General features: G+C 42.6%; 2 protein-coding genes and 1 non-coding gene across 3 annotated transcripts; 1 reads left to right on the top strand and 2 right to left on the bottom strand.

Moving 5' to 3' along the window:
* Nucleotides 1–1531: 1531 nt before the first annotated feature.
* LOC133062057 (NADH-cytochrome b5 reductase 2) lies at nt 1532–11227 on the bottom strand. The gene is made up of 10 exons (XM_061151003.1): nt 10865–11227; nt 10625–10798; nt 9001–9144; nt 8673–8745; nt 5589–5695; nt 5188–5317; nt 4569–4652; nt 3779–3864; nt 2576–2675; nt 1532–1709 (listed from the first exon to the last, which is right to left on the bottom strand). The coding sequence occupies exons 1-10, from the start codon at nt 11225–11227 to the stop codon at nt 1537–1539; spliced, it is 1434 nt and encodes a 477-aa protein (XP_061006986.1). The 3' UTR covers nt 1532–1536.
* Nucleotides 11228–22643: 11416 nt separating this feature from the next.
* Nucleotides 22644–53340, bottom strand: OVCH2 (ovochymase 2). The gene is made up of 15 exons (XM_061149707.1): nt 53253–53340; nt 50263–50372; nt 48517–48608; nt 46863–47035; nt 46411–46506; nt 46021–46172; nt 44571–44768; nt 43422–43437; nt 41626–41716; nt 40555–40679; nt 39650–39790; nt 39145–39275; nt 33539–33632; nt 32624–32801; nt 22644–22860 (listed from the first exon to the last, which is right to left on the bottom strand). The coding sequence occupies exons 1-15, from the start codon at nt 53338–53340 to the stop codon at nt 22644–22646; spliced, it is 1902 nt and encodes a 633-aa protein (XP_061005690.1).
* LOC133064789 (U6 spliceosomal RNA) lies at nt 23522–23624 on the top strand. Its single transcript, XR_009694718.1, has one exon. It is a non-coding gene; the product is annotated as a U6 spliceosomal RNA (small nuclear RNA).
* Nucleotides 53341–61618: the final 8278 nt, after the last annotated feature.

Here is a 61618-nt window from a genome sequence, read left to right as displayed (position 1 = left end):
TTTTAAATCTCCCCCAACAAACAAAAAGTCAAGGACCAGATGGCTTCACACATGAAACATTAGAGAAGAGATAACACTTACCCTTCTGAAACTATTCAAAAAAATTGGAGAGAAAGGAACACCATCTGAACTCTTCCTATGAGGCAACCATTATCCTAATAACAAAAATCAGACAAAATTACCACAAAAAAGAAATTTAAAAAGTTATCACTGATGAGCATAGATGCAAAAGTCCTCAACAAAATACTAGCAAACCTACTCCAACAATACATTAAAAGGATTGTACACCATGATCAAGTGGGAACTATTCAAGGGCTGCAGAGATTTTTTTCAATATCTACAAATCAATCAGTGTGATACACCACATTCACAAACTGAAGAATAAAAACCACAGGATCATCTCAATAGATGCACAAAAAGCTTTTGATAAAATTGAACATCCATTTGATAAAAATTCTCCAGAAAGTGGGCATAGAAGGAATATACATCAACATAATAAAGGCTATACATAGCTTTTCATGGCTAGGTACAGCTAACATCATACTCAACAGTGAAAAGCTGACAGCATTCCCTCTAAGATCAGGAACAAAACAAAGAGATCCATTCTCACCTCTTTTATCCAACTGTTTTGGAAGTCCCAGCTGCAGCAATCAAAGAAAAAGGAAATAAAAGGGATCCAAACTGAAAAAGAAGTAAAACTGTCACTATTGCAGATGACTATATATAGAAAGTACTAAAGGCATGACCAGAAAGTTACTGGGGGTCACCAATGAATTCAGTAAAGTTGCAGGATACAAAGTTAATATACAGGGATTTGTAATGACCACCCCTAACCCACCCACCACTCCAGAATAGGACTCGGCATTTAGAGGATGCTAACAAAGACACACCTCTTACCTCCCTTTGTTGTGCCAAGTACAAGGAACCTAGTATTCCTGGGGCCCACCTTGACTACTGCCCTGATGTGTATTTTTAACACCATTCGCATTTCAAGAGTCTCCTACAAGAGAAGGAAGAGTGCACATGGAGAGTGCCTGAGCACTCCAATGGGTCTGACCTTAGAAACCGCACTCTAGAAAGAAGGGGGTCAAGAGAAATTATCAGAAGTTGACGTGACCCCACTTGGATTCTCCTGGAGTTCTGCCCCAGCATCTTTGACAGTTCTGACCTCCCAAGCACACAAGATGCCAGTTCAAATGTGGAGCAAGCCAAGGCCTTCTACCTGTCTAGCGGGTCACCCTCAGACACACACTCATGGGCTATCTGCCTTGCACTGAATTTTATCTCACTAAACTATGGGAAAAGATACTGAAAGGGAGTCCCTTCAAACCTCACCAGGCAAGGAAGCCCCAGAAGCCCCTTTACCTCCTGCCTCTAGAACCTTTTTCTTAGGCCCACACCAAAAGAGAGGGGTGCCAGCGTACCCAAGGGTACATGACAAGGGTCTTTGGATACTTCCCAGTTTAACGTGGTGAAGCTGAGCTCACTGTGAACCATGAACACGACCAGGCAAATTTGGAAAGAGCAAGAGAGGCTTTAGTAGGTGAAAATCATGTCCTTGGTATAACCCAGTTTCTTCAGGTTAGGGTGCGCGGCTGTCTGGATCAGGGGTGGTGGGCCACACACCAGGATGAGCGTGGACTTCCCAGGGGGAGGGAGGTGCTCCTTGATCATGTCCTTGGTAATGAAGCCTGAGCTGTACTTCCAGTCTGAGGTTAAGCATAAAAAAGCTGTTGGAACAGCCAGCTTGCATCCTTGACCCCAGGCCTCCTACCCTCCCTCCCTTAAGCCTGGGAGCTTTATGGGCCAAAGCTTAGACATCTGTGCTACTGTTTTCTGCAGAAACTTGAGAGTAGAGGATGTGGGTGGGTCCAAGCAGCCCTCTTAAGTATTTACCCCAGATCCCAGGCTCACTGCTGGGATTCGGAGTCCCTGGCTGGTGTCTGCCGGCTGTAAGCACTGAACCCAATGCACCCGTGTGTGAATCCAGGCAGAGAGCGGGAACTGTGCCCGGCAGAGGGCGCTGTGGTGTTTGGGGGCCGGCCCAGCTGGGTGGCGCCCTCTGCTGGCCAGTGAGCTCTATGACAAGGCAGGCATAACTGCTGTGTGGGAGAGGCAGCCAGCCAGCAGCGTGCGGGCTCTGGGGTGCGGCGTGCACTGCGGTGACCGGGTGCTGGCTGGGGCTGCAGCCGCTGTCTGCGGTTCAGCTTGTGAGGACTGCTGTCCTCGGTGAGGTGACCGGTGCCAGGTGAAAGGGTAAGTGGCCGTACTGGATGCAGTGAGTGCTGACTCTGTGGGATGCTGTGTGGAGTGGGTGTTCAGCATGACCCAGGGATCCCTCTGATGTCACAGAGCAGTGTGTGGAGAGCCGCTGAGACGCTGGACACCTACCCTCTCCTGCCCTTACAAACAAGGCAGCCCAAATCCTCTCTCCCTCAAATTCCTGCATTTCCCAGTAGGGACATAGCCCATGGCCTCAGCCACCTAGCTCACAAGCAACCAACCAACCCAGGGACAGTTCCTGGCTGGGTCCAAGGCTGGAGCTGACCCATGGTGGGAACAAACGGGCCCATACCAGCAGGAGGCCTGTCCAGCGTGTACCACAGGCCGAACCGTGTTGGATGAGTTCTGGCAACTTCCTCAAGCTCTCTTCTCATCAAGATATCCTCCTCTGCCTAGGAAAAAAAAAAAAAAAGGCAGCATGAGCCATGCTCCTCCAGGGCACCCTCCTTGTTCCCCACACTGAGCACGTGGGTCCACACGTTCCTGCGCCAGTCATCCAGTTCTAGCTTGAGTGCTACCTGCAGACTCTGGGGCAACAAGTTCTGCTGAGGCTCCGGCACAACAAACACCCTCTGGTGGAGGGAAGTGGTGGGTGACTGCCCTCCACCCGGAAGGCTGTGTCTGAGCACTGGGCATCCGGCCCAGCTCCTGCATCCACCCTGAGTGCCAGGCAAGGCAAACTCGAATGACCCAGGATTTCCTACAGGGAATGCGAGGGGCTAAGACAGTGATATATGACACTATATGTAATCTACAGCACTGGAGAACTACAGCAGAGGAAGACAGAGGCTGCAACCTCCACTGGGGAAAGTGAGCAAGGCCAAAAGATATGTTGCAGGCTCAGAGGTTTGCTGCACATGAGTCCTGGACCTTAAAACTCGTCACAATCCTTGTCCTAACAATTTCAAGTCTAGGATTCTGTATAAGAAAATAATCTAACTGTGATCAAGCCTAGGCACAGTTATTCATCACTGTATCATTTATAACTGTGAAAACTGAGAATAGTCTGGAGAAGGAGATTTAGTAAATGATGGTACAACTTGATATAGACTGATAAAAATATTTACAAAGAGTAATAATGAGAAGAAAATGCCTGTGAGGTAATGTTGAGTGGAAGAAAATGAAAAACTATAATTGTGACTATACAGCACGTAGAGGACAAAGACAAAAAAATGAAGTAAATTATTTATATGCTTCTGTATTTCCTGAAATTTCCACTAAAGGCATTTATGATTTTATATTGGGGAAAAGCACAGAACTATGTATTAAAGAAGGAAAGGTTAGTGCTTATGGTTGGTTGGGGAGACAGAATTAAAAAAACAAACAAAAAAAATGGAAAAACAGGCCTAGATTCAGTTTCTCTGGCTGCTAGCGGCCCTACTTGTAAGCCCTTCCACAGCCGCAGGCACAGAGCAGCACGAGCTCGGTGAGTGCGGAGGGGCCGCAAACAGTGGGACATTATTTTCCTGCTCAGGGCTGACGCAGCAGAACTGACCTTGTTGGCGAAGATGAGGGACATCACGGTCTTGTCACTGGGCTTCCTGGTGATGCAGCGGATGAGCTGCAGCATGGGCGTGATCCCTGGAACACAGTTAGCAGGCAGGTTGGCTTTCCTTCCCCTCTGAGGCTCACAGTCCCTGCTCTGCAGCAGCTTCACAGGTTTCCTTGATCTCGATTACTTTTCCCACTTCTGTGCCCAGAACTCAAAGTGCAGAACTACCCTTCATTTTGGTTTTCTCTTCTAAAGCAACAGTCCATCAAAAACCCTTCTCATTTTCACATGGCAGCATCGGCTTTGAAACTGGACTGGATTTTACGTCCAGCTCCCTCACTGTCTGAGCTTTTTAGTGTCCCCGTTTGTAAAACAGAATCAATGACAAGTAAATGTGAGTCTTTCTTTTAAATGCCCATTATGGTGCCTGGCATATAGTGGTTCACATTACATGATTGCTATCATCTTTCAGGCATTCCTTTTCAAGGGCTGGGGAACATCAGGCTTGAACAGGATCCAGGAGCCTTTGGGAGCTCATGTGTGGGCCGGCTCAGCCTGCCCCCCCCCCCCCAAACTCACCTTAGAAGCTCCAGGGGCTCTTGGTGTAGCCACCATGTTGGTTAAGGGGAGCAGGGCATCCAGGGTCAGAGTCAAAAACTGTCATTGACTTTGCATCCCCATTTCAAACAGCCAGGGGAAGAATCTCTTACATAGCCTCTTCCAGGACCATGACTCCAAAGTGAGAAAGGTCTCAGGGTTCACCCTGTGGATGAAGCCCCCAGTAGCCTCTTACCTGTGCCCCCAGCAATCATTCCCAGGTGATGCACCAGTTTAGTTTCAGGCTCACTTGTTTTGTATGGTTTGAATACAAACTTCCCTGAAATCACAAGAGGGTACTTCTGATGTCTACAACTCTTGACGTGCACAAACATCATCTTGGGTCCCCTCAGCCAGCCCTGGTCTACCAGGGCCCAAAGTGGGAATAGAGCTGGGGCATTCTTAAGGAATAACTGTATCTTTTCTCCTGAGGAAGGAGGAAGGCATACGCTGAAGTTAACATAGAGCCTCATACAGCACTCTCACCCATGCTAGTGAATGAGTAAGTGATGAGTGTGTGAGTAAATGGATGAGTGTGCATTCCTTCCATTCATCAACCCGTTATCCATTTTTCAGCAATAGCCAAGTGCCTTTTGTGTATCAGGCATTGTGCTGGAGATACAGTGATGAGGAAATACCAAATCACCCCCTTACCTTCATGAACCTTATAATCTCATAAAGTGGGTATGTGAATGAATGTATGAAGACTTCAAGGACAAGTCCATGTGACTCAAATCTTAGGAGTTTTCTAGAATGATGTACCAAGAGTGGGGATATTCCTCCCAGCTGGAGGCCTAGTGTGAAGCTCCCAGTACCTGACCCATGATAGAACAGGCACCCAGATGGCCCTTGAAAAAGGATGGTGTCCCCAATTTTCATGTTCTCCAAGTACTGAGTCATCTTCCCCCCTTCTGGGTGATTAGGATGTACATTTTTGAAGTAGATCTGAAAAAATAAAGCAGCACAGTTTTCACACCTTTAGACCCGAGACTGCAGCCACATACAACTTAGGAATATATTTGCTACCAGAAACTGTGAGGAACAAATCCACTGTGCTCATGGTTGCTCTCAGCAACCCCTGAAGACTTCACTAGGACAACAGCCTCACTGTTAAATGACACTGCCAGGAAGCCCTGTCCAGGGCATGCACCCCTTCTCCACCCACTACCCTGAACAGGCTTGTGACAGGCAGCTGGACGCGGCAGGCATCCTTTACCTTGATGATTAAGTCCACAAAGCCTAGGTCATCATCACTGGACACAGGCGTGTAAGCCCTGACCACCACAACACCATCAATTTTGGCCAAGAGATGAACATAGTTACCTACAGAAAAGACACCAAATGTTAAGACTGAGCAGGGCCAGCCTAAGCAGGACCAAGGATTTCTCTAAAGCAGGAGTCCCCAACGTTTTTGGCACCAGGGACCGGTTTTGTGGAAGACAAATTTTCCACAGACCGGGGCAGCAGAGTGGTGTGCGGATGATTCAAGCACGTTACATTTATTGTGCACTTTATTTCCATTTAGTGGCAATCTCAGGCTATTCCACCTTGACTTTAGGGTTAGGACTGGGGCTCCTATGGGAATCTAATGCCGCTGCTGATCTGACAGGAGGCGGAGCTCAGGCAATAATGTGAGTGAGGGGGAGCAGCTCCACTCACTGACCTACCACTCACCTCCTGCTGTGCAGTCTGGGTCCTAACCAGCCATGGACCAGTGCCTGATCATGCCTGGGGACTCCTGCTCTACAGGATTGAGCTTCGAGGGGTGGGGCGGTGGGGGGTGCATAGTGTGGCGGGGTGCATGGGAGGAGGACCAAGAAGGGAAGGAGTCCAAGTCCAGGATGCCTGGATCCTAGGCCTGCCCTCATCACCACACATGCAACCCTGAACAAGTCACTTCACCCCATACACCTGCCCTGACTCCGTCATAGTGTAGTTGTGAGTTTCAGTTACCAGAAACCTACTGTTGTTGTGGGCTTACTGTGCCCAGGTACTCTGTGGAGCAGGAAGAGCTAACTAAAGTTGGAGGCTGAGTATTAAAAATTATAGAAAAGTGTTTCCTTTTTAAAGCAAAACATGCTGCCTTCATAAAGTCACTTCTTCCTAAACTGGATGTATCACTGGGGTCTATGAATGGATCACAGCCCCCTCTTCTGTATCCTGCTGCCTGGGATGGAGCAGGCCTGGGCTCACAGGTATGTGGAACCTCAGGATTTAGATATCCATAGACCATGAGTTCCAGCAGAAGCACTGCATCTCCCTGGCCCATGGCTCTGCTGAAGGGCAGAGTGAAGCTTGCCTCTCCAGGGTAGACATGAGCAGACCACAGTGGCCAGAATCCTATGGACCCCGCATCACATGATGAGCTGGGCCACTCAGGTTTCTGTTGGATCCAACCTGGGAGACTTAAGTGACTAAGGCAATTAGTGGTGAGGGCAAAAGCTGCAATCAAGAGATGCAAGAGGCAAAGGCAAGAGGAAGTTCTGAGCCAGAGTATCTGAGGGAGGAGAAGCTGTGTGCGCACAGGACAGATGGACAGCATATGCAGACAGAAGCAGAAATCCAGGGGGAAGGAGGGAAAGGATGGAGGGGCCCTGAGGCCTGACTGTGGGTTAAGAAAGAACAGGCTTAGGATGGACAAACAAAAAGGTCTTACTCTATAGCACAGCAAACTATATTTAATATCCTGTGATAAATCATCATGGGAAAGAATATGAAGAAGAAGATATCTATATCTCTATATATAAAACCGTGTCACTTTGAAATTAACAGAACATTGTAAATCAATTTTACTTCGATAACGTTTAAAAAGTACAGGCTCAGTGTCTCTGGCTGTGGCCTGGTTGGACACCAGGGATACCCAGGAATAAACACCTGCAGCAGCTTCCTGCTGAGAACTAATTTGATGCTGGAAACCTCAGAAAGGCTCTTTCAGATGCAGACAACCTGGGCCTGGCGTGGCAGCAACCTCAAAGAAAATGGGTCTGCACAGCTGGTCCCGAGCCCCCATCTCTAACCAGCTTCATTTCAGCAGAGCTGGGAAGCATGAATACCCCCTGAGTCTTCACAGCCGACTCTCCCAGAAGCCGCTAAACTACTTTTTCCACTAACTGTGCACTACCCACACCAGGACTGAGGAGAGTGGGTCATGACAGTTTCTAGGAAATTCTACTTCTCAAAGGTTTTCATTCTTGCCAATAGGACTGGCCTCAAAGGCCAGGCAGAGGGCTGGAAAGCAAGCTGACACTCAGCTCTCAGGGCTGGAGAAGAAAGGAAGCAGCAAGGAGGCCCAGGGGCCAGGCGGGCTGCCTGGAGGGTCATTTCCTCACTTGAAGAGGTGACGTCAAGGTTCTGTCCCCTGCACACAGGACAAGCAGGCTCTGGATGAGGATCTCCACCAGGAGGCAAACAGCACTAGCAGTCTGTACAAAGTTTCAGGCTCTGGGCCTAGCAGAGACTAAGGCTGACTCAGCCGTCTGGTGGTGGTACAGATTGTTTGCTCGGTCATGTCCGATTCCGTGTGACCCTATGGACTGTAGCCCACCAAGCTCCTCTGTCCATGGAATTTTCCAGGCAAGAATGCTGGAGTGGGTTGCCATTTCCTACTCCAAGGGATCTTCCTGACCCAGGGATCAAACCTGCATCTCCTGCATTGGCAGGTGGCTTCTTTACTGCTGTGCCACCTGGGAAGCCTGGTGGTACAGATTAGAAACGGTATTAACGCAGAACTCTAGGACTGTGCAGGCTCCTACCCACAATGGGTGCCTCTTTCTGTGCATGGATTTGAAGCCCCTGCCGAGAATCCATGTACTGGGGTGACGGGGGGACACCAATTTCCTTCTGCCTCTCCAAACATTCAGGGCCTTTCTCCCTACAGTAGGGGAACATCAATTCCTCCCATCCCTCCCAAGTGCACAGTACTTCACAGTTTGAATTTCACATCCATCCGTCACTTCTCACAATACCACCAGTAGCAGACAGGCCTGGGAAACCCCATTTTATAGACAGAGGCTCAGAGAGGTGAGGGACTTGCCTACAGTTGCCCAGCAAGGAGCTGACAATGGGATCTTAGACATTCTGACTATAGAGTCACTTCTTTTCATTACAGTATCAGTTTTGCGTCAGCCCAAATGGAACAATGAGAAAGGGAATGGACTGTCCCCCAGCCCATCTCCCCACCTCTCTGAGCTTATGTGGCTCAATAAAGGTAGCAGGGTAACCTCTGCACCTCAGCCGAGTTTCTGACAGGAGCAGAGTGCCCGCAACACCCAGGTCCTGGTGATGACAAGACCCCACTCACCTACAGGAAGCCCTAAAGCATGGTCCAGGGAGGGCAGTCCAAAGCGAAACCTCCGAGTGTTGTGGCTGATTTGCTGATAAAGTAGAGACAGGCTCTGTCAGCTTTCTGGAAGTCTAGCTGGGCAGCTCAGATGTCTGGGAAAGGAGCTCTCCACACACATACACAGACATGTGTATGCTCTGGGGAGCAAACCAGAGGCCACGAATGCCCACCCCACTGCCCTGGCCTCCCCAGCCACCACATGCCCCCCCACCTCGTCTTCCTGTCACATCACCGCCCCCCCCCCCCCCCCGCCCCTGACAGCAGAGGGGGGAGGTCTGCCCATCACCTCTTTCTCAATCAAAGGCAGCGGGTACTTGGTATCAGAGTTCTGTAAGGTGATGTGACGACTCTTCACCACGTTCTTGCTCTTCAGGGCAAGCAGGAGCACAGTGATCCCAATAACAGTGACAGCAAAGAGCAGGGACGGGTCCTACCGGACAATGTGAGCCGGCCCCTCAGGTCCTGCCTGCCCTGGGCAGGACAGCCCTCAGGCACCATGGAACCCTCTCTACACCAAAGGCATGTGTGAAGCTGGACTGAGCCTGAAAGAGACTAGGCAAAAGTGAAGGTACCACAATGGAAGGCAGGTGGACCTGGGGTGTGGGGAGGGGCCAGCTGCTGCTCAGACTAGCTGGGAGGTTTTAAGCTCCCAGCCAGATGGCCCAGGAGTGCTAATGTCACCAGACCTTTCAAGCCCATCTGTCTCTATTTGGCTACACTCAAGGGTGCAAGCCCTGGAAGTCTCTCCCTTGAGGTGGAGGGGGTGCTTCTAATACATGATTTGGAATGAAGGCCTCAATCCTCAGGGACAGAGCTAAAGAGGGGGGATTAGCCGTTGACATCTAAGAGGTATAGGACTCCCCTCCCCTCCTCCCTCCTTCCAGGTCCGGCCAAGGCAGAGGTAGGGGTGGGGTGAGTACCTCCAGTGCCAGAGCTGCTCCAGGTCTTTGCTCAGAATCCACCAACTCCTACCTTTAGCAAGAGTGTCCTTGCTCACAACCTGCCAACTCCCACCCCACCCACCCTTAGCAGGAGTGGACATAAATCTTTAAGTTGAAGGGTTCAGAGGTAAAGGAAGTTATATGCACACACAAAAGGAAAAAAGAAAAAAACAGATGGAACCAGTTGAGACCACGACAGCAATGAATCTGACCTCCAACAGGCCCTGAGTCCTCATTTTACTATATGAGCATGTTAAATGACACACGGATTAGTAGCTGGACTTTCCTGGTAGCTCAGCTTGTAAAGAATCCACCTGCAATGCAGGAGACCACTGTTTGATTCCTGGGCCGGGAAGATCCCCTGGAGAAGGGAGAGGCTACCCACTCCAGTATTCTTGGGCTTCCCTGGTGGCTCAGAGAGTAAAGAATCTGCCTGCAATGCGGGAGACTGGGTTTGGTCCCTGGGTTGGGAAGTTCCCCTGGAGGAGGGCATGGCAACCCTCTCCAGTGTTCTTGCCTGGAGAATCCCCGTGGACAGAGGAGCCTAGTGGACTATAGTCCATGGGGTCGCAAAGAGTTGGACATGACTGAGCGACTAAGCACAGCACAGCACTGGTAGCCAGGACCAGACATTAAGGACCAAAAATGGGTAAAAAGGGGGTAGCACCCCACTCCCTCATAAAAAGCCCCTCCCCTTCCCCATAGACTAATGCATTTTATCGTTGCTACTCTTTAAATACATACTGCCCGCTGGGCAAGGAGTTGGTCTGTGAACTCAGTTCCCTCTTCTCCATTCTTTGCCCACTGATTCAAGCTTGTGCCTTATACTCACCTACTCAAACCCGAGTGGGAAAGGCACTCTCCCTGCCACCAAGCGAGGGCCCCCGCCGATTTGGGATACTGCATTACCTTAGCACCCGGGATACACCCACACCCCTCGAGGCAGGCCAGTGAGGCCTTGGCACTCACCTGCCAGGGATTCTGCGGGGCTCCCGCATCCGCCCCCCACCCGGCCACCCCTCCAGCGAGACGCCCGCCGGCCCGGGTGGGTTTGGGAAAGGTCCTCCCGGCCGTCCTCTCACGCCGGGAGATCCCCGCCCCACGCTGGGCCTTCTCAGGCTCCGCCCCGCCCAGTGCCAGCCCCTCCCAGGCCGGCGGGGTGACACCGCCCCGGGCCGGTCAAGATCTGCGGGATCCGGCGGACTCTGCCCGGCTCCCGCCCTGTCTTCTCTGGCCGCTTCCCGCCAGGCCCCCAGTGCTGGGAACCCACCCGGAACCAGCAGCCGAACATGTCGAAGGGGCGCTGTCTGGGAGGCGGGGAGCACCCCGGCGACCGGAGCTAGGCCGGGAAACGGGCACCCAGGACGGGCGGTGGGCCCCTCCGTTGCCCCCACCCTGAGGGCCAGGGTTCCGAAGCTTCTTTCTCGTGGGATTCCGGCTCTGCTCCAGCCCTGTCCCCAGGACCCCAATCCAGGGGCTTCCAGGGCGGAGCTGAGGCCCGCGCTGGGAGCTGGGGGCTGCCTCGCTCCGAGAGTTTAACATCCCTTGTTTATTACGTGGCTGCCTCTGCATCCTGGTCCTCTCGCCCGGCACTCTGAGCAGCTCTGGTGGAGAACTTCCTCTGCTTGCTTGTTTACACCTGTGGCAAGGCTGGAGGAAGGTTCTGCTGGTCAAAGAAATGGTAATCCACTCCAATTCAGAGAGCACAGAAATATATAGAGCAGACATTCATAGTGAGCTCCTACTCTGAGCCTAGTCCTTGACCAGATGTTTGCGGGGCGCCGGGGTGGGTGGGCAGAGGGGCGGTGACTGAGTTAAAGAGGACAAAGCATTCATTCATTCTCTGTTGGGAAAGATGATAGGTACCCAACACAAGCCCAAAGAGGGTGCAGAATGGCAGGCATAGATAGCTTTGGGGGGACTTCACAGCAAATTTCAGAACCTTGGTGATCCCTTCCCCCATCAATTCTCCCATCGCCTGTGGCAAGGGTAAATCCCTGCCTCCTGGGCCTGAGTAAGACAGAGAAGCCAAGAAATGGACTCCACTCCCAGCCCCACACACCACCACAGGCACGTGCATAATGGAAGCCCCCCACCCCAACACTTGCACATGCCAGCGTATCATTGTTACTTCTGGCAATCTATTAATCGTAAAATGATGGCTTATGAGCTAATTTCGTTACCTAATTACTAAGGAGGTTGAACATCTTAAGTTTTTTTTTTTTCCTCATGGAGTTTCTTTCTTTGAAAAAAAAAATGCCTGCTTATGACTTTTGCCCATCTTTGTATTGAGTTGTCTTTTTCTCACTGATTTTTAGGGGTCATATATATTTTAGAGATTGCTCCTTTGCCAATTATATCAGGTACAAATGTTTCCTCCTGGTCGGCAACTACTCTTCCTTCTTTTCTTCCATAGTGTTTTTTTTCTTTCTCCCTCCATCTTTGGATAGAAGTTTGTAATCATAATGTGGTCAAATGTATCAATCTTCAGTCTTTTCCCTTTATGGTTAGTGCTTTTTGTGACTTATCTATTCCTACCCAAGGTCAAGATAGTCTATATTTTCTCTGGCAAGACTTAAAGTTTTTTCCTTTTAAGTTTTTCCGTCACTCAGAATTGATGTCTGTGTATGATGTGAAGTAGGGATCCAGTTTAATATTTTCTGTATGGATTATGCATTGTCTTGGTAACATTTATTGTATCGCTCACACCAGATCACTAACCTGCAATGCCACCACCATCATATATCAGTTGTTACATATTTATGAGTCCGGTTCCAGCCTCCCTGTCCTCTTACATTGATCTAGTTGCCCATCTCCTGTGACAATGCCATAGTTCTCTAATTTCAATAGTTTATAACAACTGTTTATATCTTTTACTCTTATTTGGGTCTCAGTTCAAATATTACTTCCTTAGAGATGCCTATTCTAATGCCCCAGTTTAAGGAGATGTACATATTACATTCTATTCATAGCTGTTACTTTGGTTTGTAGCTGCTATTTCTGAGTATTTAATTGCTAAATATCTGACTCTCACATTAGTCTGGAAATCCCACTATGGCAGAGATTTTGTGTCCCCAGGGCTTAGCACAGTGACTGTCACGTAGATAACATTTAATAAATATTTAACAAAGGAGTGAATGCATTCATCTCTGCCCCGTAGCATTTAGCACACCGTCTGACACAGAGTAGATACTTATAAATAGAATTCATGGTAGATGCTCCAGAAATACTGAAGAAAGAACCAATCCTTTCCAAAAGTACTCTGTATGCCTTGCTTGCTTAATTTGTCTGTGTAAGATGTATCACCAGATGATAAACTACATATCTTACCTACTAGCCTACTGTCTTTCTCTTCCTGCCAGGATATAAGCTCCATGAGGATAGGATTTACTTTGTCTGCTTTAACTCCTAGGCCTAGAACAGTGCCTAGGATTTATTGCATGAATGAATGAATGGACTTCATTTTTTCCCTTTGATTCAATTAAAAGTCTTTATTGACTTTGGAATCTAAAGATGCCTCACTTTGTTCTATGGCTTTCTTAGTATTTTGCCTTTACCCTCTATTCTCTCTTCTCATGTTCCCTGCATAGCATGATCCCTCTGTGTGACTAGAGGTGCAGATGGCACATCTTGCTTTCCTGAATCTTGGGGCAGGATGAAAGTGAAAGTGTTAGTCACTCAGTCGTGTCTGACTCTTTGCAACCCTATGTACTATAGCCCTCCAAGCTCCTCTCCAGGCAAGAATACTCCAGTTGGTAGCTATTCCCTTCTCTAGGGGATCTTCCAGACCCAGGGATTGAACCTGGGTCTCCTGTATTGCAGGCAAATTCTTTACTGTCTGAGCCACAAAGGCAGGCATTTATCTGGGCTCCCAGTAATTTTAAGAGGGTAATGATTTCCCTATCTCCTCAGCTCTTCTACACACTTTATAGGTGTCCCTCAGATGCTCGTGTGTGGCCAGATTTTGGTTCATCTTCTACTCATTTCCTGAAATAGACCATGAGCACATGTCTCACTCCCCACATCCCCAGCTTAGTAAGAGATCCCAGCAAAGAGAAGCCCCTCAGCAAGTGTTTGCTGGGGAAAAAAAAGAAAGAATGAACATCTGTTGTCACTATTTGAGCCTATATAACGGTACTGAGGCTCTCTCACTGCTGAGAATCCCCTGGGGTAAACTGGTGCTCTCAGTTGATGTTTGGAGTATGTGCTTCTTAAATCACCAGCTTGTTGTGGGCTTTTCATTAGCTTTTAACTTTAAAAATTATTTATTTCTATTTTATCCTTTGAACAAATGAGCAACTCTGGCCATTTTAAGCTTAAATTGTGGTAGGCTCAGTAAGAGTCACCCAAATGTACCGCATCCCAATCCTGCCTAATACTGGCTTACAGCTGGTGGAACTGTGGTAGAGAATCCACCTGCCAAATAGGAGGCCCGGGTTCGATCACTGGGTGGGGAAGATCACCTGGCAAAGGAAATGGCAACCCACTCCAGCATTCTTGCCTGGGAAATCCCATGGACAGAGGAGTCTGGTGGGCTACAGTCCATGGAGTCGCCAAAGAGCTGGACACGGCTGAACAGCCAAACAGCAACAGTATTTATGCTACCTGGTCAGAGTTCCACACTGGGCACTGCACATGGACATGAAGCAATGGTAATGCTCTGCTTTCTGGAATGCTTCAACGTGGACTTGTAGAACAGAAATGTGTCATGAAAAATTTGGCAAGCTCCTGGCAATTTGGGGCTGACACAGACCTGATGGGATAAGGCTTTATAAAGGCAAAAGGCTTGAGACCCTGGGAGTGACCAGAATTTGCCAAAAACAGTATCTTTGGGAGGAATCAAAAGCATAGCTTGAGACAGTGTCATGAAATAGAAACAATCATGGACTTAGAGAAAAGATATGTGGTTGCCAAGGGGGAGGGGGTTGGAGGGTAGGATGGAGTGGGAGGTTGGGGTTAGCAGATGTAAGCTTTTATATGTAAGATGGATAAACAACAAAGTCTTACTATATAGCACAGAAAACTATATTCAATATCCTATGATAAACCATAATGGAAAATAATATAAAAAAAGAATGTATGCATATATGTAAAACTGAATCACTTTGCTGTACAACAGAGATTAGCACAACATTGTATATCAACTATACTTCAGTAAAATATATATATATAGAGAGAAAATAAAAACATTTCATAAAAGGAGACTAGCTTGAGGTGTCCTGCTCCCATTGTCCCTCCCACACCCAGAGGAATCCTCCCTGAGGAGCTCTGTGGGCAGGCCTTCACCAGTGATGCTAGTCAATTTCCCCCCCAATGTTTATAGCAGTTGCTTCAACTCTTCCCAAACAGCATCTGTTGTGGCGGGCCTGGGGCAGAGCCTCCAGAAGGTAGTGTGTGATTGTGACTTCACAGCTTGGGCTGTGGAGACAATCGGGAGTAACTAGGACAGCAAATGCAGCTTCCAGGGGTGGAGTTCCACCTGCACAGACAGGCGTGGCTGCCTGCCTGGGCTGGGAGCCTCAGACCTATATTAGGAGAAAGGCTGGTCTCCAGCAAGGGAGAAGGGGGAAATGTCCCAAAGATAGATATGAAAGAAGGCATTCCTGTCTCCTAGTTGAATACAATCAGCAATTTCTGTTTTTTTTTTTTTTTTTTCTTTTTTTGAAAGCAATAACAAGGGAAGATGGAAGGAACCAGGCTAAAGCTTCCACTCTGAGAATCATGATAAAACATGCTTTCTCATGGGTTTACAAAGCATTTCCCAGAGTGGAAGATATCCCTCTGAAATTATTGTGATCCTTTTACGACCACTTTAGTTTGGAAAAAAGAACCTCCAAGAGATTCCATGTCTTGTGCAAAGTCACAAAGCTAAGACACAAGGCCATGTTCCTGATTGTAGGTCTTTCCCCTATACCACAGCAACCTATGATACAGTCAATGCATAAAAAGCATTTTGTTCATGAGCCATACAAATTTAAACTCAATTCCTGACTTCAAATTTCAAGAAACCTTCCATTTATCAGCTGCCAAACTTAAGCCCAGAAATGTCAAATGATGCTTTTGGAGAAAGGACTGTAACTGGGTCATTTGTACTGAGATTTCAGTCTTTCAGAGCCTGTAGTGTGATTAAGAGCAAGTGTAAGTTTCTTCCATTGTGGAAGAGAACTCAGATGGTATAGAAACGTAGAAAGGCATCTTTTTTCTCTGCCTTCTCTCCTGTTACTGTGTTTCACCTGCCATGTTCCCAGCTAAGTTCTCTTCCCCTCTGATCTTCTAAGGAACATTGCCCCAGCAATTCTTCCATCTTTTCCTTTAAATGTTGGTTCCTTCTCTCTGCTTGACAATTCCTGGCAGAGTATATGTGTTCTGTAATTTTTCTCATATTAAAAAAATTGGTGGTCTATTGGTTGAGAATCCACCTGCCAATGCAGGGGATACACCTCTAGAGCCCTCAAGCTACAAATACTGTGTTTGCATGCTGCAATTGCTGAAGCCCATGCCTAGAGCCCATGCTCAGCAACAAAAGAAGCCATGCAATGAGAACCCTGTGCACCCCAGCAAAGAGTAGCTCCCACTCTCTGAAACTAGAGAAAACCCATAGCCATCAAAAAAGACCCAATATAGCCAAAAATAAATAAATAAATATTTTAAAAAGTCATAAAACCTTCTCTTGACTTCCATACCTACATTGAGATGCTATTCCATTTCTGAGTTTCCAGTTACAATAAAATTTCTTCTTTTTTCCTTTTTTACAATAAAATTTCTTCAAGGAGTTACCTGTACATGTCATCTTAAAATCTGTCTATCCAATTCTCTCTTGAGTCTGCTCCAAAAAAGCTTTCACTTTCTCCACCATTGTTGAGATTTCAATATGCCAGTGGTGTAAAACCTAATGATCAGTTCTCCATCAATTCCTTCTCGTTTCTACCCCCTGTAAACATCGAAGTGCTCCAGAACTCAAATCTCAGCTTCCTTGGCAATCTTGTCCTGTGACAGTTTAAATATCAACAATATGCTTATTCTACATATGTAGGTTGGATCTTTTCCCCTGAACTCCATGTTCATATATTCAACTGTCCACTTGATATCTCCTCTTGAATGGCAATAGGCAATTCAGACTTAATGTGATCAGATACAAAGTCACAATCCTCCCCCAGAATCCTGTGCCTTATAGCCATCTAAGGAAGTCATCTCAGGAGGAGAATACCTGAGATCAATATAGTCATATGTAAATAGTTCAGATTCTTTCTTTGCCATGTTGGTTAGTGTACATTGTTCAAAACATCTCATTTCAGGAAATGGCAGCATTGTACTTCCAGTTGCTCAGGCCAAAACCACTGGGGTCATTTTTTACATCTCTTTTCATATCTTAATTCAGTCTCCCTGGAAGTCATGTCGGCTCTTAGTTCAATGTCTATCTACTTCTCACCCACGTCCACTGCTTCCACTCAGATGTCAGTTTTTTACCCTGGTCATTGCAATAGTCTCCCAACTGATCTCCTTGCTTTGTCCCATGCCTTCTCCCAGCAGTCTAGTTTCAACATAGGAGCAAGAGTGAACTTGTTTTAATGGGTTGAGGTCCTGCTTCTCCACTTGATGTCTTTTCACTTGGAGGAAAACCCACTGTCTTTTCACTTAGAGTCTCTTTTCACCTGGAGGAAAACCCAATGTCTTTACACTAGCCCAGAAGGTCCCACACAAGCTGTCTTTCCACCCAGCTTCTCTGATCTCCCTGTTTTCATGCCTCTCCTGGCATACTGACCTTCTGGTGGGTTTCTGTATGTCTCAGACATGCTCCCACTCAGGTCTTTAGCACTTGCCATTCTCTGTGGCTAGAATGCTTTAGTCTCCAGATATCGGCCTAGCCGTCACCCTTACCACCTTCAGGTCTTTTCTCAGATGTCTCCTTATCAGTTTTACCTGGACCATAGATTTTTTTTAATTGCAAACATCCTTCTATTTGGCATTCACTATCACTTATCCCTGATTTATTTCACTCTATAATTTATTACCAACTGCTATATATATTTTTTTACTTCTTTATTATCTGCCTCCCCATCTCCACTAGATTTTTGTCCATTTTGCTCACTGAAGTATCCCTTATAACTAGATACCTGATGCAGATAGAGCCACTTACAAATGTTTGTTGATTAAATGAAGAGAGAAATCTAAGAAGAGCCTAAAGAGCACCCATATCTCATAAAAAATAAAAGCCCTACTAGATCCTTGCAATACATCATTTTAGAGTTCTTATTCTGGATATTTATATTATGAGCTGGGCAGGAATTAGTGGCATAAAAGCAAGTCAGCCTCCCCCACCCCTTAAGTTATGAAAAAAAGACCAAAACTTTTTCAAGATGTGAAAAGATATATAAAATACTTCAGAGTGTATCAAAATTATTATAAACAGCAGTGGTTCAAAATATTTATTTTTGAGCAAACTTATTATTTCAACTACATTGTCATGTTCATAATCTTGTTTCAAGTCAATTTGATTTCATTCAAAACAATTTGGAATCACAGTCTTGTTGGAATGGGTTTTCCGGATGCAAACACCTGAGAACAATACAGTTGTGTAACAGTAGTTCAAATCTTCCCTATTCCACTTTTGTTAATGTATATTGTTCAAAGCAAATATTATTCTAAGAAAACTAGAATGCCTACTATGTGTGTTGTTTGTCTACAGGGGCAAACTCTTGTGGCCCTAGAACTCCCAAGGAGGACCTGAATTGATGCACAATGAGCAAGGCTAGCTTTCTGTAACAGGTCGCACTTTATTAACCATCATTGATGTCTACTCTCTGCAGGCACTGGGCTAGTTTCACTACAATCCAGGACACTGTTTATAAACAGATTGTGGATATTAGGGAATACCCGAACCTGATCACATTGTTTAGGGTGCAGTATATTGTGCGTAGCACCACGATGTGTCTATGGTTAAGAAATCTATGCTCTGAGTCATTGTATTACACTCTGTCCTGAAGACAGGCTGTTAACATGAGACAGTATTCATGGGGCCTGAGAGAAGGGAAGTCAGAGAGCAGGGCTCAGCTCTGGGGTTTGCTACCCTGCTTGGCATCAAAGCGTTCTGCTTACTGGGAGGGTGACGGGGCTGCCCCTGAGGGTGACGCCTGGTCCCTGTTGTCCTTCAAAAAAGTTTGGCAGCAGAAGTTAGGAAGAGTGGATGTACATGTCCCATATTATATATTCCATTCACTAGGAGTGAACTGCCCCAGCCCTGCATTAAAACACCCACCTTTGTGTTTATATATCCTTCCATTGATCCTGGGACTTGTGTCCAGGAGCCTCCTCACTGAGAAAATCTTGACACAGTTGAGTTTCTGGTCTGACAGGGCTGAGGACCTGGACTTGTTGGGCACCTCCGGGATTTTGTTTGAGAAGCCAGACACCCTCCCTGAAACAGCAACATTTCTTTCATTGGCTCTTAAATCAAGCTTCAACAGGCATTAAGAGCTTTTTTTCTTGCTTCTTTCTTCTTATTTTTTGATCTTGTGCCCAGAATCTTATGTGTAACACAAAAATTAACCCCAGTAATTATGGTGTATGGAGTACCTATAGGACATAGTTAATTTTCTTATGTAGGAATGGGTTTCAAGTGGTTGAGTCCAAGTGGTTTCAGACTCTTCCAGGGATGTTTGAACAGCGATGGGATGGAATTAGCAGACGTCTATTTGCTTAGGGCTAAAGAGATTCCTGAGAAAGAATTTATATTGAGGGAGAATGATCCAGGTATAAAAAGTCTGAGGAGATGACAAAAACTTAATCATTTTAAGGGGTCAATTCTGAGAACATCATGGTGTCTTCCGTTCTTTTTTTTCCAATTAAAAAAATGTAGTAAAATACACGTAACATAAAACTTACCATCCTAACCATTTCAAGTGTATAGTTCAGTGGTATTAAATACATTATTATTGTGCAACCAACATCACCATCCTTCTCCATAACTTTTTTTCATCTTGCAAAACTGAAACTATATAATTTTTAAACAATAACTCCCCATCCCGCCCTCCCTGCTCCCAGCTCCAGTAAGCTGACCCAGGGATAGAACCTGCATCTCTTGTATCTCCTGCATTGGAAGGTAGATTCTTTTACCACTGCACCACCTGGGAAACCTCAATTATTAACATACAAATTTTATGTATGTTAATAATAAGTCTGGTAAGCATTGAGGAGGAATAATGAATGCATGGTTTATTGACGATAGTCTACCTCTCCAAATAGGATGAAACAGATCTTTTGATGCCATAGAGTTGCCTGCCCTACTCTATGCTGCAATCAGTAGTGATCTGATTCTGGAAAGGAAACGGAAACCCTGAAAATATAAAAGGAAGATCCTTTTCCTTATTTCCTATCTGGAGTGGGATGCTTCTGAAAATCCAAAATAAGTGCTTCTCAAAAGAAGATCCTTAAAACTGTCTACAGAGGGTCCCTGAGCATCCTGAAGATTCTAACCTCACATTGTTCCAGCAACTACACCAGAGGCCCCCTTACCAAGCCACCAGGTGACAACCAGAATCTTTCCCACAGGCTGCCAGCCCCCCAGTCTCCCATGAGCATTGAGAGAGAGGAGAGAGATGGTGGGTGGGGAGCATACCAGCAGGAATCCTTGCCTCCTGAGAAGGGCAGCCAGCCACAGAGCTCTCCACAGCATCCGTGGAGAGAGGGACGTGCAAACCCTGGCAGGCTTCAGAGGCAAGGATGATGATGCCAAGCTGCAGTAACTTGTTGGACTTCTCTTCACCTTGAAGGCAAGAAATCTCTTTGTTAAGATCAACTAATGTCTAGAAAAAAATGGTAGAATATATTTTTAGTGGATATTTGGGCATTTTATTTGTAAAGACAAAGGGAAAGAGGATTCTACTGTGTGAATTAAAAGGTGTGTGATGTTTCTTGGCAAGCTGTCAAAGAAAATTATATTACCCAACATTTATAAGAGGTGATGGCTGTGAGAATAAGAAAGAGGGCCTACTACATGATTTTAATACAGTCCCTTCAAAGATTAAGGCTGAGAAAAAAGTGGCTATTAGGATCATGCTAGTGTACTAGTCCACATCCATGAATCCAGAAGCCAGGAGCATCAGCAGCCCAGAGACTAGCCACTGTACTTGGAGACCATTCTTCTGAAAGGGAAGTCTATCTCTCTTGTGGCTTCTTTGTCAGCTCCTGTTTATTCTCCTTCTTGAGCCATCAGACCGTGGAATCTTGACTTACTGAGATCACCCACAAGCTGCTAATGGCCAGATCAAAAGACCTCTTTCCCCATTCTTAGAGGACTAGGTTTTGTCCAGCATTTTACATTATTGACCATCCTTCTTGAAACCTAAGCTCTCTCCCCAGCTTCCATGCTCTGTCCTGCTTCTCCCCCTCCCCTTCTGCTCACTCCTTCAGACTTTCCTCAGCTTCTCCTCTCTCCCTTTGCTCCTTTTCCTCTGAAAATAGCCTTTTCAAGACTGCAACCCTCACCCTCATCCATATCTGCGGCCTCTCAAATCACATAACCTGTGGCTGTTTTCCTAATCCCTAGACATCTGTAGCTGGACATCTCACAAGTATCTCTAAAGTTACCTGATATATACTTAATTCATCTATACCCCTCACACCCTCCCCACATCTGCTTCTGCTATGATATTTCTTTTTTGGGCCAAGAGTACATGCATAGGCAGTATAGTATAGTGGTTAGGAGCACCAAGTTCTGACTTCAGACAGTCCTGGCTTGGAATCCCTATTAGGCCACTTACTGGAGCAAAGAAATTGATCACTGGGCTTCGGTCTCTTCATCTGTAAAATTAGGGTTAAGAATAGTACCAATTTCTCAGGTTTACTGAGAGGATTATATGCACATAAAGGGTCTGGCCCAGAGTAAGGAATAAATGCCAACTGTTATTATGGTTTGAGCTTCCTGGGTGGCACTAGTGGTAAAAAAACTATTATGGTTAGCTTTTATCTACACAATCACTTGAGTCAGGTACCTGGAAGTTATTTGAGTGTGTGTGACTTTTTCTTTCCTCCATTTTAAGCATTATTGGTCATCAAATCTTATTGAATCTGTGGACACAATGTTTTTTGAAACCACTCTTTCCTTTTTGTCACCCTTGTATTCCTCAGCATATTTTATTTGGGTTTTTACATCTATGCATCTTCTCTACTGTCAGAGCAGTTTTTCTTTGGTACAGGTCTTTTTTTCCTCCTGTGCTAGAAGGGCAATAGTTCCCATCTCTTGACTACAAGATAGAGTCTAACATTTTTAGCGCCAACATAAGACCCTTTACAACCGAACTCAGGCTGTAATTTAAGGTAATCTCCACTCAATTCCCCCTGTCAAGGCACCAGATTCATAGGACTGCCCCTTTGCCCTGATCCCTCTGTGTAGCCTTTCTGATCCCTTGTTCATGCCAATCCCTCTGAATGGAAAGCCTTCCCTTCTGTTTCCCCAAATATCTTCTGATTCTTTTAAGACCCAGCAGAAGTGTCTAATCATAGTTAAGCCTTCCCTGATAGTTCTAGGAAGTCACTCCCTTCTCTTTGTTCCCTCTGAACACAGTTCTCACATATGTCACAGCAGTTATCACCTTGTACTGAGGACAGTTGCACACCCTTCGTAAACCCTATGCTAGAAATTACAGGTTGTTTTATTTGCTTTTGCATTCCCAGAGCCTAACTGAGAGTCTGGCAAAAGGATGGCGCTCAATGAAGACTTGCACACGACCAAGGAAATAATGAATGAACAAGGGATCGATTGTGGGGTGGGAAGGGTGGCACCATGCCAGAGAGTGTAGAATTAGTCCCAAAGCGGGGCCGTGCCAGGATGACTGGGCTTGAGCTGAGGGTGCAGGCTCTGTCTCAGCAGTTGTCTGACTCTGTCACTTCACCTTTATAAGCCTGTTTCTTTTCGTGAACACAGGGTAAGGGTCCTCACCTGTTCACACGTCAGGGGAAGTGTGAGAAACGCTGAGAGCAGGTGTGCAAGTCAGGAGTCTGTGAAGGGTGCTGGGGATGGGAGGTTCCCGGGACACTCGTGTGAGGCCAGTCGCAGACCTGGATGAGGCCCCCAACCTGTGGCCGTGCCCCGCCCTGGAAGCAGCTGCCCATCGCCTCTCACAGGCAGTCGGGCTGGAAGAAGGTGGTGATTCAAGTGAGGCAAGTCTACCAGCTGCGGTGGTGCCAAGTCGTAGTCCACAGGGGTGCTGCAGGAGGCAGGGTAGCTTGCAAATTATGTGACAGACCTTTTCTAATAAGACAAAAAGGAGTGTTAAATAAACCCATGGAAGAAGGGAGGCTCATGGAGCTTGGGTGCTTGAATTCCCCCTGAAAAGGAACGGCATGAAGTGAGGGTACCCGGTCACTCTGTGAGATGGGGTCAGACTGGCCCTTGTAAGTGCCCACATGGCTCCAGGCAGAAAAGGGTGTCAGTGAGGGATTCCTAAATGACTGTAGCTTGTTCTACAGTCTTACGGGGCAGGAAACAAGGGAAATCTGGCCTGTGGGCAGTAGAGGGTTCCCAAGAGAGGAAGAAGGCCTTGACTGTGAAGCTAGACACAATTGACAAACTTGGAATTGGCTCTTAAATCCTGTTTCTCTCTTTATAAAGAGAAGGAAGACTCAGCCCAAATCCTGTACTCTGTGCCAGAAACACCTATGAATGACCAACCTCTGGTCAATGCTGTGGGAGGCCCATGATCTGTGGGGCTGCAGCAGTCACAGTGATGCTGGTGGCCAGGCAGGCTGGAGAGAGGGGAGGTTCCAAGGTCTCTTACCTGAGGGGAGCCATTGGCCAAATCATGCATGCTTGCTTTCACCACCCAGGTAACTAGAAAGTGAGAAGGAAAGAAATCACAGATATGGGGCTTGCTTCTGCAGCACATATGCTAAAAGTGGAACGATACAGAGAAGATTACCTTGGCTTCTGTGCAAGGCGGACACACAAATTTGTGAAGCGTTCCAATATTTTTATGTAAAATAGATGGCCAGTGCAAGTTCGATACATGAAGCAGGGCACCCAAAGCCAATGCTCTGGGACAACCCAGAGGGATAGGGTGGAGAGGAGGTGGGAGGGGGTTCAGATTGGGGGGACACAAGTATACCCGTGGCTGACTCATGTTGATGCATGGAAAAAACCATCACAGTATTGTAAACTAATTATCCTCCAATTAAAATAATAAAAAAAATCACAGATATGGCCTCATTAAGAAAGTATGGGGTTAGGGGACTTCCCTGGTGGTTCAGTGGCTCAGAAACCATGCTCCCAATGCAGGGGGCCCGGGTTTACTCCCTGGTCAAGGAACTAGATCTCATGTGCCACAGCTGAGTTCATGTGCCACAACTAAGACCCAGCACAGTGAAATAAATATATACAGATTAAAAAAATCTGGGGTTAGGGGGTGGCTCTCCAAGGAGCCCTAGAATCAGAGGGAAAGCAAGGCCACCATCTTGACCACTGCAATAAAGGCAGCAGCCAGTACTTCCAGAAGCCCAATGAGGCTCTAGAGATTGCTCTCTTTTCTATGTACATAGATGATCCTAGGGCTCAGGAACATGAAGCAGTCTGTTTGACATCACTTGATGAGTTAAGAGCTCTAATAGGAGCATAATCAAGACTTGCAGCTTCATTCTAATGGGTTATAGCTATGCATGCCCATCATCTGCAGGAAATAACTCAGAGCCACGGTCTCAAGGCCCTGGTTAGCCAGCCTGTGGGGGTCAGCTGGAGAGACTCAAGAGGGTGCAGCCAGAGGGAATAGGTTCATTACCAATAGGTTTCTGAAATAAAAATAAAGTTTCTATAAAGTGACAAGATACTAGGCTAGTCTAATTTTTTCAAAAAGGTTTTGAAAATAACCAAAATTGGGAAAGTAGAAAATATTACAAGTTTGTAATACAATTTGTATTACAATTACAATTTGTAATACAAATTACAAATATTACAATATTATGGGGAAATATTTTGTACAACACAAAGCAATTAGTAGGAAAATCTGAGTGTTATATAGCTGTTACTGCTGCTGCTGCTGCTAAGTCACTTCAGTCATGTCCGACTCTGTGTGACCCCATGGACTGCAGCCTACCAGGCTCCTCCGTCCATGGGATTTTCCAAGCAAGAGTACTGGAGTGGGGTGCCATTGCCTTCTCCAATAGCTGTTACTAGGAGATGATAAATGATCAAAATTGAGTGAAGGTGAAAATTTTAAACCTGAAAACTAGTAACAAGGAAGGAAATTGAGAAAGTTACTGTTACGTCTTCAAGGAGTAGATGGCTAGTATATTTAATCACATGACATCATTATTTATTATTCTCCAGTTGTAAGTTTTTGCAAAGCATAGAGCAAGTGGGAAAGCTCTAAGAGAAACTTGCTAAAAGAGTAGATCTTAACAGTTTTCATCACAAGGGAAAACAACTGTAACTATGCGGGGTGGTGGAAGTTGACTATACTTACTGCAGTGATCATTTTGCAAAAATACAAATATCAAACCATTATATTGTATACCTGAAACTAATATGTTACATGTCAATTATACCTCAGTTAAATTAAAGGTGTGTTCTCCAGTTCTTTTCATGAAGAATGATGATACCAAAGTCTGACAAAGGCAGATGATAGAAAACTATAGCCAGTGGTTCTCAAACTTTTTGGTCTCAGGTCACCTTTACACTTTGAAAAATATCACTGAAATTCCTAAAGAGCTTTTGTTTATGGAAGTAATATTTATCAATAGTTAACATGCTAGAATAAAGCAGAAATTTTTTAGATTATGCATTTTTAAGATAACCACAATTAGAACTATTAAGTGAAAGTGAAGTTGCTTAGTCATGTCCGACTCTTTCAACCCCACGGACTGTAGCCTACCAGGCTCCTCCCTCCATGGGATTCTCCAGGCAAGAGTACTGGAGTGGGGTGCCATTTCCTTCTCCAGGGGATCTTCCCAACTCAGGGATCGAACCCGGGTCTCCCGCATTGCAGGCAGACGCTTTAACCTCTGAGCCACCGGGGAAGCCCAAACAAATAACATGTATTCAAATAACCAAATCTTCTAAAACAAAAAAAAATTTACATTAAACTGGCATTGTTTCCCATTTCTCCAAAATTGTTTAATGTCTGGCTAAACAGAAGACAGATGGAATTTCCTATCTGCTTTTTACATGCAGTCTGTTGAGATATCACACGTTATGTTGTCTCTGGAAAACTCTATGACACATCCCTGAGAGAGTGGGAGTGAAAGAGGATAATATGTGTTAGTATTACTATGAAAGTGTTAGTCCCTCAGTCATGTCTGACTGTGAAGTCATGGACTGTAGCCTGCCAGGCAAAAATACTGGAGTGGGTAGCCATTCCCTTCTCCAGGGGATCTTCCCAACCCAGGGATTGAACATGGGTCTCCTGCATTGCAGGCAGGTTATTTACCATCTGAGCCCCCAGGAATGCTTGGAAACACTGAAGGCAGGAGAAGAGGGTGACAGAGGATGAGATGGTTGGATGGTGTTACCGACTCAGTGGACATAAGTTTGAGCAAACTCCGGGAGATAGTGAATTACAGGGAAGCCTGGCATGCTGCAGTTTATAGGGTGGCAAAGAGTTAGATACAACTTAGCAACTGAACAGCAATTACTATGAAAAGCATTTTGACCTTGCAGACCCCCTAAAAGGATCTTGGAGATCCCCATCGGTCTCCAGACCACATTTTGAGAACCTCCACTGTAAGTCAATTTCAATTATGAATGTTGATGCAAAAATCTGAATGAAACATTAGTAACAGAGCCCAGCAATACATTGAAAGATGAACGTATCATGTTCAAGTGGGATTCAGAACCATAGGAATGTTAAGTCTGCCAGGCTCCTCCATCCATGGGATTCTCCAGGCAAGAATACTGGAGTGGGTTGCCATTTCCTTCTCCAGGAGAACTTCCCGATCCAGGGATTGAACCCAAGTCTCCTGCTTTGCAGGCCAGCTCTTTACCATCTGAGCTACCAGGGAAGCCCTTAGGAAATCTATTAACATATATTTAATATACTAATAAGTCAAAGGAGAGAATCACTTAGTCATTACAATAGATGCTAAAAATATTTCACAAAATTCAATATTCATTTTTTTTCAATATTCAGTTTTGATTTAAAGATCTTAGGAAGAGAGATATAATAAAATATGTCTCTGTCCAACAACCAGCCTCCTGTTTAATTAAAATATACTAGAAGCATATTTTAGTGTGAAATAGTGTGAAGGGGCAGACATTTCCCAAGCACTCGGGAACTCAAGTTCTGCTGGAGAAGCAGATTGCCTGTGATGGTGGTGAGTGGGGAAGCAGCAGCAGACCCTAGTGAATGTCAGAGATGGTAGCTGAAAAATTAATGATCAATCAAGTTAAACCACGAGCTTCCACGATGCCCCTTTCCCCAGGTGTACTTATGTACTGGTGAAGCAATGAGCAAAGGTGACTTCCTGGTCTTCCCAGCAATGCTTGGTGGCAATCTGCACACTGACCTGCTATGGCCAAGAACTGACCATGGCCTCCTGCCTCCCACAGTCTGTCTGGGAAGAGACCTGGAAAGGGGGAGAGAGAGTGGCTCTGCAAAGCCCACCTGGGAGGGGGCCAACAAGACACAACTTAGCTACCCATTAAGCCTCCTCACCATCAAGTCCAGGTCTGAGCATCTCCCTTGGACTGGGAACTCTAATGATATCCGGAAATAATGAGAAATGCTTATTGAATTCTAGAAATTATATATATATATACACACACACACATAAACACACACACACACACACACACACACACATATATATAACTTATATATAACTAGAAATGTTTTACCCAAGAGTTAAATATCAAGATCACTCTTGACTTTTTTTTGGTACCACTTTTTGAGTCTCCAAGCACTTTAGATCCTATATTCACAATATATCTTGAATCTATCTTTTGTCTTTGGGCTTGGATCTTCAGCATTGCTCACCTGGACTACTCTCCCTGGAGTTAATCTTTCCCTGTCCTCTCACTCCCAAATTAACCATCGAAGAGTGCTTGTTTTGATTACATCACTTGCCTGATTACAACCATCCAAGTGTTCCCCGCAGTGTATGAAATAAAGTTGACATCCTATTTTTCTTCATCAAACAGCCCTAGTCAAACAGCAGTGTCCTAGTCATCTCAGAAGTTAATTTATTGTACTTTCTGGTATTCATGATTTTCTTGCATTGTGGTTTTTGGTGCACATTTCTCCATTTGTTGTCATCTTTATGGCAACCCACTCCAGTACTCTTGCCTGGAAAATCCCATAGACGGAGGAGCCTCGTAGGCTACTGTCCATGGGGTCGCAAAGAGTTGGACACGACTGAGTGACTTCACTTTCTGTCACTTTGTCAACTTTATTAAAGTAACATCCACACAGAAAAATACTCAAGAAATAAAAACAAATGAATTTCTAAGAAGTATAGCTGGAACCCAGACCAAGATTTAGACTATTAGAATCTCTATAGACACTTCAGGAGTCCAGTCCAATTGCTATGCCTCCAAAGCAAAACTACTATCCTGACATCTAACACCATCTATTAGTTTTGAATGCTTTTAGTTTTACATAAGTCTATTCTATTCCCTGGCATAGGAAATGGCAACCCAGTCCAGTGTGCTTGCTGGAAAATTCCGTGGACAGAGGAACTTGGTGGACTACAGTCCATGGGGTTGCAAAGAGTCGGATATGAATGAGCACACATGCCCTCTCTCTCTGTACATGCTACTTTCATTATTAGGATATAAATCCCTTTAAGATATCTAGGTTCGTACCTATGTAGTTCTCTGTACCCATCTCCCCCACGCCCTGGGCTCTGGTACAGAGATTTACCCAAAGAGGACACCAAATCAGGACACCGTATCAAGACAACGTGGCCGAATGTCAACAGTTGAGGGATATATACAGGAGTTCATTGTATTATTCATCCATCTGTTCTGTAGATTTGAAAATTTTCCACAAAAAAAAAAGTGAAAGACAAAATAGCTTATTGGACGACTTATGCAATCCAGTTTAGGTGTGCTATTTAAAACAGGACACATGTAAACTCTTTATCTTATCCTTCGTAAGCTTTTGTGTATATGTATAAGGGAAGAAACCCCCAAAAGTAGGTGGGAGTTCAGTGAGAGGGAACCAGGAAAGCCTCCTTTCCTGGAGCTATTTGTGGATTATTTACTTTTATTCATCAAATATTTATTTGGCATTTCCTGTGTCCTGGGCCCTGTGATAGGTGCTGGGAATAAAATGATGAATAAAATCTAGCCGAGAGTAGTAATGAGACTCCTTGGCAGATATCCTGTGTAGTTCAGGCTGAGAAGACTTTGTTGAATATATCTCCTCCTGGTGGCCAAGAGCAGGAACCACTGCAGACACACCACAAAGAGGTTCCACCCGGGGTTTCTATGACTCATGCCATCCAAGAAGCCAAAAACAACAACAAAAACCCCACAAAAAACAAAACCCAGAAAATTCAGACTGCTTCTATCCCTCCTCATTAAAAGGAATACTCATCCACCACACTCTGTTTTTCTGTGCTCCATGTGTCAGATAATTTATAAAAGTAAAAAAATTTTAGTTAAAAATAAGGTGATTTTTCTTTTGACAAAATATCAGAACGGCAATCTGAAAGTTCCCTTACCCTCAGCCTCTACTGCCCCCTCACCGCGTTTCCCACAGGGACCTGGATGTCACACGTGGATGTCTGTGATGTTACAGAGGAAACAAGGAAAGGAGAAAGCCCAGCTTCTCCGTGCTCACCTGCATACAGACGTAGCAGTTCACTCACATTGTTTCCAGCGGATGCACCTTGTAAGTCAGATCAGATCTGGCAAACTATTTACCCAACCCTACTGAATGAATCACTTGAATTGGGAATTTGATTCCGTGACTGAAAGTATTTCAGTGCTGCTTTGAGCAAAGGGACAGTGACCACATCCCATCCAGCTCTATGTGATGGCTTTTTTGATGTGGCAACTTAGCCAGGCTACAGCCTCCAGTTATTCAATAAAACATTAGTCTAGATGTTGCCATGAGGGGATTTTGCAGATGTAATTAAAGTCCCTAATCAGTTGACTTTAGGTAAGGAAGACTGTTGGATTGTCTGAGTGGGCCTGATATCATTAGTTGGAAAGGCCTTAACACAGAAGCCTCCCCAGAAGAGAGAAGAAACTCAGCTTGTGGAGAATGGCCTCAGCCCACATCTGTGAAATTCCAGAATCCTATGATCTTCCCTTTCTGCCTGTTTGCCTTATAGATAGACTTGCTTAGTTAGCCCCCAAATCCTGTAAGCCAGTTCCTGGAGAATTAGCTTGCTAGATCTACCATAATAAAATATCACAGACAGGGTGACTTAGACAAAAATTTATTGCGTCACAGTTCTGGAGCCTAGAGGTCTGAGAAGAAGGTGTTGGGAAGGTTGAGTCCTTCTGAGGATGAAGATGATAATGATGGCCTCTCCTCTAGCTTCTGGTGTTTTGCTGGCCATCTTCGGCATCCTTTGGTTTGTAAAAGATGCATCACTCCAGTCTCTGCCTTCATGTCCACATGGTATTCTCCATATGTGCATGTCTCTCTCTCTAAATTCCCCCTTTTATAAGGACATCAGTCATATTAGATTAGGGCCAATACTAATGATATCATTTTAACTTGATTGCCTCTGTAAACACACTGTCTCCAAATAAGGTCACAAAACATGTCCTTAGGTACTGGACATTAGAACTCCAATATTATCTTTTGGGGGTTCTTGGTTGAACCCTGGACTAATACACTATATGTGCTTCTCATGGTCATGTTCTCCAAAGCAGCTTACCAGAATCCTTGGATTCTTCAGGTGGTACATTCCATGTCTCCAGAAACACGGATTCATTCTCTAATCCAGAGATGTTAAAATCTGGGTATAAGCATAATACAATTGCTCAGATCATGCAAACAAGGTCAGTGTTTAGGATTTATCAGAAAATTATCATTGTTAGAATTCTGAGGCATCTCGTCAGGTGGATTCTATGGGTATTTGAACTGTAAAGTGGGGTGTTTTAACTATAACCTGGGTTTGCCATAAGCAGCTATTTATCACTTAAAAAGAATGACCAACTCGAGAAGCCAATAACTAGCTTTCCAGGGTTTGGACGGAGTGCTCATGGGTGAGAGAGCTCAGAAGGAAGATGAATCTTCTGGTGTCCAGGGACCAGGGTTTGGTGACAATACTTCATGTCTCTGAGCCTCCCTCGTGCGTCACACACCCTGGCTCCTGGCCAACCAGATCTCATCTGATTTAATCCTTACTACGTTCTTACCATGCGTTTATTATTCTCCTATAATAAGACTGAGGAGGATGAATCTTAGAGGACACTTAGAGCACACATCTAGTAAGGAAACGCCAACATTCAGACATACAGTTGATCTTCATTCTTTGTGGATTCCGAATTTTCAAATTCACCTACTTGCTGACATTTATTTGTTAATTCAAAACCAATCCTCCTGGTACTTTCACAGTCATTCATGGACATGTGCAGAGCATGAAAAATTTGAGTCACTTGAAGCATGTGTCCTGGGTGAGGTCTCGGCCACACTCTGCTGTCTGTTTCAGCTCTCACACTGTAAACAAGTGGCCTTGCATTGGTCTGCTAGCACCACTTTCTGTTTTGTCCTGCTTTTTGTATTTTTGTACTTTTATTTTTTAATTTTCAGGCATGCTGCTGTTTTTATCACCTTAATTACTTTTTAAAAATGTCTTACTTATTTTTAAATGAATTTTTATTGCATTATAGTTGCTTTACAATGTTTTACTAGCTTCTGCTGTACAGCAAAATGATCAGCTATCTATATCTGTCTGTCTATAATATATATACATATACGTATATGTGAGAGTTGGACTATTGAGAAAGCTCAGCACCAAAGAATTGATGCTTTTGAACTGTGATGTTGGAGAAGGCTTGAGAGTCCCTTGGACTGCAAGGAGATCCAACCAGTCTATCCTAAAGGAGATCAGTCCTGAATGTTCATTGAAAGGACCGATGCTGAAGCTGAAATGCCAATACTTCGACCACCTGATGTGAAGAGCTGACCCATTTGAAAAGACCCTGATGCTGGGAAAGATTGAAGGCAGGAAGAAAGAGAAAGGGATGACAGAGGATGATATGGTTGGATGGTATCACCGACTCGATGTACATGAGTTTGAGTCAACTCCGGGAGTTGGTGATGGACAGGGAGGCCTGGCGTGCTGCAGTTCATGGGGTCACAAAGAGTTGGACATGGCTGAGCGACTGAACTGAGCTGAACACATATATATTCCTTCTCTTTTGGATTTCCTTTCCATTTAGGCCATCACAGAGCATTGAGTAGAGGTCCCTGTGCTCTGAAGTAGGTTCTCAGTTATCTATTTTATACATGTATCAACAGTGTGTACATGTCAATCCCAATCTCCCTATTCATCCCACCCCATCCCCCTTTCCCTCTTGGTATTCATACACTTGTTTTCTCCATCTATGTCGCTATTTCTGCTTTGCAAATAAGATCATCTGTACCATTCTCTAGATTCCACTTCTATGCATTAATATTTGATTTTTTTTTTCTCTTTCTGACTTACTTCACTCTGTGATAGTCTCTAGTCCACGTCTCTGCATTTTTGTGCTTTTTTTGGTGGTTGAAATGGCCCTAAACATAGTGCTTCAGTGCCATCTAGTGTTCCTAAGTGCAAAAAGGCTGGGTTGTGCCCTATGTGATGGATAAACTTTGTTCAGGCACAAGTTACAGTGGTATTGGCTGTGAGTGAGTTCAGTGTTAATGAGTCAACAGTGTTTATTAAATAAGGTAACCTGAAACAGAAATACACATAAAACTAGAGGCTGATAGGAACCTAGCCCCGCATTACCCCAGGAGCCGTGGTTCAGGGTTCACAGAGTCAGTGAATAGAGAGTTGACTGTACCAACGCTGAACTCTAAAAGTTGCTCTATTTACCATATCAGGAGGATGAGACTCAGAGTTAGTACCTCAGTCCTCTTACCTGTTTCATGAATGAAGGAAACTGTAGCCTGGAAACCTCTGAAGGTCGTGTTTTCATTGGACTGGAAGCTAATGGACATTACCCCGGTGATGCTCACCACGGGGGTGGGGACAGCAAAGCCACAGAGGTGAGCTGGTTCAAGCCACCAGCCCAAGCACCACAGGATCCAGGGCCCAGCACATAGACATGGCAGTGGATAGAAGCAAAAAGATTGTCCTTCAGGTAACTGTTAAGAAAGAAACTTTTCTGGTGGATGTCACAATTCATTTTCAAAACGGAAAAGGCAGACTGCTTCTTTGTACTACATATTTAACCTTGCTAACATTTCAATTCTGTTTATCTCCCAAATACTCCCACTGGGAATGCCACTAAGAGAACTGATTCCAGCCACAGGGCTTATTTCAATGGCACTTTCCCCTCTGACCCCTAGTCTATGTGGGCCTTCCACATTTTCTGATCAAATGGTTCTTTGATTTTCCCTGAAGCTCTCCCCACCCTCGCTCCATGCCTCCCCCCACAACTGGGGAGAAGGAGGAGAGGTGATGAGAGCACAGGGGAGGATGGAGATGTAGGGAAAGGAACACTGAGCCACATCCCTTTTATTTCCTAAGAGGATTCCCAAGAAGGACCAGACCCAGATGCAAGCTAGGGAAGCCAAGGCTCCCAGGGAACACAAACCTATTTCTTTGTTTGTTTTTTAAAATTTAGTTATTTTTTAATTGAAGGATAATTGCTTTACAGAATTTTGTTGTTTTATGTTGAACGTCAACATGAATCAGCCACAGGTATGCATATGTCCCCTCCCGTTTGAACCGCGCCCCCCCCCCCCATCCCCCCCCTCTAGGTTGAATCACAGCCCCTGCACAAACCTATTTCTTTCTTCCTTTCTACATCCCCATGTACGCTCACATAGTCGGAAGTGCAGTCTCCATTTTCTTCTATTTTTAGGTCCTGAAATGAAAGCTGAGAAGGCTCCATGTTACATCCAGAGTTGACAATATGAATACATTAACTAATTTTGATCAAGCAGAAGAATTTCAATTGTTCAGCTTGCTCTAGAGCAAGATGAGAAAGGTAATGGGGCATTCGTGAATGAGTTATATTACTTAGGAAAAGATGCTAAACCACAGGCTCCCAAACCTCTCGAAACATGTAAGCACCTGATTATGGGCCAAATATAAGGGTGGGAAAACGCGCAAATATTTGAGTTCCCCAGTTGCCTCCTTAGAGGAGCAAAGAAACTTCAAAGAACAATGTTCAAGCAATCTGATATTCCTAACCAAATGAGTTTAAAGAAAGGAGCAGTGGGAGATAGAAGTGATGAGGTAGCAGTATAGATTTTATACACGCAGGTGATGGGGAGTCAATGGATCCTAAACACTTGGCAAAAGACACAGAGGCCTGTATGTCTGGGACAGAAGTGGAGCCAAATGATGATTCATGGTAACAAGACATGGGGTCAAGGAGACATGTCAGAAATAGGGTTCATTCAAACATTTCTTAAATCCCTCCTGGAATTCTTTCTGGAAACAGATACTTTCAGTTACTCTGACCATTCTGTCTTATGGAAAGAGGTTTTTAAAAAGGAGGAAAATTACATAAATCTTTTTTAAACCAGAAATTTCCCACACAGGGGATCTATAATCCCTATAAAAATAACTTAAAGAAAATTCAAAATATTTCTAAAAGTGAGGGGGTTGCAGAGGCTGAGATGGTTAGATAGCATCACTGACTCAATGAACACGAGTCTGAGCAAACTCCAGAAGATCGTCAAGGACAGGGAAGACTGCTGTGCTGCAGTCCATGGGGCGGCAAAACGTTGGACATGACTTAGCGACTGAACAATAACAACAAACCTATTTTGTGTAATATAATATTTAAAATTTAGAATTTAAAATGTTCAAAGTTGGTGAACAGAACAGGCAGAGTAATAAAACTCATGATGAATAATAACTTTTTTCTCTTTGAGTCAGATGGTCTGCACATAGACATGACCTGTCATACCAACTTAGAAATGACTGTCTCAAACGGGCCCTGCAGGGTGATGCTGCCGCTGGCCGACGTGAGTGCATCTTTTCACCAATGCACAGCACTCAGTGTAATTGGTTGCACAGGTGTTTTTGAATCACTTCTAGCTCTTCCATTAGACTTTCAACTAAATTTCATCTTCTTCCTCTTTTTGGAAATATGCTCATACTTAATCTTTTCTCCTCTATCACTATATGGTGGTGGTGGTTTAGTCACTAAGTCGTGTCTGACTTTTGCGATCTCATTGACTCTAGCCCCGCCAGGCTCCTCTGTCCATGGGATTCTCCAGGCAAGAATACTGGAGTGGGTTGCCATGCCCTTCTCCAGGGGATCTTCCCAACCCAGGGATCAAACCTGGGTCTCCTGCATTGTAGGCAGGAGCCTTACCAACTGAACTACGAGGGAAGCCCTACATACTTCCCTTAATCCCACTACATAGCTTCCCTTAATCCCACTTCTTTTTGAACCTTCAGCCTGACTCTGCTTGGGTTTCAGGAACTTTTAGGAGGAAAACAGCTACATTTGCCTTACTTCCTCTGTGTCTTCTCACATTTAAAACCTGTGTGATCTTGTTCCACCTCTGACATCTGACCTCACTTGACCTTTCAGATGCCACCACCTCCACCTCCTTTCAATTGTCCATCTCAATTATTCTACCTTCTTTATGAGGGGTTGAGGTGGGGACTGGATAACAGGTGCTCAGTCTTCCTTATTTTTAAAAAAGTTCTGTCTTTTTACTTTGTTAACATTTAAAAGCATGTTTGAAAAGAACAAAAGGTTTCAGAGCTGTACAATGGTTTCTCTGTGGAAGGGAGAGAGAAAACAGGAAAGGAGATCAAGATCTATCAAGAGAAGAGGTGGTGGAGGGAGGGAGGGAGAGGAAGGCAAGCCAAAGAAGGGAGGAGTCCTCCTTCTCTTCAAATTCTAACTTTGCGTGGGAAATTCAAGCTATTGGCCATAACTTTTTGTTTGCTTTGGTTTTTGTTTTAAAAGCCCTCTTCTCTGGACTGTCATAACACTGCACCAATTTGGCTCTTCTCCTAGGTCAGATCTTTTTTTTTGGCCTCAAATATATGAGAACTTTGAGGTCTTGTTCACCCTTGCTCCTTCCCCATTGTTTTATAATCTACTTTGTCTCCTTCATATACTTTCTTGCTTTCAATAATGAAAGAGAAAATGTTCTAAATAAATGCTTAATTCCAACCTTACCCTGACCGCAGTACCATCTACCTGAAGGCATGTCTGCCGACAGCACACTAGTGTGAAGTGAACAAGCATACAAACAGATGACCGAAACACCGCAGTCGAAGGCTCTATATATTCTGTATCCTGACATTTAAAGCCCTCCATACTTTGATCTCAGCCTTGCCTTCTATCACCCCTCCTGCTACACGTTATGCTAGTTCCTGAAACTGTTCTGCACTGCACTTTTGTTATCTACGTCCCACAATGTGTTTTGGTAACAGTTTAATTAATAAGGAAGAAATGATTATTTCTTGAAAGGACTAGACATGGATGGAACAAGTTAACTTGGTATATGGTAAAGGTAGCTTTTCAACAAAAAGTAAAGTGCACAGTTGCCTCTGCAACTCAAAAACGACAAAAAGTAAAGCGCACAGTTGCCTCTGCGACTCAAAAATGACAAAAAGTAAAGCGCACAGTTGGACAAAGTGGCAAAAAGTAAAGAACACAGTTGCCTCTGATCTCAAAAACCAAAGAATGATCTCTGTTCGTTTCCAAGGCAAACCATTCAATATCACAATAATCCAAGTCTATGCTCCAACCTACAAGGCCTTCTAGAACTAACACCCAAAAAAGATGTCCTTCTCATTATAGGGGACTGGAATGCAAAAGTAGGAAGTCAAGAAACACCTGGAGTAACAGGCAAATTTGGCCTTGGAGTACAGAATGAAGCAGGGCAAAGGCTAACAGGGTTTTGCCAAGAGAACACACTGGTCATGGCAAACACCCTCTTCCAAAAATGCAAGAGAAGACTCTACACATGGACATCACCAGATGGTCAACACCAAAATCAGATTGATTATATTTTTGCAGCCAAAGATGGAGAAGCTCTATATAGTCAGCAAAAACAAGACCAGGAGCTGACTGTGGCTCAGATCATGAACTCCTTATTGCAAAATTCAGATTTAAATTGAAGAAAGTGGGGAAAACCACTAGACCTTCAGGTATGACCTAAATCAAATCCCTTATGCTTATACAGTGGAAGTGACAAATAGATTCAAGGGATTATATCTGATAGAGTGCCTGAAGAACTATGGATGGAGGTTCGTGACATTGTACAGGAGACAGAGATCAAGACCATCCTCAAGAAAAAGAAAAGGAAAAAGGCAAAAATGGTTGTCTGAGGAGGCCTTACAAATAGCTGTGAAAAGAAGAGAAGCAAAAGGCAAAGGAGAAAAGGAAAGATATACCCATTTGAATGCAGAGTTCCAAAGAATAGCAAAGAGAGATAAGAAAGCCTTTCTCAGTGATCAATGCAAAGAAATAGAGGTAAACAATAGAATGGGAAAGACTAGACATCTCTTCAAGAAAATTAGAGATACCAAGGGAACATTTCATGCACAGATGGGCACAATAAAGAACAGAAATGGTATGGGCCTAACAGAAGCAGAAGATATTAAGAAGAGGTGGCAAGAATACACAGAAGAACTATACAAAAAAGATCTTTATGACCCAGATAACCACAATGGTGTGATCACACACCTAGAGCCAGGCATCCTGGAATATGAAGTCAAGCGGGCCTTAGGAAGCATTACTAAGAACAAAGCTAGTGGAGGTGATGGAATTCCAGTTGAGCTATTTCAAATCTAAAAGATGATGCTGTGAAAGTGCTGCACTCAATAAGCCAGGAAAATTTGGAAAACTCAGCAGTGGCCACAGGACTGGAAAAGGTCAGTTTTCATTTCAATCCCAAAGAAAGACAATGCCAAAGAATGTTCAAACTACCACACAATTGCACTCATCTCACATGCTGGCAAAGTAATGCTCAAATTATCCAAGCCACGCTTCAACAGTACATGAACCATGAACTTCCAGATGTTCAAGCTGGAATTAGAAAAGGCAGAGGAACCAGAGATCAAATTGCCAACATCCATTGGCTCATCAAAAAAGGAAGAGAGTTCCAGAAAAATATCTATTTCTGCTTTATTGACTATGCCAAAGCCTTTGACTGTGTGGATCACAACAAACTGGAAATTTCTTGAAGAGATGGCAATACCAGACCATTTGACCTGCCTTCTGAGAAATCTGTATGCCAGGTCAAGAAGCAACAGTTAGAACTGGACATGGAACACCAGACCGGTTCCATATTGGGAAAGGAGTACGTCAAGGCTGTATACTGTCACCCTGCTTATTTAACTTTTTGCAAAGTATATCATGGGAAATGCTGGGCTGCATGAGGCACAAGCTGGAATCAAGATTGTCACAGGAAATATCAGTAACCTCAGATATGCAGATGATACCATGCTTATGGCAGAAAGTGAAGAACTAAAGAGCCTCTTGATGAAAGTGAAAGAGGAGAGTGAAAAAGTTGGCTTAAAACTCAACATTCAGAAAACTAAGATCATGGCATCTGGTCCCATCACTTCATGGCAAATAGATGGGGAAACAATGGAAACAGTGAGAAACTATTTTGCTGGGCTCCAAAATCACTGCAGATGGTCACTACAGCCATGAAATTGAAAGACGCTTGCTCCTTGGAAGAAAAGCTATGACCAACCTAGATAGCATATTAAAAAGGGAAGACATAACTTTGCCAACAAAGGTCCATCTAGTCAAAGCTATGGTTTTTCCAGTGGTCATGTATGGATGTGAGAGTTGGACTATAAAGAAAGTTGAGCGCCGAAGAAGTGATGTTTTTGAACTGTGGTCCTGGAGAAGACCCTTGAGGGTCCCGTGGACTGCAAGGAGATCCAACTAGTCAATTCTAGTGGAAATCAGCCCTGGATATTCCTTGGAAGGACTGATGCTGAAGCTGAAACTTCAATACTCTGGTCACCTGATGAGAAGAACTGACTCATTTGAAAAGCCCCTGATGATGGGAAAGATTGAAGGCAGGAGGAGAAGGGGGTGACAGAGGACGAGATGATTGGATAGCATCACCGACTGTCTGGATCGGAGTCTCAGTCAGCTCCGCAAGTTGGTGATGGACAGGGAAGCAGCTGTGCTGCAGTTTCTGGGGTCGCAAAGAGGCGGACACGGCTGAACAACTGAACTGAAAGCGCACAGTTGCCATCTAGTGGCAAGTGCGGGTAGTTGCAGGACAGAATACGCCGGTCTGATATCAAGTATTTATCAAGGGATTTGTGTGCCAGGTGCTAGGTTCTAGGTACAAGGGATACAGTAGCAAATGCATCAGGTAAAAACCTCTGCCCTCATGGTGTCCATGTGAGCGATTCTGTGGCGATTCACAGTCAAATAAGGGTACCTTAACTAGGTAATGTTTGGGGGCTTGAAAGACCCAATTGCAGCTGGCCATGTCGCCGTAGTCTTCAGGATAGTGAAGACTCTGTATGAGGCCTTCTTCAAACAGGATCGTTAAGGAGTCACAGCCAGAATCTGCAATACAAAGGAGAAGGTCCAAGCAGCGGCATCACCATGGACAGAGGGGACCTCTTTGTTCTCACCCTTGTGTCCCCCACGAGAGATGCCTGAACTGACTCTTCAGGCAGAGCCATCAAGAAGGGGGAGGTCTGTGCACTGGTTCTGGAGAAGTCATCAAGCTCTCTTGGCTCATGTGGGTGGGCAACAAGCATGCATTTGCAAGACTGCATGAGGAGCCCCTGAATCCCCTGTCTCGCTGACCTTGGGCTCTTCTTTGCTGTGGAGCTCAGGGGGCCTTGGGTGGTCTCCCTACCCCTCATCTAATTCCTATGGGGCCTCAACTTCTGCAAAAGGTCAGCACAGTGTATGATAAGAGTAAACAGTTTTACCAGGAAGGTAGTTTGGTTTAAGAGATTTATAGGTGAGATTGAACCCAACGGCATAATCTGTGTTATCAGAGATGAAGCTCAGCCTTATAGCGTTGGAGCCGATAAGAACTGATGAAGCCAGTCTCTCTCCACAGAATTTCGCTGCAACATAAGAAAGAAGAGTCTTTGCTCAGAGCCTAGAAAACAGCACCCGTTAAAAGACTTACAGGGACCTGAACATTCATAATAGTGCAGGCTTGTCTGAACCAGGGCTTCTCAACCTTGGCACTACTGATGTTCTGAACTGGAACGTTCTGTGTGTTCAGGCTATTCTGCACATTGTAGGATGTTTTGCAGCATCCCTGGCTGCAAAAGTGTTTTGCAACATTCTCTCTAGTTGTGACAGCCAAAATTTGCTCCTGAGACATTGTTAAAGGTCTCCTGGGGGAAGTGGGGACAGGTCATATCATCTCCAGTTTAGAACCACAGGAATGCACCTCCATTTCTGTTTCTTACATAAGTAACTTTTGTCTCCTACTTGTGGTTATCTGTTGCTGTCTTCCTTCTGAGCCGGATGAGGCAGGTACAGGTTATTTTCATGCTCAAGAGAGCAGGATTCTGTCCGAGAGGCCCTGAAAGGCACAACTGTAGGTCTACATTTTACTCCCAATGGGCTCCAGGTCTGGCAGATGAGTCTAGGAAGCCTGGTTCCATGGGATGCAAAGGCAGTAAGTGAAATGCACTGGGGCCTTCCAGTCCTCACACAGGCTCAGATTTCGTTCCTTTCCACCATCAATTCAAAGTCTTAACAGTGGAGACAGGAAGTGTGCTGTTTATAAATGCCTTGGGGCTAGACATATTATAACCAGGCCCCGTTAAGTCTTCCTAGCACTAATATCCATTTGACAGTGTGAAAATCCACTCACCAATAAGTGTGTCTTCTAAAGAATATATCGACAGGTAATTATGGTCACAAGACTCTGCATCAAAGTGGGAAAAACTGAGGAGCACGTGCATTCCCTCTGGTGCCAACAGGGTCCAGGCACACTGTCTGCAGGTAGACACATTGAGAGGGTGTTATTGTCAGATAGAAAGTGGCTGTCACTGTCCAATGAGTGGGGCAGAGTCAAACTGGAAGTGGGACAAAGGAATGGATAAAGAAGATATGGTACATATTTATGATGGAATATTACTCAGCCATCGAAAAGAATGAAATAATGCCATTGGCAGCAACATGGATGGACCCAGAGACTGTCATACTGAGTGAAGTCAGAGAAGAAGAATATTGTATGACATCCCTTCTATGTGGAATCTAAAAAGAAATGATACAAATGAACTTATTTACAAAACAGATTCACAGACTTAGAGAACAAACTTATGGTTGCTGGGTGGTGGGGGGAGAATGGAGGAGAGGGATAGTTAGGGAATTTGGGATGGACATGTACACACTGCTATGTTTAAAAATGAATAACGAACAAGGTCTTACCATATAAGCACACGGAACTCTGTTCAATGTTATGTGGCAGCCTAGATGAGAAGGGAGTTTGGGGGAGAATGGACATGTATACACATGGCTGAGTCCGTTTGCTGTCCACCTTAAATGATCACGACATTAGTAATCGGCTGTATTCCGATATGCTGCTGCTGCTAAGTCGCTTCAGTCATGTCTGACTCTGTGCGACCCCATAGACGGCCGCCTACCAGGCTCCCCCTTCCCTGGGATTCTCCAGGCAAGAACACTGGAGTGGGTTGCCATTTCCTTCTCCAGTGCAGGAAAGTGAAAAGTGAAAGTGAAATCTCTCAGTTGTGTCCGACTCTTAGTGACCCCATGGACTGCAGCTCACCAGGCTCCTCTGTCCTTGGGATTTTCCAGGCAGCAGTACTGGAGTGGGTTGCCATTGCCTTCTCTGAGATATTATGATATAAAACAAGTTAAAAAAAAAAAGAAAAAACTGGAGGTGGGAGTTGGGGCAGAGGTGGCAGCAGGGGCTACTCACTGCTTGCTCTCATAATATAGGAAGGGGCTTTCTGGGAAGTGCAGCTCCCCCTCTGATGCTCTGACCACGCCATCCTGCTCACTGCATGTGGCTGGGAGGGAAAGCCATGAGAATTAGGACTAACAGTGATGGCTAGCCACAGCAGCCCTCTCCCTCCAAGATGCACGCAGACCCTGGGACCTCTCGACTCTTCTTCATGCACCCTTCCTTTCTCTATGAAATCTTTTCCTGTCTTGGTTTCTGTGATGCTTTATTCTTTTTTGTTCCTTGTAGATCTTGCTTAACTTTGAGATTCTATGATTTCTTCTCCTTTACTCCTCTTTCTCTGACTCCATAAATCCACTCTACAGATGCAGGTATTTCCTAGGTTCTGTTCTTAGTTTTCATTTCTCTCTACATGAGCCTTCTGACCTCATTCACACTCTCAGTTTTAATTATTATCTCTACCTGAACTTCTGATTTTCAACCATCTCCTAGGTCTCTTCACCTTAAACTTAACATGCTGCAAATGGAATTATTTGTGTCTGCAAAACTGCTTCCACTTCTGATTTGAATACTTTTTGTGTTCTATTCTTAGCTTTTCATGCTCAGAGATTTGGTGTCATCCTCCACTCATTTTTTCTCACCACCCTTAACTTTAGTGACTATCCAGTCCTAGTTCATCCTATATCTATGCCCTCCTTTTCATTCTCTGGCCATTGCCCTAAATCAAGCCTTGTTTTCTTATCTTTTGAACTAATGCATAATTTCATAATTCCACTATGCATTATTTCTCCTCCAGTTTATTCCCTATATACAGTTCTTACAGCACTTCAGTATAGCTCTAATCTATTTATCTAGTTCGTCAACTCCTATTACTCAATAAAGTCTAAATTTTTTTGACTGGTGTTCAAAGTTTCCATAATTTGGTCTCAAGTTACATGTTTAATCTTCTTTCCCATAAAACTGCTCACATAGCCTATACTTTAGCTGCTTTGACTCACTGGGTCTCTATTACATCCTAAATTTTCCTATCTTCATCTTTTAGTATCCCTCTTCTGATAAGAATAATTCCTTGAGCTGAACTATTTTTCTTTACTTGTATCCCATCCTCACCTGGCAAAATTCTATTCATCCTTTGTTCTCTAAGGTTCAGGTTAAAAGATGTTTGTGCTCCAAAGCCTCCCTTGTCTTTTTGTCTCTCCCCACCACCCCACCCCCCACCCCCCAGCTAGAAGCAGCCATTCTCTCCACTGAGCTTTCAGGGTACTCTTTTCCCACATTGCTCTTTGGAGTTAGTTCCACAGACTCACAGAACTGCTGAGCTAAAGATGCCTTTGAGACCATCTGGACCAAACTGCTTCCTTTTTGGATAAGGAGACTCAGGTTCAGAGGTAGAAAGGAGCTTGCCCAAAATCACAGAATGAATTCACTGCAGACTTACAATGTAACCCTGGGGTGGGTTCCCTGTGCTTTATGAGCAAGCTGAGCTCAGAAACCTGACCACATCTGCACCACTTCACCTCCTCCCTCATGTCTGAGATCCAAACTGAGAATTTGACAACTGTTTGTTGAATTGAGCTGGAGCTCTGGATTGACAAGAAGTGAACTGGGAGGGAATGTGGGGCTCCTGCTGGTGAGGGTGTGCCCTCACTGGCTGGGGATGAATGACCAAGTGCTCCAAGTGATGTTTTTATACATAGTGAGTATGGAGAATTCTTGCAGAGGAAGACTTTTCATTATAAAGGGAACCGATATTCAGAAATAGTAGAGATTAATTCATGCTCCCAGAAGAGCAGGAGATGAAAAATACCCACCTCTGGAGCTCTTTCTCTGCCTCCCTGGGAAAGAGAAAGAAACATGGGATTCAAGGTTTGTGGCATCTTGAACAATATTTCAAGAAGTTAGCATCTCCCTGGCCCAAAAGTGCAGAGGTTTTTAAGTCAGTTTGCAACTAATGAAAATATAATCTGTGGAAAGAACAGAAGGGATAAATTGACAAAGCAGCAAAGGGGCCTTTGTGTTTTAAGAAGATGATTCACTCTGTTTATTAAGTGGGTTCATTGGCTTGGAGATTACACAAAGCAAGAAGAGGTCGTCTGGGCTACCCTTCTAATTTTTCATGAAAAGAGAGGCTGGAGATGGAAATAACATACCCACAACCATAAAAGAGTTGCTGAGATAGCTACAACTTGAGCTGAGGACTCAAATACCTGCCAGTGTTCCATATAGTTGAACACAATCACAAGTTTTCCCTGAACTAGTTTAAATCATCCCCTTTGGGAAGAAACAGAAGTCCTATTGAGGTTGGAAACCACCTGTTAAGTTGGATTTGGAGGCAAAAAATGAAGTTTCAATTAACTCATTGGTCAGTCTAGTAGAAGGATGTATATAGATCTTGGCCTTTTCAGATTTACAATACCTGGCTCTATGTCAGACCTTCTCAGCCACAGCATTTTTAACATTTGGGGCTGAATCCTTCTTTGCTGGGTGGGAATGGGGGTGCTATCCTGTGCATTGTAGGACGCTTAGCAGCATCCATGGCCCCCTACCCGCTTCATGCCAGTGGTTCTTTTCTCTCCTGTTGTGACAATAAAAAATGTCTCCAGTCCCTGTCACCTGAAGGGGCAAAATTCCCCCTGGTTGATAACCACTGACCCATGCTATAGTTTGCTGAATCTTGCTAGCACAGTAATTGAGAAGTAAGTGGTGTAAACATATCACCAGCTGAGACAGTTTTAATTAAATGCAAATTTGACAAAGTCTAGGATGGATGTATTCATGCTTCATTGAATAGTTCTGTGCTGTGCAAATCACAGTTTGTCCTATTTTTAGACTCAGTAAATACCACAATCCTTATGTGAGACACTAAGATGAAAGCAGAGTCTGTCTGCTCAATGGTCTTGACTTGCCTAGACTCTGCTGATGTTCTCTTTTTCCCTAGCTTCTTGACCTTATGTTTTGGCTTGATTACCAATTCGGATGTGTTTGTGGATCCAAGAAAGCACTTTAGTAAGATCTGTGAAGATCCCAGGGGATCCTTGATCATCTTTTTGCAGATTGTTTTTCCAGCCTCGACCACAGCCCAAACCCCAGGAAGTCACACCAGCCAGAGTCCACGTCCCTTTCTTATTCCGGCACATGAGGGAACCTCCTGAGTCTCCCTGTAGGGAGAAAAGATCTCTGTTACCATCATTGTCAGTGTCTGTGCCCCTCAAAGATGCTAGACAAGGATCAATGAATTGATCAGTGAATTTCTTCGCTTCTAATACTTTGGACTCAAGGACCTGAGAGAACAGGCAAGTACAATTCACATTCATTCCTGAAATACCACTGCTGCTGCTGCTGCTAAGTCACGTCAGTCGTGTCCGACTCTGTGCGACCCCATAGACGGCAGCCCACCAGGCTCCCCTGTCCCTGGGATTCTCCAGGCAAGAACACTGGAGTGGGTTGCCATTTCCTTCTCCAATGTATGAAAGTGAAAAGTGAAAATGAAGTTTCTCAGTCGTGAAATACCACTGGAGTCCACCAAATCCACCTCCTTCTTCCCCATCTGGGGCTTTCATCAGACATCAGATTGTTTCCTTCTCCTGTCTCATCCTACAGACTCAGAGAAGTCTTGTCCAGTAGTCATACTGACTTTAGTTCTTGGTCAGCATGAGGGATGGAGAGAAAGGAAAGCTCACATTATACACAAACCGGAAATCTCTAAGTAGGAAGGAGCCACCTATCCTTCAGGCTGGAGAACTCTGAGTTCATTGTCAGCATCATCTTCAATGTTTGGTCTTTTGGAAAGAGCACAAGACCTCCTTGGAAATCACAGTCCTTGCTAAAAACAGGTTGTTTAAACTGTCCCTTTAATTTTTTTGGTCTTTTCAAATCAGTTATTTATTGGTAGTAAATAACCAAGAGATATCACTGACAGTCATCAAAAAGTTTAGAAACTAGGTATTTGATAACATATACACATTGGAAATATCATTATGATGTCACTAATAATTATGAATACTTTTGATATTTTAAACAAGGGGCTTTTTCTTTTTTTGAACTTTTTATCTTGTATTGAGGTATAAAAGTGAAAGTCACTCAGTCGTGTCCAACTCTTTGGACCCCATGGACTATACACTGCCTGGAATTCTCCAGGCCAGAATACTGGAGTGGGTAGCCTTTCCCTTCTCCAGGGAATCTTCCCAACCCAGGGATCAAACCCAGGTCACTGATTAAAAATGCTGTGATAATTTCAGGGGATCAGTGAAGGAAACTGTCCCTTTATTTTGACTTGACCTCCCTTCTCACTCCTGATCCTTCTTCCCAGAGTCTAGTCTTTCCTAGAGCCTTATTTCAGCCTCTCTCATCTGATGACAAAGTTGAGGGAAGTTCTGTCTGGGACCTGTCAGCCTGACCACTCCCACCTACCTGACATGCATCTCGTCCTCCATCTGGGAAGCCTGTGCAGAGAAAGGTCCGCCCACTGATGGGTTTCTCTAGGGTCAATAGAGCTGTAAAACACTCATCCTGGGTCAAAATGGGCAGGTTCACTTCCTGCAAGACTTGCGGAGCAACGCCATCTAGAAAACACAGACATGAGAACCCCAGCAAAGTGCACTTTCTCCTCCCTGCATTGAAGATGCCCCATTCAGGCTTGTGTTTTTTGGAAAGATTTGAATTTTTAAGTACAACATGGCATTCTCTATTTTTAAAAATGTTTACACACTGCCTTTTACAAATAGGTTAAAAATTCTGTTTTCTGATTACCTACCAGAAAGTTCTGATATCAGATTAAGAGCAGAGCATGGAAGTTCTTACTTTCATTCAAGCGGCCCCAGCCTGCAGTTGTACAAATAAATCCAGGCTTAAATTGTTCCCCTGGTTCTGGAAGACACATGGGCCCCACAAACTGATCTGAAGAAAAAGAGCAAGGCAGGGCTCGTTTCATTCATGGAGGAGAGACACCACAAGCCACTCACCAACGGGCATCTAGGTGGCTCCCCAAAGGCCTTGTGATGTCTCTGGCACCTCTAGGGGTCTCTTGTCAAACAAAGAAAGACCCTTTCCTGACTCCACTTAATTGTATCTCTAAAGTCACAAGCAAGATGAGTTTCAGGTAGGGGAACCCCACCTCGAATTTCTGTCTCAAAGTCCATGATCCAGAGATCTTGGGCACATGCCACATAATTTATACTTTAGGAACTGTGCTATGGAACAGGAGTTCTGGAGAACATGGGGTGGACAATTCACAGTAAACTTCAAATGTTTACCAAAATGGAAAGCTCCAGCCATCTTCAAAAGAGCAATATCATAATCCATTGGTTTCTTGGTAGAGAAGTGTGGGTGTATGATGATGGTTTCAATGGTGAGGGTTTGCTCTCCTGGCTCCACATATCTCAAGTCATATTCACCAGCAGTAACATTGAAAGTTGATACAGTATTTCTATGAGGAGGAAAGAGTAAAAGGGATGGATTTCATTGAAGCTTAGTAGAGTTGTAATGGTTGACAAACCGACCTCTTCAAAATGAGATGGATGGAGAATGCACATGTGCAGCTACTGAACAGAGAAAGTAAGAATGATTTCAAATGTAGAGGTTCCCAGTGTGAGTGGGGGATTAGTGAAAGTGGCCTCAAGTGGAACCAATAATAAGATAAACTGAATACTTTGCAATGTTATTTGTTAAGTGTCCAATTTGTGTATACACTGTAATTCAGAGATCTAAAGCTACCCCGGATGGTTGACTTGGTCTCAATATCACTGATATCCTTTGGGAGTATTTGGTGATTCTCATCAAGTAGGCTGCTTTAATGTCAGAGATCTAATACATAATGCATACCATGAAAGACATAATAGCATCATAACTCTGATATCCCAGAGAGTATGCATACTCAGAGCTTTGGGACTGATTACAGCAATGGGAAGAGAGGATCTTCCCCTACTTCCTTCGTGTTTGTATTTTAGAGATCTAACATGACATGGGAAAGGCTGAAGACCTATACTACTTCTACCTGCTGCAAAGTTATCTGAAAGGAAATTGATAGCATGCATTGAGGTGTATTAAGACCTTTGGGATCTAGAAGGGGATCTCTGGGGATCCAGAAGAGATGATTTAATGCAACATTGGAAAAGGCATCATTTTCTCTTGGTATACTTCCCTGGCTCTTGGCTATATTAGCTACCAAACCCAATGCAAAGCATCTCTCTAGCCTAACCACATGCCACACTGCAGTGAAATTATCAGTTGACTCTTCTTTAAACTATCAACTCTCGGAGGGCAGGATTCACCTCTGAGTCATCTTTGTGTCTTTGGTAGCTATTAGTGTACAGCCTTAAGGAAATATCCAGAAGATGTTTGCAGACATGAAATGAAAGTGTGAAAATAGGGGGACATGATCTTGACTGCTGCTTTATGTGTATCAAGAACATTGGCAACAATAGAACATTTGGAGCACACAAGAAAATGGATAAAAGATGGAAATTGTTGAAGTTCAGAGCGCCAGGATCAATAGGAAGGAAGACACAGAAGCCTTCTTCATGTTTTATTAGCCTTCTTTTGTTTTCTTTTATTCATTTATTAAGATGCATAATGAGCTGGATGATTTTTTCATCATAATTTAAGAAAACAAGGGGAGAACTTTCACAAATCTATCTTTGTGATGCTTTTTTTTCTCACTTGGATATTATTCTTTATTAATCCAATCATTTTAAATATCAAAGTATTCACTCCTATAAGGAATGCATGTTTTCTATCAAGTTTAGCACCCTTGACAATGTCTTTGAGCCCTATTTATATTATGCAACCAGCATATCTTCCCCTAAAGCATACATTGCACCATCCCATATTTTAATAGAGTTATTGCTGCTGATTCCCAGGAAGAAGAAAGGTAATCTGACCTTTATCAATTGGCTGGACTTTCCTTACCTGTTTGCCACGCAGTGAGCAGCCGTGATCACCCACTGTGGGGAGATGATGGTCCCACCACAGACATGCTTCTGCCTTCGTTTCAGAGACACCTGAGTTGCAAAGACCTTAAATGGGAGCAAGTTAATGCCCTGGGATCCCCCCAAACCTGGAGACTGAACATATTCTGAAAAAGAGACCCAGATATCTTACTCATAAATATCAGAAATCTGAACTGTGAAGTGGTAGACCAATCACACTATATTTCACAAAGAAGAGCAAAACTGGACTCAGAATATTCCCACCCCTGGTCCACAAGAGAGGTAGTTAACTTGAGGCTTTAGCAAGTTGGTTACAAAAATTGTGGGTATTTATTTATATGATAATGCTCAGCCAGTATGTTACTCTAACAATATGAATGATATCTGTGAATGAAGAGAGAGAGAGAGAAAGAAACATAAGATATAGCATAGACTAGATGAAAAAGTTTTAGATAAAGACAAGGTGAGGAATAAGGGAGTCTTCCAAAGTCTGTTCCAATTCCTCTAGGCATCCTAGAGAAATAGTTTGGATTTACTACTTTCTTAACAGTCTTTAACTATTTAACCATTACAACTTCTTCAATCTTATTTTTAAATCTATCTCTACAGTATATTTTCTATCATGTCTATCCTGCTCATGATACTTGGCTTGACTCCAACATGACTTAGAGTGTACAATAAATACTTTTACTTCCATTGTTGAAATTAGAAAAAAGTAATTTTTTAGAATTGTCTCCTTGTTGATAAAATTTTTTCTATGAGCAATTAAAAAAAATAATACAGAGAAAAGGCTAAGAATAGAATAAAGCACAAGTAAGTAAAAGTCAGTGACTCATCCCTGACTATGATTTAAATGTGAACTTCTAAATTGACTGGCCAACTAATTGACCAGGTAAGAAACTGATAAACCAATTCTTCAACCAAATAATTAATTCATCAGTTAATCAAATAACAATGATTCAGTCATTCCATCAACCCACTGAACAAAAATTCAATCAACCAATCGTTGCTAAATATCCACTGATCTAAAAGTTAATTTGACTGACTTAAGAGAAGTGAAAATATGAAACTATCACTCTACTTACAAAATGAAGAGACAAGATGGGTCCCAGGGTAAAGAAAATTAGGAGACTTTCAAAGACGATAAATGAGAAAACCATAGTCTAGGGGCAGAAGCACAAACTCGTTTCTATAGGCACAGAAGGACCAGGAAATTACATTGACACAGAATTCTTAGGACATTAACTGTATACTAAGGAGACTAACTATATACTATAAACTCTTGATTGTTCCCTGAAGGGCCCTATGGTATAGGTATGAACCTTACATCCCAAACATAAAGTAGACCCATGGATATGACACCGTTGACTTCACTCATCACCCTTACTATAACAAGATTGATATATTTTAAATATGTTTATTGAATCAGAAAATTATTTTTTAAATTATAAATTTGAAGTGGGATTTTTGTCTTAGGGACTGAAAGTTTGGGATGGCATTTCTAAATTTTGGAGTGAGCCAATAGTGCTTGTGACTATTCTGAACACATCTTTTCTAGAAGTCAACTCATGAACATCAGGAGGGTCTTGGATCCTTGTACACCCTCATGAGATCTCTGGTGATGAACTAAGCAGAATGGAGCATACGGATGAGTATCATGGGATTCCGAGAGATCCAATCTTGAGGCAGCTCCTAATCCCACCAGAGAAGGTTTCCTGAGACCTACCTGCCAAGGGTAGGAACCCTTTGCCACTTGCCTTCCCCCAACGATGCGACTGAAAATGTTCAGGTAATTCAAAGGTTGTGGCTTCACTGGACTCTGCCCACAAGTAGGAACTGGGGAGGGGAAAGACAAACATTTAGAGATTAGATAGCTCTTAGTTCTGAGGTATACAGGAAACTCTTCTGAGCAAGAAATACTGTAAGACATAGATCATGTAGAAATAATACAAAATGGCTTTAAATTAATTGTGGGATTTACTGTGATTTGCAGTATAAGCAATTGTTCAGCTTTTTCACATAGAACCTGCATATTGTGAAGATCTACTTTTCTGATATGAAGATTTAGGGCCTCAGAGGTAGATCTCCACTGGGTTAGCACGAATACAGTCCCCTTTTGATTCTAAACCATCTGGCCCCTTAGAAGCTCCTCAGAGCGCTCTGTGCTTCTGTGTCATTTATTACATTCCATTGTGGCTATTCTTTCAAACCCACCAGACTGATGCCCAGACATTGCTCAATTAATTGGTTGAATGGGTGAGACTATAATTTGCCTTAAACTTTAAAAAAAAAAAGTAATTTTATTGATTTATTTACATATTTCTTTGGCTGTGCTGGGTCTTTGTTGCTCTGTGGGCTTTTCTCCAGTTGTGACAAGCAGGGGCACAGTATCTCTGGCTGCAGTGCACAGACTTCTCATTGCAATGGCTTCTCTTGTGGAGCACGGGCTCCAGGGCATGCGGGCTTCAGCAGTTGGGGCAGGTGGGCTTAGTGGTTATGTCTTCCAGAGCCTAGAGCAGAGGCTTAGTAGTTGTGGCACATGGGCTTAGTTGCTCCATGGCACGTGGGATCTTCCTGGATCAGGGATCAAATCCATGTCTCCTGTATTGGCAGGCAGATTCTTTACCACTGAGCCACTAGAGAAGCCCCTGTAGTCTACCTTTGACTGTATTTGTGTTAGCATCGTTTCCTCTGTTTGACCCAGGAGATGAAGTCTCTGATCATGGTCAGTAGTGCCTGGCACAGTCAAATATTAGATTTAATTCTAAGAGTGGAAAGTAACAGATTGTTTAATGATAGTGGACTAGAAAGGAGACAGTGTCCTAATTCACATACCAGAATGGTGTTAGGATAGAAGGGTTGCTAGGTAATGAGAAAAAGAACTCTTTCCTTTTTATGGAAAAAAATTTTATCCTTGAAAAAGCTGCATTTATTTAGTTACCCTCAATGTTTGTTCTGCATTTTTTTTTTTTGGCTTTATTTTGGACTCCTCAGCTAAGAGATGGGCTGGATTAAGATGCTTAAAACACATTGTTAATTTTAGTTTGCCTAATTATCAGTGACATCAAATTTTTCAAATTTATTTACTAGTAACTAGTGTTTATTTTTCCATGTATTGAAGTTTTGTATCCTTTCCTCATATTTCTACTTGGTTGTTTATGCTTTTACCTTTTTGTGATGGAAAACTTAAAATCTCTACAAAAGTAGAGAGTACAGTATAAATGAACCTCCATGTACTTATCATCCTGCTTGGTAATCAGGGAAGATCCATCTTCTGTCCCTACTGCAGGTCATTCTTTTCTACATGTTCTCTAGGAAGGCCTAGAATGCCCTGCCTCCTAATTGCCCCACTTCTTTACCTAGCTGAATCCTCTAATCCCTATTCTTCAGCTTGGAGATCACTTCAATTGAGACATCTTCCTTGATTTCCTCAAACTGTGTTAAGTGTCTCTCCCATGTAAAACCTTTTCCTCTCCCTTTTTATAGTTTTCACCAAGGAATAGTGGGATAGAAAATTCTTTGCCTGGATCCCTCATTTGCTATGAACTATTTGAGGGAAAAAAAATCCGTTTTATTCATCTCTGTATTTCCAAGGTTTAGCACATTCCTAGCATACAGTAGACACTTAGAAAAGTTGGAAGGATGGACAAATGACTTTTCTTGAGAAAATATCTGTAAAAGCATAGCTATTTAGATCCATATGTTAAAATATACAAAACTTTTTCAAATAGCTTCTCATTTCACTTCCATTCTCTGCCTATAAATCAAGCACTATTATCCCCACATTACAGATGGGAAAATGAAGAATCAAAGAGATGCACAGTTAATTAATGACAAAGCACAGATATAACACTGTCTTTTGATTCTGAATCCAGAGCAGGCATAACACTGAATCAGAAGCTTATTTTCTAGCTGTTTCAGTTAACTGAATCACAAATACCTTTGTATACACAAAATTTAGTATTTCCTGAACTCGTTGAAGGAAAAATAGAAAATATGATTCTTGAGGTACAAATCTGACTGTGAAGAAGATTGCCAAGAACTGTTCTCAGCTCATGTTACTTGAAGAAAAAAAAATCATTTATATGCAAAATATACTGCAGTAAACAGGCTTCATGTCTACTATTTATAGCAGTATACTGTATACAGTAAACTACAGTAAGTGAAGTTGCTCAGTCGTGCCCGACTCTTTGTTACCCCATGGACTATACAGTCCATGGAATTCTCCAGGCCAGAATACTGGAGTGGGTAGCCTTTCACTTCTCCAAGGGATCTTCCCAACCCAGGGATTGAACCCAGGTCTCCTGCATTGCAGGTGGATTCTTTACCAACTGAGCCACCAGGGAACATCAAACTACAGTAAAAAGCAATATAATTTTTTAAAATATTACAAATGCTTCCAAATTTATGCTGACTTCTCTAATTTGTTCCATTAAAGGAGTTGGGATGGTGGAATGTGTTCAAATAAATGAATAATTCCAGTTTTTTCCAGATCAGTGCAACTTATCCACGTTGTATTTTATATTCCATAAATTTTCTATTCAGTTTAATATGACTGCAGGACAGAAGTCCAAGTTAATTACATGAAATCTAATTAGATCTCCAGAATATATTTGCTTCTCCTGTTTTCCCAAAGGAATATGGAGTGAAACTGTGATACCCACTGCCAGCAAAGGTTATTTCTTCAAAGATAGTGATAGACTTCCTAGAACTTACCTTTGGGGAGAGAGAGAGTTGCAGATTCACTCTGTTCCAAAAAGATTATTCCAAATAGTAAAATGAGCTTCTTCTTGCTTATATGCATTTTGAAACTCAGAATTTTTCCTTGAAATTTTAGAAAGACTGAAGAGAACCAAAATAGAAAGCCTTGTGAGAGCAGAAATATACCAAGTTAAAAGAAGGTTACTCATTAACCAAGACACGAAGCATTCAACCATGTCCAAATGTTTCTGAATGTGGTTTCTTGCAAAGATCTTTGAAAGATGTGGGGAGTCAACCACAGAAGCATAGTCTTGATCAAGCAATAGTTCATGTCTCTTTACACCCACATCCCTTTACACTCATTGCTTCCCCCAGAGTTTATCTGGTGAGCCAAGAGGTTGGTGACTTAAGGCTTCCATTTGCAAACAGTACTTGCTTCTTGGGACAGGTTACCATGTTCTGCAAGAGGATTGAATATAAAAGTTGTCCTCATTTGCAATGATAGACTCTCCTACATGCTTGCAAATAACCTATCAACCTGAAACATCTGTCTTTCTCTTGTTTTCCAAATGTAAATGGACGATTATAGCCATGTGTTAGAGGAGAGATAATTTGGTAGCACCCTCAGGAAGTCAATTTAGGATACTATTCATTGAGGTATTTGTGAACTGCATTCTTTCACCATTTTTTGTATTTGTGGAAGGCAAAGTTAAATTACCTTGGTTTCTACACCTGGTAGATGATGTGGCACAGGGAGGCAGCTCTGATTATATCTGCCTTCCTTTTCCTTGGCTGAGTTTTTGGGATGCAGTCACTGTGTAAGAGGTACCTGTGGATTGGCCAATGCCCAATATGACCACATAGCAATATGAAAATTTTTCTATCAACTCTTACAAATTACCTGCCCAAAACAGCAATGTCAAACTAGAAGTCTCCTTCATGTGGCAACTTACACCCGTCTACAAAATAAGTCTATAAAAATATAACACAGACAACTAATACACATGCAAAAAAAGACATTTTGAAACCTAAAATTTGTGAGAACCGTAAATTTAGGGACGAGTCAAGACTTCCTTATGAAAAGAAGGACACTCGAACATCATTTGAGGCTTTATCCACAAACAGTAAAAAAAATAATATATTCAGAGAGCTAAGGAAAATTACTATTAACCTAGAGTTTTATGCCCAACTAAGATTAAGAATAAAATAAAGATTTTTTGGGGGGAAAAAAAAACACTTAAGAGGATTTAATATCAACAATCATTGATAAGAGAGCTAATAAATGAAGAAAGTACATCAGAAGAAACTAAGTCCAGAAGGAAGGAGAGGGATGTAAGAGGCCATGATGAATAAAGAAAAAAAGTGGTAAAATATATATAAAGATAACCAAGCATAAAGTAACAATAGTAATGACTAATCTGAAATTATAGGGTGAAATTTTCTGGTTATATATCCAATGTATACTCACCCCTTTTTTCTTGGTAACAGAACCCTGATTTTGTTGGGTTCTTCAAAGTGCCTAATTTAAACACAAAACAAATGACATTTTCCAGCTTCCTCTGTATATGGACAGGCCTTGTTACTGAGGTTTTTTTTTTGTTGATTTAGGGCTCAAGGGATACTCTAAAAAAGTTTAGATGGACTCAGCTGACATAAATCTTTTGGGGATTTTCCCCCTTCCTCCTTCCTGAAAAATGAACAAAATGGTCAAAGCTGGAGCAGTCATTTTATGGCCCCAAAGCAAGGTAAAGATCACTGAGTGGAAAGATAGAAGTCTAGGTACCTAATACATTGTAGAGCTGATGTATCAACCTTCTCATTACATGCAAAGATATAACCAGTACCATAAGTCACTAGTGGTAATTAGTATTTATTTTTCCAATTATTGTAGTTTTATATCCCTTGCTCATAATTCTACTTGGTTGTTTATCCTTTTAACTTTTTATGGTGGTAAATTCACAAATACAGTATACTAACGCATATATATGGAATTTAGAAAGATGGTAACAATAACCCTATATGCAAGACAGAAAAAGAGACACAGATGTACAGAACAGACTTTTGGACCCTATGGGAGAAGGTGAGGGTGGGATTATCTGAGAGAACAGCATTGAAACACATATGTTATCAAGTGTGAAACAGATCGCCAGTCCAGGTTGGATGCATGAGACAAGTGCTCAGGGCTGGTGCACTGGGATGACCCAGAGGGATGAGATGGGGAGGGAGGTGGAAGGGGGGTTCAGGATGGGGAACACATGTAAATCCACGGCTGATTCATGTCAATGTACGGCAAAAACCACTACAATACTGTAAAGTAATTAGCCTCCAACTAATAAAAATAAATGAAAAAGAAATCTCTTTAAAAGAAGAGAGAATAGTGTAATAAACCTCCATGTACCTATCACTCTTCTTCAACAATAACTTATATTTGGCCCATTTTATATCTTTTACAACTCTATAATCTTATATATATATATTGAAGTATAGTTGACTCACTATATTAGTTTCAGATGTACAACAATGTGATTCAAAATTTTTATAGATTATACTCCATTTAAAGTTACTATACAATATGGGTTATATTACTTGTGCTGCACAGTATATCCTTCTAGTTTATTTATTTTATGCATAGTAGCTGTACCCCTAAATTCCCTATCATGCCCCTTCTATTTTCCCTTTCCCCACTAGTAACCACTAGTTTATTTTTCATATCTGTGGGTCTGTTTCTATTTTGTTATTTTCATTTGTTTTATTTTTTAGATTCCACATATAAGTGATAACACACAGTGTTTGTCTTTCTCTGGCTTATTTCACTAAGCATAATATCCTCTAAGTCCACTCATATTGTTGCAAATGGCAAAATTTACTTTTTTTATGGCTGAGTAATATTTCATGGTATATATATATACACCATTTCTTATCTATTCACCTATTGATGAATACTTAGATTGCTTCCATATTTTGGCTGTTGTAAATACTGCTGCTGTGAACACTGGGATTCATGTACCTTTGTGAGTTAGAATTTTCATTTTCTTCGCATATATACCCAGGAGTGGAACTGCTGGATCATAGAGTAGTTCTATTTTTAGTTTTTAAAGAAACCTCCAAACTGTTTCCACTGTAAATTGGCTGCACCAATTTACATTCCCTCCAATAGTGTACAAAGGCTTCCTTTCTCCACATCCTTGCCACAACTTGTTAAGTGTGGTCTTTTTGAATATATCCATTCTGACAGATGTGAGGGCTTGATTTGCATTTATCTGATGAGTAGCAAAGTTGAACATCTTTTCATGTGCCTGTAGGTAACCTGGATACATTTGGAAAAATGTTTACCCAGGTCTTCTGCTCATTTTTTAGTTAGTTTTTTTTTTTTTTTTTTTTATGTTGAGCTGTATCAGCTGCTTACATATTTTGGATATTAACCCCTATCAGTCATATATTTTCCACCATTCAGTAGGTTGTCTTTTAATTTTGTTGATGGTTTCCTTTGCTGTGCAAAAGCTTTTCAGTTTACTTAGGTCCCCTTTGTTTAATTTTACTTTTGTTTCCTTTGCCTTAGGAGATAGATCAAAAAAAAAAAAATAATGCTATAATTTATGTCAAAGAGTGTTCTGCCTATCTTTTCTTCTATTAACTTTATGGTTTTCAGTCTTCATTTAGTTCTTTAGTCCATCTGAGTTTACTTTTGTATATAGTGTGAGAGAATGTTTTAATTCTCTCGTATGCAACTATCCAGTTTTTCCAGCATCATTTATTGAAGAGACTATCTCTTCCTCATTGTATTGTCTTGCCTCCTTTGTTGTAGATTAAATGACCATAAGTGAGTGGGTTTGTTTCTGAACTGTTTATACTGTTCTGTCAATCTATGTGCCTGTTTTTGTGCCAATATCATACTATTTTGATGACTGTAGACTGTGTACAGTTTGAAATCAAGGAGCATTTATATCTCTACCTTAGTTCTTCTTTCTCAAGATTGTTTTCTCTGCTTGGGGTCTTTTTGTTTCCATACAAATTTTAGAATTATTTGTTCTAAGTTCAGTTCAGTTCAGTTCAGTTGCTCAGTCATGTCCGACCCTTTGCAACCCCATGGACTGCAGCTCACCAGGCCTCCCTGTCCATTACCAACTCCTGGAGTTTACTCAAACTCATGTCCATTGAGTCGGTGATGCCATCCAACCATCTCATCCTCTGTGTCCCCTTCTCCTCCTGCCTTCTCTCTTTTCCAGCATCAGGGTCTTTTCAAATGTCACTGGCATTTTTATAGGGATTAAATTCAATCTATATATTGCTTTGGGTAGTATGATCATTTTAAAATATTAATTCTTCTAACATATGAACAAGGTATATCTTCCATATGTTTGTATTGTCTTCAGTTTTTTTGTCAGTGTACTATTGTTTTTGGAGTATCGGTCTTTAAATTCCACAGAGATTTATTCCAAGTTATTTTATTCTTCTTGATGCAGTGGTTAATGGGATTATATTCTTAATTTCTCTAATAGTTCATAGTTATCATATAGAACTGCAACAGATTTCTATATATTAATTTTGTATTGTGCAATTTTACCAAATTCATTGATGAGTACTAGTAGCATTTTGGTGTGTCTTAAGCATTTCTATCTACAATCTTAATTTGAAACAAATCCCAGGAATTATTTTATTTCATCTACAAACAATTCAGTATACACCTTATAAGGACTCATAAAAACATGATCACAATAGCACTGGTGGTGGTGGTTTCATTACTCAGTTGTGTCCAGCTCTTTGTGACATCATGGACTGTAGTCCACCAGGCTCCTCTGTCCATGGAAATTTCCAGGCAAGAATACTGGAGTGAGTTGCCATTTCTTCCTCCAGGAGATCTTTACAGCCCAGGGATCAAACCCGCATCTCCTGCATTGATGAGCAGATTCTTTACCACTGAGACCCTGGGAAACCAATATCATTAATAACCCCCAAACTGATAATTCTTTAATATCAAATATCTGGTGTTTGAGGGACTTTCCTGTGGTCCAGTGGTTAAGAATCCACTGTCAATGCAAGGGACACGGGTTTGATCCCTGGTCTGGGAAGATCCCACATGTTGTGGAGCAACTAAGCCTGTGTGCAACAACTGCTGAGCCCACAGTCTAGAGCCCATGCTCTGAAAGTAGAGAAGCCAATGCAATGAGAAGACCAGATACTACAACGTAGTCCCTGCTTGCTGCAACTAGAGAAAGCCTGTGCACAGCAATGAAGACCCAGTGCAGCCATAAATAAATAAGTAAATGTTGTTTTAAAAATTTGTTGTTTGAATTTCCCCAATTGTCTTACAATTTTTTTTACAATTGTGTTATTAAAATTTAAAAAAGCTCTACTCATTTCATTTAGTTGTATATCATGTCTTTTAAAGCTATAACTTCCTTTTCTCTTGTTCATACAATTATTTTTGTTGAAGAAATTGGCTATTTAGTCCTCTAGAATTTTCTACATTATGTGTTTCACTGATTACATAACTATGTCCTCTAATGTGTTCCTATGACCTCTGTGTGACCCGTGAACTGATAGGCACATCCAGATAGAGTCTTAATCAGATTGAGGTTAGATTTTTTCGGCAAGAAATTTTATAGTAAGGTTGTATACTTCCTATTGCATCATATCATGAGGCACATAATGTCTGGTTGTCCTTTCTATGACTTTAAAATGAGTCTGGGTTCAGACTCATTCAGTATAAAGTTCCTCATATTTTTTCATTTAATGATTTTTAAATAGCCCTTGATTATGATTGCCTAGATCCACTGTTTAATTAATGGTTATAAAATGATGATGTTCTAATTTTATTATTTCTTCTGTGTTTCTCAACCAGAACTATTTTGTAAAGATTTTTCTTTCATCAACTATCTAAGTACTTCACAGAATATTGGATATAGGAAAGTTAAGACAAATACTTGTTTCTTTTTCTTTATCAGTCATTTTGAAGAATAATGAGTCATTTTCTGGCATCCTCTAAAGATGATCAACTAATATTTCTAATATCATTGTGAAGTAATGTAACATAGTACAATCTAAATAATCCTTGTAGCATATTATCCCACTAGATAATCAAGAAAATTCCAATCTGGTTTTATCCATATTTTACAAATATGGAACATAAAATTCAAATAGACTTTCCTAGACTTTCCCAAGGTTAGACAATTAGTAAATGCTGAAGTTTTGATTTCAATTCATGTCTTTTGATTCCCGGTCCTCTTACTGTAATCATACTATTATGTCAACCAAGTCCATGAAAGTTTCCTTAGGTACCTTTTCTGTTTTTCTCTGGTAGACCAGGAGGATTTACCTGGTCTCCTTTCTATTTTCCTTCCTTCCTCCCTCTCTCACTTTCTTTTCTTTCTCTCTCTTCTTTCTTACTTTTTATTTCTTTTTTGGCTTTCATTAATCACTTGTCTCCAAATTTGCACAAAATAAAGATGCATTTGCACAATTTCTCTCTTTAACCAGATTTCTATGGAAAAAGAATACAATCTCCTTTCTCATTTTATGCTTGGGAGAATTATTTTTTTATTATTCTAAACTACTCTTTCTCTGGCTTTCTCACTAACCTCCATATTTCTTGATCCTCTTCCTCTATTGCACCACCAAAGTTTGGTGTTCATAAATACTAGTACCTAGGAGAAAGCTCTCTGAGTTAGAAGCATAATGCATAAAGTCTTCATCTTGAATTTTGGAGCTAGTTGTGTCTTTTCTACTTGCAAACACAATCTCTGTCCAACTTCCTTTCCTCTACCTTCTTCTTTCCAGTGTGTGAAATTTTGCTTTGCAGCCTTGCCTCGGGCAAATCCATATGCCATTTCCCCTTTTCTTCTCATACTTCTGACTTCCTCACTTTTGCCCAAGTTTGTTTCTCTGCTATACATCCCCTATGTCTACTACTTCTAGGAACACCTGTCCCACTCTTCCTTTCCCCAATTATCCTGAAATTCATGGACATATTAAACCTCTCTCCTCCCTGGAATCCTCTTATTTGTATTTTAAAACTCACAGTGTGAAGAGAGGGAAGCACATCTTCCTTTTTACAGTTTCTCTCCATTAACACCTTTTATTTCCAAATCATCTCTTCCTTTTTAGATTGGATGTTTTGAATTAATAGCCTCATTGTTTTTGATTGCTCTCATTGCATTCTCTGCTTGCCCTTAATTATCTTACTATTTGTCTCACAATCTCCCTTTTTCACTTACCTTCAGGGTCAAGTGTGCTTTCTCCTGTCCAACAGGTATTAACAAGACATCTATAGAGACAGAGTCCATGACTCTCACCTAGAGATTGGATTAAAGTGACAACCCAAGAGCATATTGTAACTTCTTGTTTCTGATCCAAATTCATGATAAGAAATGTATGTGAAATAAGTGAACTAACAGCAATTCTAGAAAGCCAGAAAAGGATATTTAATGGGTCCAAATTACTAGTATTCCTAGAAAGATAAAAAGAAGATGAAACTGAATTGAAGCAAAGTTAAAGGAGAAAACTACTGAAAAAGTTCTAGAGTGATAGAGCTTTGGAGGCAGTAGCAAAGGTGAGAAGAAGAAATCTACTGGACAATAAATAGGTCATTTTCTGAGATATCCCAATAGAAAAATTAGGCATTTTAATCTGTTTCACTCTTAACTTACTTCAAACAGGAATCTGTTTCAGTCTTTTCCCCTGGGAGGGAGAAGCAAAGGATTATTTGGGTCCAAGTAGCAAAGGTAGCATTCCAAGCATCTGGCAGCATCCAGAGAGAATAAAAATATGAAAAAATTCAGAAGTCCAGCCCCTTGGACTTCCTATCTGATAGTACCTCTTGTCTCAGAGGCACTGAGGTAGCTTCGGTAAATGTTTATGGCATCCACATAAATGCTAATAGATAATTGAAAACATAAAGTTGACCAAATAACAAGAAAGAGTTAATCATCAAGAAAAAAATAAAACAAAATCCAGTGCTATGAAAGAAAACACTAAATGTAATCATCAGAAGATCCAATGCCTAAGGGAAGGAGTTAATAAAGTAACTAGAATGAAGACTTTAAAATAAGTATAATATACTCAGAGGAAAATAAGAATATATTACGTGCATAAAAATAACTTGAGGTGTTGGAGAAGTTTATTGTTGAAGTAAAAAAAAACAAACAAACCCTCAACAGATGAGTTAAACAAAATGGACATAGGGAGGGAGGACTCTATTAGTGAGATGAAAAACTATACTGAAGAATATTCCCAAGATGTAGCACAAAAGGTCAAAGAGGTGAAGAATAAAAGAAAAGGTAAAAGCTGTGGAAGACAGATCAAAAAGCTTCAACATTTATCTACTGGGAGTCACAGAAGACAGAGTGAAAATGGAGAAGTGAGAGATGAGAAGTAATGCATAA

This window comes from Dama dama, chromosome 1 (assembly GCF_033118175.1).
Source record: "Dama dama isolate Ldn47 chromosome 1, ASM3311817v1, whole genome shotgun sequence".
Lineage (NCBI taxonomy): Eukaryota > Metazoa > Chordata > Mammalia > Artiodactyla > Cervidae > Dama > Dama dama.
Note: the sequence above shows the minus strand (reverse complement) of the source record. Positions and strands in the feature narration are given on the sequence as shown.

Bases quoted from the DNA above. Each gene is read 5' to 3' on its own strand.
- LOC133062057 (XM_061151003.1), bottom strand. From the start codon at position 11,227: ATGCAGAGGCAGCCACGTAATAAACAAGGGATGTTAAACTCTCGGAGC. The intron at 5,696-8,672 runs GTGAGTGGGGTC...TCTTTTCTGTAG, and splicing joins TGCTTTAGGGCTTCCTGTAG to GTAACTATGTTCATCTCTTG. The intron at 5,318-5,588 runs GTAAAGGATGCC...TTATTTTTTCAG, and splicing joins TTGTGGACTTAATCATCAAG to ATCTACTTCAAAAATGTACA.
- OVCH2 (XM_061149707.1), bottom strand. From the start codon at position 53,340: ATGCATATAAGCAAGAAGAAGCTCATTTTACTATTTGGAATAATCTTT. The intron at 47,036-48,516 runs GTAAGGAAAGTC...TCCTCCTCATAG, and splicing joins GCTCACTGCGTGGCAAACAG to AAATACTGTATCAACTTTCA. The intron at 46,173-46,410 runs GTAAGAACTTCC...TGTGTTTTCTAG, and splicing joins CTGGGGCCGCTTGAATGAAA to ATGGCGTTGCTCCGCAAGTC.